The 70,198-nt window shown below is 48.0% G+C and overlaps 1 protein-coding gene and 2 long non-coding RNA genes across 6 annotated transcripts in view; 1 reads left to right on the forward strand and 2 right to left on the reverse strand.

Moving 5' to 3' along the window:
• Window positions 1-901: 901 nt before the first annotated feature.
• On the forward strand, window positions 902-41,964 carry Cd34 (CD34 molecule). 4 transcript variants are annotated; one of them, XM_048356972.1, is made up of 9 exons: window positions 1,243-1,596; window positions 10,737-10,919; window positions 11,495-11,745; window positions 13,716-13,796; window positions 23,528-23,675; window positions 23,865-23,917; window positions 24,366-24,530; window positions 25,279-25,475; window positions 41,930-41,964. In XM_048356972.1, the coding sequence occupies exons 1-8, from the start codon at window positions 1,392-1,394 to the stop codon at window positions 25,462-25,464; spliced, it is 1,272 nt and encodes a 423-aa protein (XP_048212929.1). In that variant the 5' UTR covers window positions 1,243-1,391; the 3' UTR covers window positions 25,465-25,475; window positions 41,930-41,964. The 4 variants fall into 4 exon arrangements, with proteins under 4 accessions (XP_048212930.1, XP_048212929.1, XP_048212931.1 ...); XM_048356973.1 differs by lacking the exons at window positions 1,243-1,596; window positions 41,930-41,964 and adding an exon at window positions 902-1,047 and having other exon boundaries at window positions 25,279-26,562; XM_048356974.1 differs by lacking the exon at window positions 41,930-41,964 and having other exon boundaries at window positions 25,082-25,422.
• On the reverse strand, window positions 31,885-53,824 carry LOC125359309. Its single transcript, XR_007212530.1, has 4 exons — window positions 53,364-53,824; window positions 52,863-52,867; window positions 50,279-50,284; window positions 31,885-31,897 (listed from the first exon to the last, which is right to left on the reverse strand). It is a non-coding gene; the product is annotated as an uncharacterized LOC125359309 (long non-coding RNA).
• An 8,985-nt stretch (window positions 53,825-62,809) lies between these two features.
• LOC125359310 overlaps window positions 62,810-70,198 on the reverse strand; it is a 13,821-nt gene continuing 6,432 nt past the window's right edge. The window contains exons 2-3 of the long non-coding RNA XR_007212531.1: window positions 63,962-63,972; window positions 62,810-62,946 (exon numbers count right to left, since the gene is read on the reverse strand). This is a non-coding gene — a long non-coding RNA (uncharacterized LOC125359310). The remainder of the gene's footprint in view (window positions 62,947-63,961; window positions 63,973-70,198) is intronic.

Consider the following 70,198-nt stretch of genomic DNA (forward strand, 5'->3'; position numbering starts at 1 on the left):
AAGAGCAGGGGAAGCCCCTAGAGGCTTCGAATCCTGGGGGGCTGCAGAGTCCACTGACCCTGAGAAGGAAGATGTCCCAGGTGCTGGCAGAGTTCTTTGTCTTTGTGACAATATTTACTGCTAGGATCAAGCCAAGTGTGAAAATTTAGCAAATCACACACACATACACACACTCACATAAACCCCAAATGAATACAAATACTGTAAATCCTGCAAAGTGGAGGGGGGGGGGAATGGGGGGACAAACCCCTGAAAGTCAACAAGGATGGGTTGGATAGCTAAAATGACTCATTCCAATCACTTCTGTATATCCCAACCACAATCCACTAAACAGGAGACCTGGAATCGGTGACGCTCACTTAAATGTTGGGGAACACGTAACATATGGCAAGTCTGAGATGGGCAACATACACACTTTGCAAATCTCACATGAAGATTCTGTAGCCAAAATTGTTACCCAGCTTAAAGCTTAAAAAAGAAAGAGTGGGGGGAAAAGGAAAAGAAATAAAGAAGAGGAGGAGGAAAGAAGAAGCCAGGCTGGAGGGCAGAGGAAAATGGCCACCCCCCACCCCCCAAGGCTGCCCTCAAGGGTTAAAAGTTAAGTGGAAGCCCTCCACCGGGTCCGGCCTCCAGAGGCAGGCGTCTGGAGCCACACCGAACATCCAACCCCTTTTGGCCTCGACCACGCGGCGGCGGCAACCCCAGCCTCCCGCCTCCCGTCCTCCCTCCGCCTTAGGGACTAACCAAGGAAGCGCACGTTAGTGGCAGCCAAGGGGAGGGGGGCCGGCCTTGCCAAGCCTGAGGAGGGAGGGAGGGGGGGAGGGAGGGAAGAGGGGAGGGAAAGGCAAAGAATCCCCCACCCCCTCCCGGGCGGGCGGAGCAGGCGGGCGGGCGGAGCGCGCCTACGGCGCGGGTCGGATCGCTCGTCCAGCACCAGTGTGCGTCTCTCCGGCAGCGGCGCGGGAAGGATGCTGGTCCGCCGAGGCGCGCGCGCGGGGCCCGGGATGCTGCGGGGCTGGACCGCGCTCTGCTTGCTGAGTTTGCTGCGTGAGTATGGACCGCGCACCGCGCCAGCCCCACTCAGCTGCTCCTCGGAGAAGGGTCGAGCTCCCGGGGAGGCTGAGCCACCAAGCCCAGCCGATCGGAGGGAAGGGACCCCTGCCCCACGCATAGGCTCCGGCCGCCCAGGGCTGTGGTGCACCGGCCCGGGGCCAGCGCTTCACCTGGGGACTCGGTGGCGGTGGGAGGCGAAGCCACCCACCCGGGCGGGGATATGGATTTGGGTAGGTGTTAGCCAGGAAAGACGGTTTGCTGACACGATGTGGAGACGCTAGGATCTCTCCGCATTGCCAAAAGGTGCAGAGCGCAAAGTTGGAGCCAGGGCCCGGGAGATGGGGGAGGAGGAGAGGAGCAGGAAAGTTTTTGGTGGCTGTTGGTCGATGCAGAAAGCAATTAGCCCGCCGCCGCCTCGGGCCAGGAAGGGCCCCGAGTGCCCACCTTCCACGGAGACGTGGACGGTAAGGAATGCCCGCGAAGCCAACCGGGGCAGGGCACGGGGTCCCACGCCCAGAAGACCGGGGAGGAAGGCCGAACTAGGTGAGCGGAGGAGTTTGGAATGAAGAACAGTCCGTTCTTGCATTGAGGATTATAAAGGCTAGGAAACTAAACTAGAATCGCCTCTGCACGCACTTCACCAGCCCCGCTGAAGGGAAGGTGGGGGTAGTTTCATAGGTACACGGCCTCCTTCTGCTCTCAACTCCTCACCCCTGCACGAATTCAGACTTGTTACTTACACTGGCATTTTCTTTCCCTGTTCTCCAAATTCTAAAGCGAGTGGACAGGCCAGAACACTTCTCGCTCACCCACACACAACCTACCTACCTCTAAGGTCTTGCTCTCACAGGAGGCAAAAAAAAAAAAAAGTACTAGGTACTCAATAACTATAGTTAATTGCTTTCATTGGAGGCCAGTATTCTACAACTTTTTTTTTTTTTCATTATTGTAGTGCACGTACTGGGGCTTGAATTCACATTCTGGTCACTGTCCCTTAGCTTCTTTGCTCAAGATTGGCACTCTTCCACTTGAGCTACAGTTTCACTTCTGTCTCTTTTTTGCTGGTTAAGAAACGCGCCTCATGCCTCGTGCCTGTGGTGGTTTTGAATCATGATCATCAGATCTGTCTCCTGAGTAGCTGAGATTACAGGTGTGAGCCATATTCTGTATGTGTTGCTACACTCAAAGTAAGTTGCTTTTACTTGCTTTTCGCTCTCTAAGGCTCCTGATTCCATCTTCTCTGGGTCTTAAAGGCCACCCACCATGTATGCTGAGGAACTTGGACTTGCCTGCTGGGTATCTTCGCCCCTGGTCTCCTCTGGGTCCCCCTCAGTTGAAGACAGCTGGCAACTGCTGGAGGAAGCTGAGTTTGGCTCTCCGGTGATTTGTTTCACAGCCTGGATGTGCATACCCTTTTGGACAGGAGTAACGCTAGGCCTCCCAGAACAGTGCAGGTGGTAAACTGTGCCCTCAGAGCCCAGCGAAGTGTCAAGTGCTCATAGTCCCATCAGGTGCTCCCACTTCTTCTCTGACCTGGGCCTGTGCAGCCTGGGTGGCCTGGGACTGACTGGCCTCCCTGCTAAGAGTGGCCTATCCTTTTCTTAGTTCCATCAACCTTGGCTTGGCCTGCAGCAGTGTGAGTAGGGGAGCAACACAACTTTGAGCAGATTGGCTGAGAATATCTGGGTCTTAGCTTTGGGGTGAAGGGCAGTGCAGGAGTTTCCATTTCCAAAATCCTTTTAAGAATTATCATCATCATTATTATTGTTACTGTGTGGTGAGGGTCCTGAGTAAACTCAGGGCCTGGGTACTGTCCCTGACCCTTTGTGCTCAAGGCTAGCCCTCTACTACTTGAGCCACAGCTCCACTTCTGGCCTTTTTTGTGTTTTTGTTTTTTTTAAGTGTTTAGTTGGAGATAAGAGTCTCATTGACTTTCCTGCCTAGGCTGGCTTTGAACCACAATAATCAGATCTCCGCCTCCTGAGTAGCTAGGATTACTGGTGTGAGCCACCAATATCTGGCTCTACTTTTAATCTTGAGCCAATTATTGTTATAGGTCTTCCCTTGGGGAACCCCTTCTTAGGGTTTTGAGATCTCTCTCCCTCTTTCTGTACCTCCCCTCCCCCTCTCTCTGTTTCTCAGGCTTGGATCCTCAGAGTTCTTGGGCCAATTGTTGCTCTAGGCCTTCCCAAGAGCTTTCTAGGGTTTTGATATTTCCTTCCTTCCTTTTTTTCTTTCATTCTTTCTTCCTCTCTCTCTTTCTCTCGCCCTCTCCCTCTCGTGCTCCCTCTCTCTCTGTAGGAATTGTTTTCTATTCTAGACTACATTATAAGATAAATGAAATGAGTGACTGCTCTTAAAACTGCTATCACAACAGGCCATTGCAAAAATTCATTGTTATTATTACTAGAAGTTTTAGTGTTCCCTTATCACTGCCCCAACAAAGGGCTGGGAAAGCCTTTTTTTCCAACTTGGTGAGAAGTTGACACGGACAAAGGCACCCCAGCTAACCACACTTAGGCTCTCTTTTAAGAGCGAGTAAATCAGAAACCAGAGGACCACCAGGCTGCACTGCCCTCCCACCAGATGCAGAGTAGTTATTACAGGGTCCCCTTTATCAGGCTCGGGGTATCTTTCTTGCCTTTTCCCTCATTCTGACAACACCCTCCACGTCTGCCTGGTCACATTCCTTTTCTTCCTTTGGGTTCTTCATGCCTGCAGACCCCACACCCATATCCTGTCTGGGTTACACGTAAGAGGGGGAAGAGAAAAGGAAAAAGAATTTTATCAGATATTTTCCAGAGGGGAGAGGACTCCACCCTTTGACTCCCTGCCACATGGCCACAGAAGAGGAGCAGCCTTGGGGACCTCTGACTAATTCAGTGGTCCCCCTGGTCAGGTCAGCCCAGCCAGTACAAACTTTTGTAAATGCACAACTTGGGCAGCATTCCTGTTTGACTGATAAAATAGGCCGGGGCCTCAGATTCTTTTGTTTCTCCCTTCAGCTCCACCCCTAGGGCCCTTCATTCAATTGTCCCCATCCCCTTCTTTTCCTGAGCCTCCAAAAAGCCTTTGTCTCCAAAAGCTCAGGGCAAGAAGTATCAAACTGCAGCTAAACTGCAGCACTCAGTCCTTAAAAACAAAACAAACCCACCACAGCAGCTTGCAAGGAGGAATACATTTCACTTTTTAACATCAGGTTGCCTAATTTCCTTTAGATTCAGGGCTGGAGGCTCTGGGCTTGCTTTCAGAGCTGGGTATTTCTCTAGCTCCACCCAAAGTCCCCATTCCTTGGACTTTGGTTCATCAACTAAATGTCTTGCAGTGTGGCCAACCAGACCTATGAAGGTATGGACCAAGAACGGAAACACCACCTCCAGGAGAAAACTCTCACCCTGGCCAGGACACAATTTCCATATTTGCTTTGGGCTTTGACTTCCCAAATGAGAACAATTTCTTCCTTTCTGAACTAAGAAATGAAAACACATTCTCTACCATCTTAGTCTCAAGGGCCCTGCCTGCGTGCTACAAAGGAGAGAGACACACACGTTCCTTCAGGAGATGGGGCCAAAGCAAAGGGGGGGCCTGAGCATGGCAAGGTGGCCTTCCCTACACACAGATGCAAGCTTGACATGAATCACTTCCTTTCAGATACAAAGGAAAAGGCCTCTGGCTTAACTGGGAAGTCTGCCCCTTCCTGATTTGGAAAGAAAAGAAAGAAAAAAAAAATCAAGCATGTAGCATCTCTAGGTCATTCACTCCATTGCTTAAGCCGACCGGAGTCAGAATGGCACGTTTGATACGAATGGAACCTTACGTTTGGCTGGGCCAAAAGACAAGAAGGCTGCGGGGCTCTGGAGCATGGAGAGGGAGAGGGAGATTTATAGGTAGGTGTAGAGGAACAGTGATGCATGGAGAGTGGAAGAGACTTGGCCAAGGAGATCCCTTAGTATGGATTCATTAGCATAATGATGACTAATATTTCAAAATTATGCCAGTGTCTCTTTGGGGCTTCCTCATGATTTTGCACCAGTCTCTCAAACCTTCCATGAAAAATACTAGGTGCCAGTGACTCATGCCTGCAATCTTAGCCACTCAGGATGCTGAGATCTGAGGATCAGTTTGTCTTTTTTTTTTTTTTTTCTTTTTTGGTACTGGGGATCGAACCCAAGACGTTGTACTTGCTAGGCAAGCACTTTGCCACTGAGCTACCATCCCAGCCCAGATCACAGTTTGAAACCACCTTGGGCAGAAACGTCTGTGAGACTCTTATCTCCAATTAACCACCAAAAAAGACAGAAGTAGAGCTGTGGCTCAAGTGGTAAAGTCCCAGCCTTGGGGAGAAAATGAAAAGCTAAGGGACAACATCTAAGTCCTGAGTTCAAGCCCTACTACTGGCACACACACACACACAAAAATTGCCTACACACACCAGGATTCTATGAGTGGCTCTCCCAAGAGACTAAAGAAACCAAGGTGCTTGGCTTGTTGAAGGGGCAGTAGTGTCATACTGAGTAGAGGGATGCGTCAAGTTGCCATTTAGGAGTCAAAAACTAGGAAAACAGAAGCTGGAGGAGAAAAACCTCAGATACTAGGGTTCCACAGTAAGTAGGCAGGGTCAAGGTGATTCCTCACCAATAACCACTGGCTTGTTAGTCTGCTTTCTCAGTATACTGCAAACACTTGGGCCATGTGTACCTTGGTTTAGTCATACCTCACTGAGTCTCGAAAGCTGAGGGAAGGTATGATGAGCCTTTGTGGTAGTCCTAAAGGGCTTCATCTCATGGAAGATCAAGGTGAAATGTGCCTCTAACAAAGATGCTCCCTAAATACTCTCAGATAAAATGGGTAGCTTGCTTATCTCCTAAAGCAGTTCATCCTATTTAGAAAAAGATCACATGAAATTCTTTTCTTCTATTGCAGTGAAATTAGCCTTCTTATAACTTCTAATCATTGTTCTAATTCTAGTCTTTGGATTGTTACAGATTTAATTTGGTCCTTCATGAAAATCCCTAAAGACTTTTCCAGTTGGCTTCAATAGATTATAAACTCTTTGGGGGATTTACTTAAGTTGCAATGACACTTAATGCCCAGGGAAGGTCAGGAATTGGTTCCTGTGCTGTCTGTTGGACTGAGAAACATGCTTTGTATGCCATTGGTGGTGAAGGTTAAAAAAAATACAAAATACACTGTAAGTGAAATGGATCTTAAAGTAATATATTCAATTCCTCAATTTCTTCTTTTACAAAGTCAGCAAACTTCTAAAAGGGCCAGATCATAAATATTTTAGGCTTGAGAGGCCATCTATAGTTTGTGATTCACATTCTACTTTGTCTTATTTTCAACCCTTAAAAATGTAAAATTGATGCTTGGCTGACTAGCTATACAAAATCAGCTCCCAGCTGGGATTTGTTCCAACAGCCGAAGTTTGCCCCCTCTGATATTGATGTAGATAACAAATATCAGGTCCTCACTCAGCATTGTCACTTAGTTTCTAGAAATCTCTGAATCTTGGCTGTCTTTACATCCAAACATCCGAAGGAAACGTGGCACCTAGAGGTGGCTGTTCTACACCCACTGGGCTGCTCCCCACCGCTACTGACCCTGAATTCCCAGGATTCTGCTATGTGTCCTGTGCAAAACACACAAGTATAAAAATGGCCCTGACACTCAAGAAATTTATGCTGTACCCCAGGCCGACAGTTAGTCTTATCCTGAGGAAACAGCATGCGTGATTTTGTGCCAGATGGGGGAGAGAGATAAGTGCACAGCTCTTGGGGACAAAAGGAAGGGGCCTGTCCTGAAGGTGGCTGCTGAGTTCTGAACAGTACCAGGCAGACTGCTTTATACTTCCCCACCTCCTTTGTTCTTCAACACAACTAGGAAGCAGGGTCTGCTTTTGTCCCTGTTTTACCAGAGAGGGAAAGGTTAGAGAGTTGACTTCCCAGCTAGTTGGCCAGGTTGATTTCTTAGCCCTGTTGACAATTAGAAATGTGAGAGGGAAGAAGCTTCTGAGCATGTTCTTAGTCTGTTTCTGGGTGGTTTCTGCCTTCCCATCACTGAAGCTGTGTGTGCTGTTTCACCTCCTGGTGGCAGGTGCCTTCTGTCTGAGATACCCAAGAACTCTTTCAGTGTATTTTTCTGGGCCTGCAGGCAGTATTTGGATGGATGGATGGATGGATGGATGGATGGACCGATGGATGGAGTAGAGCTGGCAGGTTAGGCAATCAGGAAATAGAGAAAACTAAGAAGGTCAGTAAAAGGAAAAAAAAAAGAGCAAGTATAGGAAAACTAGCCTTTTATGAGTATGAGAGTTTAACTATCTTGCTAATAACCTTAGGGTTTATAAATCCCTTTTAATGACCAAAGGAATATTCCATTTTCTAACTGTAGGTGGGAATCTTTTCAAAATAGATTGCTTATATCTCTGCTTCCTTAGAACTATCCTTTCCCAAAAAGAACTTCAACTTTGATAACTCAAATTCATCATGAAAATAATGTATCATTGCCGCAGCTCAGTGACATCGTTGACGTTTATTAAGGTGCGTGTCTGTCTCTTTCTACCAAAACTATCTCTAGACTCCAGACCACTGTGGCCTTGTGTTCCTGTCTGTTTTCTATTCATTGGCCAGGATATCAAGCTTATTAGAGAGGCCTATGAGAAAAAAAAAAATCTCTAAATTCTTATAGGTTCAAAGTGTGAATTTTACTGCATCAATTTTCACTCTGACAGAATTCTTACAGCCTTTATTCTAAGGACTAGACCCGTTTCTCCTCCCTTATCTAAGTTCATGCATGAGTCAAGATCATAGAGGACAGCTAGGTTAGATAGAGTCCTTCCTTCCACTGGCATGGTTGATAAGGATGGACCAAGCAGTAACTCATCGGAATTGCAGTACAGTTCTCTGCGGGTTGGGAGTAAAGTTGGGTCCCATTTGTCGGGGGGTGGGGGAGGGGGATAGAGTGGAGGTTTCATCCTGGCCTTTCTGCGTCTCACTGTTGGCTGCTTTTATTCCCCTATGGAGTTGAGATCAAAGCTCAGACCAAGAAAAGCTAGTATCTGATGGTTCTGCACCGTGGATGTGAATGGGAGGAGGGGATAAAAAGAGACCTGTGGTCAGTCTTGACCCTTGGGATGGCGTTCTTCCAAGACTGTCTCTTCACATGAGCTCAGAAACAGGAGCCCTGGGACATCAGCCAATGAGGGCCTGTGTTCCATACCTGGGTCAGGACTGGCTTAGAGGGCATTGGCTTTGCTGTCCCCTTGCTGTGTGGGAATTCATACCCCATCTATTCAGACTTGCCTTCCTGCCCTCCGCCTTTGTCCTGTTTCTCCAAGGTCTCAGCAGCTTCTCTGCTCACTCAACTCAGATCAGTCAATCTGAGATTGGATTCCCCCTTCTCCTTGGCAGACAGATGCTGCTACCCCATCTTCCCCAGTGCTTGGCTAAATACTGAGAGGGAGTTGGCTGCTGCAGCTGGGAGGCTGGCTGTCCCCAGCAGGCCGGTAGCTGGCCTACACCCAGAGTTGCTTCACTCTTCTGGAGCAGGCACCTCCATCCTCGGAGCTAACATCAGGCTTCTCTTCACATCTGGAAAAGTTCAAACGTGTTTGTCTGGGTGAAGGAGGTCCCTCGGGGGAGGGGGTTCAAAAGCATGACATCACTCTAGTCAGGCACAGCTTCCTTTGGAGAGGGAAAAGGGCAGGGCCGGGCTCCACCAGATGGGATTCCCAAGAATTGATGTGTTTGAGGAAAGGAGGGAGGGTGTGGGCAGAAGGAGGTCCATCCAAGAGGAACTTCCAAGGGAAGTGCCTTAAGAGCTAGTCCTTTCATTCTAGGACCGAATGGTCCCAACACCTGTTCCCTATAATGGGTTCATAAGAGTCAGAGTGTGCAGGGGTCCTATCTAAAGAAGGAAGTAGACCTCACTGGACTCTATATATTTTGTTCTGATTGACTCACCCTCTATCTAAGCCCATGGAAATCTACTCATGATTGTTTGTTTTTGTTTCCAGAGGTTTGGAGGATCTATGCCGCTGACTGCTAAGTCAGCCCCATTGTTGTCTTGGCTAACACCTTGATGACTTAGGTTCTTCATCTCTAGGATGGAGATAAGAATATTATTGCTTCATGTGAATAATAATATTATTAGCCAGGTACCGGCAAACCTGTTCTAGTTACTCTGTGGACATGGAGGGTAGTCTTTTGGGGACCTAGTGTGTAGGGAATCAAGAGCCCCAGACGGCAAATTGCAGGTAAGAGCAACTTACTTTAAAGTGCAGTGAGATAAAAGTGTAGAGTTTTGGCCAGGCGTCAAGTGGCTTACATCTATAATCCTAGCTATTCAGGAGGCTGAGATCAGATGTTCACTATTCGAAACCACCTAGGGCAGAAAAGTCTGTGTGAGACTCTTATCTCCAATTAACCAGAAAACAAAAACAAGCCAGAAGTAGAGCTGTGGCTCGAGAGTACTGGCCTAATAATATTCATATTAACACTTGATTATTTGCACTTACTGGCAATACCAGTGTGCTTACAGCAGGTTGGAGAAAGGTGGAGTGGTAACACGAGTCACTTTAGGGGACACATTCTTGGCCTCAGGTTGACTTGAAGCTGAAAATCTGATTCCCCCACTTGACGTTGAGGAAAACAGAAGGCTTCCTTCTGCATTGCTATTTAGTTAGGAAATCTCTGAAAAATACAGATGGAGAGCGAGCTCAACCAGGAAAATTTAGGAACAAGTTGTAGGGTGTCCTTCTCTTCGTTCTCTGGGTGTGAACTCTGGCAACCCAGCCTACCTTTAATATTGACAGGGCCCAAGGCCAGGATATAAGAGAGGCTCACTTTCCACATGTCTAAATACTTTAAGCCAACTAACTGATAAACAGATTATCTTCTACCTCTATTACTTGACAAACATTCCTTCATGCTACCTAGAACACCAACCTTGGATCTGGAAATCTTACACCCTTTGGCATTCAGGGCATACTGCCACTGATCAGGAAGAGATGTCCTCTGACCCCACCCCACTTCCCTTCTCTTCTCCCTACCCACCCTGTAGGGATCTTGTACACTTCTAGGGGGCACCTGAGGTCTTACCCTTCTCCCTCCGAGCAGTAATGATGAGGGCATATAAATACCTATGCTATTTATCTTATTATGATTCATTCTATTGCTTGAAACTTTGCCGTCCTAGAAATAAAGTCATAATAGACGTGAGCTTGTAGATTTTTTTTTTACTTTTAGAAGAGTAAATTGATTTATTGTTCTGGAAGGATATTCTTTTGGTGGCACCACAATTTGGACTCAGGGCGTAGCTATTCCACTTGAACCATGCCCCTGTTTTGCTAGATAGTGTTCAGATAGAATCTCTTGTTTTTTGCCTATGCCTCCTGACTAGACAAAATTATAAAGGTAAGTCACTGTTTGTTGAAATAGGAAGGTGTTACTAAGTTTTTACCTGGACTGACCTTGAACCTCAGTTCTCCTATTCTGTGTCTCCCAAGTAGGTGGCATTCCACGTGTGAGCCACTATCCATGGCTAGGGAGGATATTTTTATTCTGCTCCATGGCCAGGGCCATTACAGAGTCCACCTGAAGTCAAGACTTAGAATTCTGTGGTGTCCTGAAGCTCCCAGAAGGTCTAACTTGTTCTTGCCTGTCCTGCCTGTTCCCCTCTAGCCTCCGGATTCACCAATCAGTATAACTTGACGACTGTTCCCATGAAGCCAACCACCCAGGGAATGCTTTCAAATGTTTCTACCATCGTATCCAGCCAGAGCGCCACAATGCCAAGTACCCTGGGAAATACCAGCCCCTACTCTGTCTCTCAGAACAGCAGTAAGACCCCAACAGCCACTCCAGGTAAAGAGAATTGCTCGGGTTCCAGAGCAACACAGCAGGTGCCTAGGCAGAGCTTTTAGGATGCTAGCAGACTTCCCCAGCAGGTACTTGCGTTCATTGTTTGGGCATCATACTAGTATGCTAAAGTGAGTTCTAGATGATTCTGCCAGTGGTGACTTTTCTTGGGCTAGTGCATTGGCAACTGCCTCTCTGTGCACCTCTCTTTCCTTGGAGTCCCAGTTGGTCATCAAGAAGGCTCGGTGGGGACTCCACCAAGGTCCCTGATCTCATCCAAATGAAGGAAGATGATGGATCCAGGTTCATCTTGGTGGTCTCTATTTCTCTAGGGTGGAGCAGCATCTAGTTCATCTAGTTTAGAATCCAGAGGGCATCTTAAATAATCTTACATCATCACTATGATTCCAGCAACTGCCTTGACATGAGTTTGGTTAGGTGGGGTCTGCGGTAAGCATGACCTCAACAACTCCCGTGCAGAAGACCAAGTTCCTGCCATGAACCATGCGTGTGTGTGCGTGTGTGTGTGTTACTGTGTGTAAGCACACACATGGGAACACCACTGTTTTGGTCTGTTTCAGATACCAACTTCACATCTACCTCTGGGACTGCTCCAGTCCCTGTGACCACAAACTCTTCTGCCCAGTCTTGGACCTCTGTGACCCTCCCAGTGGTCACTACCCCGGCCAATAGTTCCACTTCAGTGATAACCTCGAAGCCCAATTTTCCACCTGTCAATGTATCTACTCACTCACCCAGTAACACCAGTCCTGTGATGACATCATCCCCTGGGCTTCACACACCATCTTCTCCTACCACCACCTCGGTCAAGGTAAGTGACTAGGGCAAAAAAAAAAAAAAGGCAGGTTGCTTTTCGCACCATAAGTAGGCAAGCAGGCTTTTCTCTGTTGTGTAGGAATGTGTATTGAGGAGGGGTAGAAAGAGAAGAGATTGGGCCCTAGTGGCCCACACCTATAATCCTAGCTACTCAGGAGGATTGTGGTTTACAACCAGCCAGGAGAATGAAAGTCTGTGAGATGCCTATCTCTGAATAAACTACATCCTCCACCCCCAATAAAGCTCGAATGTGGAGCTGTGCCTTAAATGGTAGAGTGCTAGCCTTGAGCAAAAAAAACCCACATAGACAGTGTCTCTGAGTTCTAGCCCCAGGACTGGCACCAAAAAAAAGTAATATAATAAATAAAAATAAGAATAATAAATGCTTTGGGTATTACATTTTGTGGCAGAAGTGAAGAAGAAAGCTATCAGTCTTCTGTAGTTCTTTCTAACCCTTTTGAACAGGGCAATGTTTCCTTCTGGGGAATATGTAGCTTCCATTACCCCCTACTTACTGGAGTTGCTTCTCTCAAAATGTTTAAGGCAAAGAATGTTCCGTCCACTTGAGAGAGTTTGGTGGGTGTGCTAGCCAGAGCTAGAACAGTGAAGATGTCATTGGCCCAGGTGAGCTCTGGGCACACGGGCGTAGTAAGCTCAGTCTGCTCTTCTCTGATGAGGCCTGGGGTTAGAAGCCTTCACCATGAAAGGCAGAAAATATGAGGGTGTGGAGCCTAAGGCCAGGCATGAGGGCCCCCGTCTGCTTTCTGTTTGGGAGCCAGGAGGAAAATGGATGTCACCAGGACCTGCCTGGCTGCCTCTTTATCTAGCTGCACACTTTCCACGAGTATGCTGTGGATAGCAGGGTAAACAGCCCCAATGAGAAAAGGTCTTCTCCTGTTTCACCAGCATCCAAGCTGATCGTTTGTCAAGATTGCAATAGCTACTTGTCTACAAGTCCAGACTTATAGCAGAAAGATTAATTACCCGATGGGGAGAGTGAGGGACGGAGGAAGACAGTGTAACTGCATTCCATGATCATCCTTTTCCCACAGTGTTTGGGATGGAAAGTGGTTTGGAATTTAGGGTTGGTTTTTGTTGTTATTTTTTTTTTTCAAAATTGGGGATCTTTGCATAGGCATAGTGAGATATCATGATGAGACCCAAGATAAAACACAGTGTCCATCTTGTTTTATGTATGTATGCATGTATTTATGTATATATGGGGTGTGTGTGTGGGGGGCTTAAACTCAGAGCCTGGGCACTGTCCCTTAGCTTTTTTTTTTTTACTCAAGGCTGGCACTTGAGCCACACTTCCACTTCTGGGACTTTCCTGCCCAGACCGGCTTCGAACTTTAATCCTTAGGTCCAGCTTCTTGAGTAGATAGATAGGATTGTAAGTCATTAGCCACCAGCATCTGGCTATATGTATGCCATATACACGCTGCCTGAAGCCAGTTTTCTACAATATTCTTCAATAATTTTGTACATGAAATACAAGTCGAGTGGTGTAGAATCTTGCACTCATGGCAACACACTGACACTCACAAAAGTGTAGGATTTTGGAACATTGTATCTTTTGGAGTTTTGAGTTATGGATAGCTTTAACCCGCATTAAAAATCTTTAGTTTTCAAGGCCAATTATAAAATTTACTTAAAAACAATGTTTTTGTTAGCCATAGGGGTTGAACTCAAGGCCTGAACGCTGCCCTTGAGCTCTTTCACTCTAGACTAGTCCTCTACCACTTCGAGCCAGAACACCACTTCCGGTTTTCTGGTGGTTAGTTGGAGATAAGAGTCTCACAGACTTGACTACCTGGGCTGCAGATCTCAGCCTCCTAAGTAGCTAGGATTACAGGTGTGAACCACCAGCACCCAGCGCCATATTATTAGAGTATTCCACAGAAGCCAAAGTGGAAAGGAGGTGTAGGGATTCTTACACAGTCACTTTGCTTTGTTTTGATACAGGGAGAAATCAAATGCTCTGGCATCCGAGAAGTGCGGTTGACACAGGCTATCTGCTTGGAGCTAAATGAGACCTCCAGCTGTGTAAGTCCTCCCCGTCCACTTCCCCTCCCCTCTGCTGCCTTCCCACAAACCCCGGGACTTCCTCAAGTCCCCATCCATGAGGCTGCCCTTGCATCCGGGGTCTTACCTTCCATGAGGCCACCTTTGCATGGAGGTCTGCCCGTGCAGCAGGCTTTAGTAACTTCTAATACCAAGCTTTGGGTTTAGGGAGTAAGAAGCCCCATCTGGTGGGCAAAAAAGGCAAAACCAATTTCAATGAAATTTGTTGTTATTTGATGTGAGATTTAAATTTGCTTTTATGTTAAGAGAGACCTTCTCATGTCTAGATTAAAAACTAGGAGGGCCATGTGCTTTGGGTTTGTTACTATGGCTTGAATTCAGGGCCTGGGCACTCTCCTTGAATTCTTTTGCTCAAGGCTAGCATTCTACCACCTGAGCCACAGCTCGTTCTGGCTTTCTGGTAGTGAATTGAAGATAAAAGTCTGAACAGACTTTCCTGCCAGGACTGGCTTTGAAATGCTTCAGATCTCAGTTTCCTGAGTAGCTAGGATCACAGTACAGGCCTGAGCCACCAGTGCTGGGCTTGATTCTTTCAGTTTTTAAACAAAGTCACCCTGTTATCTTCCAAAACATCTTTCTGTGCTTTGTAGTTAGTAATGTGTCTTGTTACAGTTTCTTACTGCATTAGTAAGAATACATGGCATGGTGTTAATTTTTAATGAGGCTAACAGGCCTTCTTGCTTTGTTTCATTAAATCCAATTTCCTGAAAGTAACAAGGCTCTGAAGGAAGGGGGAAGACACAAAGGGAAGAGAGATATTTACTTAAGCCAGGAAACATTTTTTTGCAAGTTAAGAATCCACCTAAGGGAAACCTGTAAGAGATGGATATGCATAGATCCCAAAGGCTATCTGTCAGTAAAGAAATTATTTATTTGTCCATCTTGATTATTTATTTACATCTTACTTCCAACCATCAGCTGGGTCTCTCTGATTTACAAATCTCTCAAAATCATACTGAGAAGAATCATTTCACTTAGGACATTTAGAAACAACAGAAATGGTGAGTACACACCGCACGTTGGCAGAATGGAGTGACCCATTGCAGTTCTCAGAAACAGTTAAATACGAATGAACAATCAACTAGCAGCACCCTGTGTGTTTCTCGTGTTCATTTTCAAGCTTCCTCATTAGGCAAAGAAAATGTCAAACCCTTTGTTAATTGTAACTAAGCAAAATGACCAGTTCTCCCACCCCCACCCCATCATCTTCAGGATTTATTTTCTGGGACATCACCCAGGCCTGTGCCCAAGTACTAAGTCCTCGAGCCTAGCATTTAGCAATGGCTGCCTTCTACCTGTCTACCTGTTTGTTCCAAGTGCTCACTGGATGAGCAGAGAACTACTTGAGAAATAACTTCTTCGCTGCGATGGTCTTTGTGCTGTAGTGGAAACCTGGCATACTCCTTTGAGTCTTGGCAGGATTTGGGAAGATGGCAGTGTCCCCACACCATATCCTATGCAGAAGAAAGCTTATTTGAATTGAGATGGAGAGCACTACAGGGATTTGAACTCAGTGCCTTGGGCTTGCTTGGGAGATGTTCTACCACTTGAGCTACATACCCCAGCCCTTTTTAAGGTTTAGTTATTTTTTCAGGTAGGGTCTCAGGTTTTTCTGATTGGAATTCTTGATCCCTTGGAGCTGGGATAACATCATCACACCCAGCCATTGGTTGGGTGGCCTTGAACTGCCATCCTCTGGATCTCCATCTTCTGGATAGTTGCAATTACAGAAGTGAGCCATCATGCCCAGCTTGGAGAGTTGTACTTTCCATGTCAGAGGGTGTTAAGTTATTATTGGTGCTGGGAGAATTGGGCTTTCCCTGCAACTTAATGAGGCACAGGAAGGATTCGGAGTCCCCTTTTTAATGTTTCTCTTCATGTACTGCCTTGCAGTACTCAGGTCACATTGGTACCCACCTGCATTTAGCTGTGCGTGAGGGAGGAGGGCCTCGTCTCTGGATTCTCATTGGTCAGGGTTGCAAAGTATGACACGCCCCCGCCCCGCCCCGCCCCGTGGGTCGTGGAGCCTGTCTTCTGTACATGCCTTCTGTGCCGCCCTCTATGCATCCATTTCCCCATCGCAGAACTGCCTTTGGCACAGGGCCTCCTGGGTCCCCTTTTCATTCTCTCTGCGGCAATCAATGTCTGCTTCGGTTAGACTTTGTGCTCATGGTACTCCAAATAGTTTCTCAACTGTGGAGATTATTTTCGTCTCCTGTACCCAATTGAATAGGGGAATACATGAAGTTTATTACTTTCTTTTAACGGTGGCAAAATACACCTAAGATGTACGTCTTAAAGCATTTGCAAATGCACAGGTGGGTACAGTTGGCTCCATTCACATTGTTGGGCAAGCTACAGAATTCTTTGCATGTTCTAAAACTTTCTATCAAGACACTTGGCCCTTCTCTGCGCCATGCCCCAGTATCCAGCGTCTCGCTCTATGAAGCTGGCTGACTGTGTGCCACATGGAGGTACAATCCAGCAGTGTTGTCTTCTTACCACTCTCTTCTTCTTTCCCCCATTAGTATAGTGTCTTTAAGGCTGGGCTCTGTGTAGTTGACACCACGAATGCCTTCCTTCTTGGAGCACCGTGATTTTCCATTTCCATTTTCTTTATTTTTCCGTCCATAGATAGACACTTGGGTTTTTTCATCTCTTGGCTATTGTGAATCATGCAGATATGAACACAAGTGTGCAAATATAGCTTTGGCATCCAGATTTCTGTTCTTTGGGACATAGACCTGCAGGTGGAAGTGCTGGATCCTGTGGTAATTCTGGGGTTATTATTATTATTTTTTGGTGCCTTATCACCTGAGCCTCATCCTGCCCTCCAGCTTCGTTTGCTGCTTTATATTTGCTTATCTTTCAGATAGGGTCTCACATAATGGCCACCCTGGAACTTGATCCTCCTGTTTACTCTTCTCAATGAGCTGGAATCGCAGGGGTGCACCATCATACCAAGAATTTTACTGTTGAGATGGAGGAGGAATCTCAAGAAGTTGTTTTTTTGTCCAGACTGGCCTTGAACCGTGATTCTTCCAGTACTTGTCTCCCAAAGAATAACTAGAATTCTAAGCACTGGGCCCATCCTATGTGTTTTAAAGTTTTTTGAGGACCTACCATACTGGTTTGTGTTTTGTTTCATTTGTAGTGCTGGGGGGTGGAACCCAGGGCCTTGCGCATTCTAGGCCAGCCCTCTACCAACCAGTGAGGACATTCAGTTACCACATGACAGGTTTCCATAGTGAGTGTGCCGTTTCATATTTCTGTCAGCAGTGCACAAGGGCCCCTGTTTCCCTACATTCTTGTCAAAATTCTCTCTCCTTTCCCTCTCTCTCTTCCTCTCTCTCTCTCTCTCTCTCTCTCTCTCTCTCTCTCTCACTCTTTTTTCCAAGAACTGAGTCTTGAACTCAGGGCCCTTCTTGCTCTCCCTTAGTTTTTCCATTCAAGGCTGGTGCTCTACCACTTGAGCCACACCTTCACTTCTACCTTTTTGCTGGTTAATTGGAAGTAAAGAGTCTCACAGTTTTCTGCTAAGGCTAGCTTCAAACCTCAATCCTCAGGTTTCACACAACTGAATAGATAGGGTTACAGGCATGACCTCCTAGAACCTGACTTTTTGTTGTTGTTTCGAATCGTAGCCATCTAATGACTACGAAGTGGTATCTTGTGGTTTCGATATATTTCTCTGCTGATTAATGATCTTGTGCATTTTTTCATGTGCTTATCAGCCTTTCTGTGTATGTGTGGGACTAAAGGTTGACCCCTGAGCCTGCATGTTAGCCAAGAGCTTTCCTCTGAGTCACTCCTCCAGCCTTGGTAGACATTTGCCTATTTCTGGAGAAATGCCAACTCAAGGGTTTTGTTGTTGTTGTTTTTTCCATAGTCATTTCTTTCTCAGAACATCTGTTTAATGCCACCTCTGTTTATATGCACATTGTATCAACTTGCAAAAGAAGAATATGGTTCGATGATTTTGTTACTTTCACCAACTGTGGCTTAACTCAACCAAGTCATATTTTCCTTATTGTTACATTGACTTCAGGGGAGGCAGGCTGTCTCGGGGCCCTTGCTTGAATCATTCTATCTCCTAGCCGCCACCTTCCTACCTCTCTGCCCAAACACTACAGAGGGTCAGTTTTCAGCAGAAAACCTAAGAGAGAGCTGAAGGGCGTAGAAAGGCAGCCGTGTCTACTGCAGAAAGCCTTGGATCTGGAGACGATCTAGTTTCTTGTCCTCTTAGCGGCCCATTTGTTGTCTGACATTCCCTTCGTTACTTCGGCCCTCATGTAAGTGAAGTTTTTACCTACAGCATCATACTCTCACAGTAAACAAGATGACATTGCTTTGAGCCAGGCACCGGTGGCTCACACCTGTAATCCTAGCTACTCAGGAGGCTGAGATCTGAGGATTGTGGTTCAACGCCAACTCAGCAGAAAAGTCCATGAGACTCTTATCTCCAATTAATCAACGGGGAATCCGGAAGTGGCGCTGTGGCTCAGAGTGATAGAGCGCTAGCTAGCCTTGAACAAAAGAGCTCAGGGACAGTGCCCAGGCCCTGAGTCCAAGCCTCACAACCAAATTAAAAAAACAAAACAAAGAAGAAGAAGAAGGTAACATTACTTGGAAAGCAGAGCAGGGTTACAGGGACATGATTGATACTGACAATTTCCCTTAGTTTTGGGGAAGTGTCTCAAAGTTCTCTTAGAAAAATGCCTCCTCTCTTCCATCCCCTCCCCCCAATGCCCAGTGCTTGATGTGCCTTAAAAAAAAAAAAAAAAAAAAGGTCTGTAATGTCAGAGAAGTATAATGATGCAACCCTGTAAACGCTGTGTGGTTTTCCTGGTTTTGCGAAGTAACTTGTGTTCAGGGAGCTGGGAAATGGGAGTCTCACGAAGAAAGCCATCAGGCTGTGGCTTCCTCCCCCTGCCCTCCACCTCCCAGCTCTCCCACTGTGTTTACCTGCAGGGTCTCCTGGGGGAGGATGTTTATTCCAAGCATCCGGAGTAAGCATTGTGTTTTATTCAGGATCCACCTGCTCTCCTCTCTGGGCCCAAACACAATTCACAGAGGCAGTGAGATTCCAGTGTGGGAGGCCAGCCGGCTGGGACTGCCTTGAATTTAGTCCAAGAAACGAAGTGAGGGGTGGAGGGGCCCAGAGTAGAGGCCCAACCCGTTGAGAGGGTTAAGTTCAACAAGTCCCTGAGTTGTTTTATGTATTTGGTGGTATGATGAATGCAGTCTGAGTTCAAAATTATGGGATGTGAATCTCAGCCCCTGGTGCATATGACGGGGTCTAGTGAGAGTCCAATTAGAAAGGACAGTAACCCTAAGACAAAATAGGATAAAATAAGATAGATTGTAGATAATGTATAAAGGCATTGTGTTTTTTTTAAAAAAATACATCATCTTTAAGTTACACAGGGGGCTTCAATTCAAATCAGTTTATAAGTACAATGTGCCTTTTTTTTTGTTGTTTTGCTTTGGTTTTGGGGGGAGGGATTGTGTGTGTGTGTGTGTGTGTGTGTGTGTGTGTGTGTGTGTGTGTGCATATGGTAGTACTGGGGCTTGAACTTGGGGCCTTGAGTTCTTACTTGACTTTTCTGCTCAGAGCTGGTTCTCTACAACTGGAGCCAAACCTCCATTTCTAGGATTTTTTAATTTTTTTAAACATTTTTTTTTTTGCTGGTTAACGGAGAGAAGTGTCTCTCCGATTTGTCTGCCCAGACTGCAATCCTCAGATCTCACCTCCTGAGTAGCTAGGATTACGGATGTGAACCACTTGGGCTCACTGGATATTGTGATTCATAATAGTAGCTACCATTTTTCAAGTGCATGTCATATTCCTGAGGGTATTTTCCCACACATCTCTTCCGTCACCACAACCACCATTTTATAGCTGAGGAACCTGACAGACCCAACGCATGACTTTCAAAGTTCTAGTGAACAGCAGAGCAAGGATTGATGGCTAGCTGGCTGGAAGACATTACAGGAAACAAGATCGCCTTCACCCCTGAGGGGGCATTTGCGTTGGATCTTTGAAGGACAGGGAACCACAAGAAGGGAGAACCGTGATGGAGAGGGAAGACCCACACGTTTCCTGACTACGATAGAGACAGCGTGTACTCTCATATGCTTGACTGCCTTGGCTGTACCCACCCCAGTGCCTTTCCCTGACAGGAACTCAGCCTCCTGAATAGCTAGGATTGCAGGTGTGAGCCACCAGCACCCAGCTAACAAATGAGCTTTAATGGAAAGTTCAAGAGGGACTCCATGGCGACCTGAGGATAGTCAGGAGAAGGGGTGGAGGGACTTAAGTAGGGTAATGGGTAGAGGCAGGGTCTCAGCTCCCTGGAGGGCTCTCGAGATTATGGTGCAGGTATGTCTCTAGGAATGTATTGTTTGAGCAAGTCCCCTGCCTCATCTGCTAAGAGGCCAATTGCTTGGGGGGAGATTGGGAGGTTATGATTCTGGGCTGCTGGATGAGCTGGAGAATTTCAAGATGGTTGGGGGACGGGGTAGTCAGTAGGCCATACCATGGGAGTAGTATTGAGTTCAGAGAACTAAGCAGATTTGCATCATTCCCTGATGGCCTTTACTATATCATGTTCAACTTATTCTTGAAAGCCTGGTTTGAAATGGTTCTAACCTCAAGCCAGATTCGTCCTCACTTGTAGACTTTGATTTGTGACAATCACCTGGTAGATGGTCTTTGTGCTTCACTCTCTTTACCTACAAAATGAAGAGGTACCAGGCCAGTGGCTCATGCCTAGCTTCTCACTCAGAAGGCTGAGATCTGATGACTGTGGTTCAAGGCCAGCCTAGGCAGGAAAGTCTGAGACTCCGTGACCTACTTGAAATTTCGCCAGAAATGGAGCTGTGGCTCAAATGGTAGAGTGCTAACCTTGAGCAAAAAAATGTTAAAAGATAGAGCCCAGGCCCTGAGTTCAAGCACCAGTACTAACACACACACATACACACACACACACACACACAAATGTATCTATACACATTAAACCCACATACACACCAAATCTCCTAGGCTTGTGGGAGACAGAGGGGAGGCAGATGTGAAGAGCTCTAAGGACAATGATCTAGACAGACTAATCATTTACTAATTGCCTGGTATGCAAACTGAGGGGTTTGATCCTATGAAATTCATAGATGCCCCTCCCACTTCCATCCCCACCCCCGTGCATGATGCGCAAAATGGACTCCCACACTGACAGGTTTTCACATGGCATCTTATTATGTTCAAGGCTCAATACATGTCCGAATGCCTGGAGGTTTTCAGGGTGCTGCTTATTAGTACTATGCGAGTGGAGGAAGGTGCCATTTTGTCTGACCAATTTAGATCCTGTCAGAACCCTGTCCCCTCTGCCTGCTGTCTCTGTCCGCTTCTTCACCCAGAGTCAAGTCAGCGCCGTAGGGTGATCTCAGAGGAGTCTTCCTTCCCCTCAGCAAAGGCCTGGTACTTGGGAGGGCATGCGCTTTGCCATGGAGAAGCGTGAAAGGCTCGCCTAAGAGAGCTGAGTTTATTTATTTGCCAGTCCTGGGCCTTGGACTCAGGGCCTGAGCACTGTCCCTGGCTTCTTTTTGCTTGAGGCTAGCACTCTGCCACCTGAGCCATAGCGCTGCTTCTGGCCATTTTCTATATATGTGGTTCTGGGGAATCGAACCCAGGGCTTCATGTATACGAGGCAAGCACTCTACCACTAGGCCATATTCCCGAGAGCTGAGTTTAGAGAGGTCTACCCAGTTCTCCCGGGATACATGGGTTGGTCATAGCTGACTACCTACTGCAAATGTTGCCATAAAGAGCCAGATTTCTTCCAGACTCAGACAAACCTTTATCTAAGGCCTTACTAGAGAAGTCTGTAAAACTGGCCATTTTCCTGAGGGATGAATCATCAGGGACCTGAGCATTTTTTTTTTTATAACCTTTACCTCAAGAGGAATTTTCTTTTCTCAGTTGTAGGGTTTGAACTCAGGGCCTGGGTGCTGTTCCTGAGCTTTTTCACTCAAGGCTAGCTCTCTGCCACATGGAATCACAGCTTCACTTCTGGATTTTGATTGGTTAATTGGACATTAGAGTCTCACCAGGGACTTTTCTGCTCAGGCTGGCTTCAGACTGCAATTCTCAGATCTCAGCCTCCTGAATAGCTAGGATTACAGGTGTGAGCCACCGACACCAGGCCTTAAGAGGAATTTTGAGGCTGCTGTGGGACTCACCTCTCTGAGACCTGGCGTGGCCAGTCATGCTTGCTTGGCCTCATCCAAGTCCACTTAGTTTTCCCTGGGCTGCCTCAAATTCCAGCAAGAGCCTGAGGTCAGTCTTGACCTTGGGGAGCAAAGGAGCCTGGGTTTTCCTGCCTTGGGTCTCAGCAATAGGAAAATACCCAGGCACCTTTCCAACCAGAAGGGCCTCTGCCCTTGCCACCAGCCACAGTCCTCTCCACAAACAGGAAGCTTTCTCCTACACGGAGGCTCAGGTCTGATGACTGTCACACGCACGCCCTAGCAGTTTTCCCCGAACAGGAAAGTGTTGGGGCTGGCAGGCATTTCCTCCTCTGCCATCTGCCATCTGGACAGAAGAGAACATCTTAGTTTTAAGTTGTACAGCAGAGGCCACTGGGATTAGAGGCTGCTGGAATAAGTCCTGGGGAAGTGAGAACAAGGTTTTGAAGGGCAGAGCCAATGCTTCTATGGCATGCCTTTCCTGGCACCTGGTTTTTATAGAGTGATCAGAGTTCGTTGTCTAACTCTTGAGTTCCTGAGTCCTAGGGACCGGTCAGCAACTTGGAGTAGAACTACGTGTTTCATTAAAAGTTAGTTGCATGTTTTCAGTGGAGAGAGGGAAGGAAAGGCCAAACAAAAACACAGTTTCACTGGGTGCCGGTAGCTCATCTCTGCAATCCTAGCTACTCAGGAGGTTGAGATCTGAGAGTCGTGGTTCAAAGCCAGCTCAGGCAGAAAAGTCTTTGAGACTCTTATCTCCAGTTAACCACCAGAAAGCTGCAGGTGGCGCTATGACTCAAAGTGGTAGAGCAAAGGGAGCTCAGGGACAGCACCAGGGGCCTGAATTTAAGCCCCATGACCACCACCAACAACAAAAACAGTTTTGGTGTAAGCAGTGCTTTCTGTGGTTTTGTGGTTGGACATCGAGAGGGAGGAAGCCCCCGTGGATGCCACTGAGCCCAGAGACATAGATAGGTTCTGTACTTCTCACCATCTTTGGCTTGCTTGTCATTGTTTACAGTCCTTGTAACCTGGAACAAAGCCTTCTTCTCTTAGTTACTATTGTATTATTAATGTTTTCCTGCCGTTGGTAATGCCTTTTGAACTGAATTTAAATAGCATACGTGTGCACAGGCAATTCTTAAAGTAAGATGATTGTTTTTCCTAAGTTTGTTCTCCGATGTCTTAAACACAAATCGATATGTGTTCTGGTGTTGAGGACATTTGGGACTTTTTTGTTTCTCATTGTTGCATGGTTAGCAGTTACATGGTTAGTTATATGTTATATGGTTAGCAGTAATTTTTTTTTTCAGGTAGAATTTTAGAAAGAAGGATTTCTTACAAGGGTGGGGTGGTTGTTGTAAATTTTGTCAGAATTATTATCCGAGATTTGGATTCAACTCAGGGATACTCATAATTTCATCTCTTGCTCTCCATTTCGGTCTCCTCAGGAGGAGTTTAAGAAGGACAAAGGCGAGGACCTCATCCGGTTACTGTGTGGGAAGGAGGCGAGGGCAGAGCCTGGCGCGTGCTCCTTGCTCCTTGCCCAGTCGGAGGTTAAACCGCAGTGCCTCCTGCTGGTCTTGGCCAACAGAACAGGTAAGGGCAGATACACCTGTCTGGAGATTAGGGCTCAAGTTAAAGCTAAGGTTAAAAAAAAAAAAATCTTAGGTGGAAACCACAGGTCTCCAGAGAGAAGGAACCACTCTGACCATTGAAGCTTCTTCTAGAACAGCCATGGGATGCTCTAGCTTGTCAGTTTAGTAACCTCTGTTTCCCTCATTCTAGAACTTCCTGGCAAACTCCAGCTTATGGAAAAGCACCAGTCTGACTTGAAAAAGGTAAGGTCACTTACTACTGGGATGGTGGGGCCCAGAGGAACAGGGGGTCGGAGGAGTTGCTCGATCAGAAGAGGATGTAATTAGCTTATTTAGTCCTTTCCTTCTTGTCTCGCCTTCCTGAGATGTGAAGAGCATGGGTTCAATCCAGCCTGGGTAGAAAAGTCCACGAGACTCTTTATCTCTAATTAATCAGCTAAATACCAAAGAGAAACCCATGGTTCCAGTGGTAGAGTGCCAGCCTTCAGCCAAAAAGCTAAGCAAGAACATAAGACCTTGAGTTTAAACCCCAGTACCAAGACACACACACACACACACACACACACACACACACACACACACACGAGATCTGTGTGCTCTTCCATATCCAACGGTCTGGAGTGGGCTAGGATTCTTCTAGAACTCTCTTTCTACAAGTAACAGACTTCCTTTTCCGTATCGTGTCCCCAAGCTGGGGATCCAAGGTTTCACGGAGGAAGACGTTGGGAGCCACCAGAACTATTCCCGAAAGACCCTGATCGCGCTGGTGACCTCGGGAGTCCTGCTGGCTGTTCTGGGCGCCACCGGTTATTTCCTGATGAACCGTCGCAGTTGGAGCCCTGCAGGGGAAAGGCTGGTCAGTGTGGAGGTCCTGGGCAAAGGAAAGGAAGATAGTGGTGTTCCAGGGGTGTCCCTGGGGGTCACGGAGGGGGAGCAGAGCGCAGGAAAGGCGCTCGGGTGCTGCTCTGCTTAGGGAGGTGTGAGCACAGACACAGGATGCACAGGAAGCAGGGTCTGGCTTCCGGGGGCGGGGCAAGCAGGAGTGGCACAGCCCACCTTCTTACTGTCATGGCAGATGACATACGTTCATGACATTTCCTGCAAGAGCTCTGGACACCGCCAGCTGGGGTGGGGGGGGGTGCTAAGCGAGCCACACTTATTTATTTGGGAGGATATGAAAGGCCCCATGGGTGTCACCTCGCTCACGAGCAGGACAGACACAGAGGGAAATATATACTCTTGAGATATTCTGGGGGGGGGGGGGGGAGAGGGAGAGGACAAGGCTGAGGTTGCACCCTTGACCTCTGGCCTGGGAAGTTATTTCACCCTGGGGAACCAGCCACCAGGTATTCTCTGGGGGCCTTGGCGGCACTGTATGGTGCCTTTCCTCTGTCCTTTCTCCTCTAGGAGCTGGAGCCCTGACCACTCTTCAGGAAGAGAGGAGTCTCACATACAGCAGCACCCCCACCCCCACTTCCCTTCGGCTCCCCTTGGATTTCCCCTTACCTCCCCTTCCCCCAAACCCTCCCCCAATACCCCCCCCAAACCCCGGGCCTCGCACCTCTGCTTACCAGATAATGATCCTCTATTTATACACTGTCTAGGGCGAAGACCCTTATTACACGGAGAACGGTGGAGGCCAGGGCTATAGCTCAGGACCGGGCACCTCCCCGGAGGCTCAGGGAAAGGCCAGTGTGAACCGAGGGGCTCAGGAGAACGGCACCGGCCAGGCCACCTCCAGAAACGGCCATTCGTCAAGACAGCATGTGGTGGCTGATACAGAGCTGTGACGTGGCTGGATGTATGTGTGTGTGTGTGTGCAAGTGCGTGTGCGTGAAACGAGGCCTCTCTTGGCCTCTTGACTCCATGCTGCCTCTGCTGAAGGTGACATTCCCTCGCATCCTCCCTTTTCCCTCCGAGGCTCTTCCTGGTCCTCCACCGGGACCAGGCGGGTAGACTCCTGCCCTTGACGTATTCAGCGTCCTGAGTGCAGGCTCTGTCTGGTCTTCTTGTGGGGGGAAAGGCATGGGGAAGAACGGCCAAGGGAGGCCGATGGCCTTGCAGTATTTGCACCCGAGACCCCCTTCTTTGTGCCTCACTACAGGAATACTAGGGGAAAGGGTGGGCTTTGTAAAAACTGTATTTTCTTCTGAGAAGGCTTTGTTGATTTTACTGTTTCTTCTTTACATTTTCTTTCTCTACTTTAGGGAAACCAAGTAACTCCATGGTTTAAACTCCCTTTTAATAATATAGCCAGAAGAACATGTTGCCTTAAACCATAGCCTTTATCTCTCCTCCAAAACACCGTGGGGTTTGTCCCCAACCCCTCCACCCCCACCGGATTCCCCACTCCTGCCTGGTTCTCCGGTTCTCCCATGTTCCATGGGCCCCCCCGCATCTGTGTACTAAAGCCAGCACTGGTGTCTGGCTAGAACTGAAATAGTCCTGATCTCTTGGAGGCCACCTAGGGCCTCTCCTCTGGTCCATGTGAATGGGACCACAGGACCAGACGTGTTGATGCTGAGCCTCTTGAAATTGTGCCCTTCTGAGGAACCTTCATGGCTTCTTCTCCCACCTCTGACTCCTGGGTTGAACTATGGCCTCAGTCCCCAGCAGGCTCCTTCCGGTCTCTGCCTCCCCACTCCCAACCCCTTTACCTGCTCTGTGGTCAGAGCCCCAGGCCCTTTCCCAAAGACCACTAACTTCTTTGTGGTTCCTCTTTTTATCTTTCTCCAATGGGATAAGCAATGACGGTTGGAAATAGAACTTTCCAGAAATGAGTGGATCGGGTGGATTTTTTTTCTTGTTGTTCAGAATTTAAAAAAAAAAAAGAAAAGATGTCTCTGAGTACTGTAATTAAAGTGATACTGAAACATCTGTTCCATGCACTGTCCATACAACTCACTGTGTCTGACTGACCCACTGGCCTCTCCATCGCAGAGGGGGTGGGAAGAGGCCAGCCCGAGAAGAGCTTGGAGACCCGATCTGGGGACACCGGTATCAGCCAGGATGCTGACATTCGGAGGGTAACTTTGCCATTCCTTTCCCTTGGTTGAGGGCGGGGAGGCTTGGCTGTTTCCAGTAGTAGAGACAAGACTCAGGTGTCCCTGGAATATGCCTATCACTAAGGAAAGGAGTCACAGCCCAGGCAGCCTCTGCTATCAGACCACCCCTGCCCCAGCTTAAAGTGTCAGCCATGAAGGACTTGGGGGACCGTCCAGGAAGGTGCTGGCTTCCACCTCAGGATCGTAAGAGCCATCTGTAAGCATTTACCTCCCCTCAGTTACCAGGTTTCCCTCCCCCCTACTCCTTCCAGGGCACAGGAAATGGGGGAGGGGTGCAGCCTCCCCCACTCAGGAAACACCCTTAAGTATGTCAACGGAGGCCCAGGCCTTTGGGGCCAGACAAAGGTTGATTCTTCCAGTCTTATCTCACCAAAGCCAGACCTTTCCCTCTTTGCACTCCCCCCTCCCCCATTTCTGTGTAGATTTCCTCCCAGGCTTCTCCCTACAACGTGGGAGGATGGGGCTGGAGCCTCCAGGCTGGTTTGAGGACTGGACACTGGGAAGATGGTAGTCAGGAGAGACTGCTTGAGGGAGGAGTGGGAACCTGGGGAAGAAGTAGCTAGGAATCAAGGCAGCTTTACCCAAAGCTTCTGAGTGTAGGATTTGGAAAGGAAGGGTGTGCGCGCGCATGTGTGTGTGTGTGTGTGTGTGTGTGTGTGTGTTGGAGTTGTGGCTGTTTTTCTGTGATGGCTGCACACTTTTCCACACCAAGCACTCATACCTAGGAAGAAAACCACAACTTTCCCACCTTTGGCATCCTGGTGCATCAATGGCGCCACCTGCTGGTGCTATTGAGCTCCTACCACTCAGGCACTGTTGATGTTGGGTTTGCTCTCAGCTGCTGTTCCATGGTTAACTGCTTTTTTATTTTTTTACTTTTTGCCAGGCCTGGAGCATGAACGCAGGACCAGAGCACTGTCCCTGGCTTCTTTTTGCTCAAGGCCCTCACTCTGCCACTTGAGCCACAGCGCCACTTCTGGCCTTTTCTATATATGTGGTGCTGAGGAATCGAACCCAGGGCTTCATGTAGAAGAGGCAAGCACCCTTTGCCACTAGGCCATATTCCCAGCCTCAACTTTAAACAGTTCAATTTGTGTCATATGCAAAGCTCACATAACCATAGAAAGGCCTTGATGCATAGGACGTCAAAGATTATATTCAATCCCACTTCCTGTGGCTAAAGTTAAACACAATCCAAGGCTTGCCCAATCACCTAGATTTCAGATGTTTTGAATGCAAACTTTCCCCTTCATCATGCCACCCTGATCTGCCAAGGCCCTGGGATCTCCCACTTGTGTGTCGGGCTAGTAAAGGCAATGTTTGGGGCTTTGGAAGGTTTGGGGCTCCAGATCTAGAAAGCATTTTACCATCCCTGGTCAGCTCAAGCGGTCCTCCATCCCTGGAGGCTGAGGTTCAGCTCCCTCTGCTGTATCCTGGGTCAGTTCCGAAGAATTAACTGGTGTCTCACACTCTTCATTATGGGAAACAGATTTATGCCAGATTTCCTTCTAATTGAATAAGTGAGGCGATGCCCCCCCCCCACAAGTCCCTCAAAGTCTGGATGAATAAAGTCATCTACATCCCATCTCTTCTAGACATCTCAATCCCATGCTTTTCACATAAACTCAGAAATAGACAATTTTGTGCTTCAGGGTGCTGCTTGCCCTAGATCCCCTGTGTGAGGAGTTCTCAGCTATCATTCCATCACTCAGTAACTTTATTGAACCCATAAGTGAGCCACTTGCTGTTCTAGAGACTGGGGCTATAGCAAGTACTCTCGGAGCTCACCATCCCATTAAAGGAGGACGAGAAGCAGTTTATTTTTTTTTGCCAGTCCTGGAAGTTGAATTCTGGGCCTGGGCTCTGTGCTTGAACTTTTGTTCAAAGTTAGCACTCTGTCACTTGAGCCCTGATTAAGAGCCTCATAGATGAGCACCGGTGCCTTACACCCGTAATCCTAGCTACTCCGGAGGCTGAGATCTGAGGATCATGGTTTGAGGTCAGCCCAGGGAAGAAAGAAAGCCTGTGAGACTCTTTCTTTTTTGGCCAGTCCTGGGGGTTGGACTCAGGACCTGAGCACTGTCCCTGGCTTCTTCTTGCTCAAGGCTAGCACTCTGCCACTTGAGCCACAGTGCCACTTCTGGCCATCTTCTGTATATGTGGTGCTGGGGAATCGAACCCAGAGCCTTATGGGTACGAGGCAAGCACTCTTGCCACTAGGCCATATCCCCAGCCCCCCTGTGAGACTCTTATCTCCAATTAGCCACCAGAAAACCAGGAGTGGAGCTGTGATAGAGCACTAGCTTCGAGTGGAAAAAGCTCAGGGACCGTGCCCAGGCCCTAAGTTCAAGCCCCCCACACACTGACACCCCTCCCCCCCAAAAAAAGTCATGAACTTTCCTGCTTAGTCTAGCTTCAAATCACAATCCTCAGGTCTTAGCCTCCTGATTGCTGAGAGTACAGGTGTGAGCCACCAGTATCCTGCTGACAAGAAGCAACGTTATCTGAGTAGATACATATATCTTCAGGTCATATGAAGAATATGGAACACAAAGACAGTGGTACTGCCTTATACTTAGGGGGTACATTCCAAACCCCCCAAAAGACGTCTAAACCACAGATGACGAGATCAGGTGCGCTCAGGGTGGTATGGCCATAGACACGTCTAAACCACAGATCACCCCTAAACCCTAGAGAAAGCACTGTGAGCCTGCAGTAGAGCATGTCTAAGGGGTGGCTACCAGAGGGGCTGGCAGGTGAGAGGTACACAGAATGAGGGCTGAGGAGGAGAGGTGGCTCATGTCTTGGCAGGAAGACCAAGTGAGGTATGAAGAGAATTTATCATGCTATTTGGAAGAATGGCAATTTAAAACTTGTGAGCTTCTTCTTTCTTCCATTTCTCTTTAATATCCTTGGGCTGTGGTTGAGTCTGGGTAACCGAAACAGTAGAAGGCAACATTACAGGTGTGAGCAACAAGTGTGGAGTAAAGGAAAGAGCTGGTGGGCTTTTTTTTTTTTCCAGTCCTGGGGCCTGAGCACTGTCCCTGGCTTTCTTTTTGCTCAAGGCTAGCACTCTGCCACTTGAGCCACAGCGCCGCTTCTGGCCTTTTCTGTGTATGTGGTGCTGAGGAATGAAACCCAGGATTTCATGCATGCTAGGCAAGCACTCTACCGCTAAGCCACATTCCCAGTCCAGGTTGGTGTTTTATATATAGTGGTATTCTTAAGGAGAGCCTAAGTTCATTTGAAGAAAAGTGGTGGGGCAGGTTATGGTCTGAACTGGAAAAGATATTCTCAAACAAAGGAGCTATGGCAAGCCCACCAACTGTAGCAGCAAGTTCTGGTTGGGAGAAAGCAAAACAGCCATTGAAACCCTATTGCATTGTTTGTGGGAATGCAGAATAGTGCAACCACTATGTAAGGCTATTTGGAGATTCCTCAAAAAGTAAGCCTAGATCTACCCTGTGATCCAGCGTTGCTTCTCCGAGGCATTTATCCAGAATGTCTCAAGTCAGGACACAGTAAAGACACTTGCACATCCATGTTCATTACTGTACAATTCACCATAGTCGAGTTATGGAAATGCCACAGATGCCCTACAACAGACAGCTGAAACATGTTTTGTGGGGAAGGGGGTGGCAGAGAGAGGTGGGGCAGATGAATGGAGAGAGGAAGGTGGGAAAATATAGTCATAATATTCACTGCAAACATGTGAAAATGGCATCAGGCAAGTTGAGGAGATGGGTGAGGTTGGGAAAGATGAGTGAGAATGTTGACAGGGGTGACATGGACCAAGATACATTGCATTCATGCCCTGACATGTTGAACTGAAACCCCTTAGTACAAAACTAAATAATAGTAATACGACTACTACTAATGCCATTGAAAGAGAATGATGGAGATGAGGTCATGTCACTCCTCCTGGAGAGTTTTGAGCAGCAAAACAACAAGATTTGATTTATGTTTGAAAATGATTGTGCTGGCTGCCAGGTAGAGAAGAGAGAAGGACAAGAGATTGGAAGGAAGGAGGTGATGGGTGGGGTGGATGACAGTGTGAAAGGAAATCATGGTGGCCGAAGCAAGCCATAGCGTTGGAGATGATGAACAAATGAGTGAGATGAAGCAGAATGTGGAAGATGTGCAAAGGAAAAGCTCCCAGGACCTGCTCGATCCATTTATTCATGATAATGATGGCCGTAGCTAACAATTAAGTACTTAGGAAAATTGAGACACTGTACTAATATTTAGTGTATTTTGCTTTAGCATTCATCTCAAGCTCCAACTCAGTTAATAGTATTCTCTTAGAAATAAAAAAAGAAAGGGAAGCTCAGAGGGGTAACAAGACACTGGGCAAAATGTGCAGGGGCAGAGGTGAAGATAGGATGGGTAAGATGTGCTTTTATTTGAACCCACAGGCTTAAACAACTTGCCAGAAATACTACAAGTGCATCCAGACAAATGAACAACAAAACAAAGGCAATGACAGAAAGGGAGAAATAGCACAAGGGAAGGCTGAGTGTTGGGAGTTGAGGGGGGCAGACTCTACGAGATGGGATCATCATGGGTGGCCCGTATTCTGCGTGGGTCTATGGAGATGGAAGCAATTCTCATGGGAACGACGAGAGGACATCTAAGGCTGAGAGAAAAACCACGTACAAGACACAGAATCCAGGAATTGGAAGCTACTGTCAGAGGACAGCACTTCCCACTATGGCAGAGAAATAGGCTGGGTTAAGGAATGTTGAATCCCAGAAGGATCAGTGTATTGCCATTAGTACTGCATTGTTGAACAGGCGAGCCATTCAAGAGGTTCCACTCATTCATTCATTCAACAAATATATTCAAGAGCTTATTATAAGCACTATATATGGTCTGTTGGCACCTGGGGCAAGACATCGTCTCCTCCTCCTGTTGAGTCCTTCCGCTGGGTGGGTATGGGAGAGACAGGTGACGGAAGGATGTGCATGTAGTATATGAGTGCTGTACTGTGGAACATTCCACCAGGGACTTGTGAGAGAACAAAAGTGGCGAAGGAAAATAGCGTTTAAGGGCTGGGGATATGGCCTAGTGGCAAGAGTGCCTGCCTCGGATACACGAGGCCCTAGGTTCGATTCCCCAGCACCACATATACGGAAAACGGCCAGAAGCGGCGCTGTGGCTCAAGTGGCAGAGTGCTAGCCTTGAGCGGGAAGAAGCCAGGGACAGTGCTCAGGCCCTGAGTCCAAGGCCCAGGACTGGCCAAAAAAAAAAAAAAAAAATAGCGTTTAAATATGATAGTGAAAATAGTTCTAGACAGAGACACTTCGTGAATGTTTTTGGAACTCCCCTCTCCCTGGGGTCCTTGGAACACACTTCGAGAACTAGTGGTCCTTGGCCTCAAAATTAGTTGTTGTTTTTTTTTTTTAAATGTTGAGTTTGTGTTACTATAATAATGTCCTGGGCATACTGAATTAAGTAAAATGTATTTTAAAATTGATCTCAGTTTTTTCTTTCCTTACAAAACATGCTGCTAGAAAAATTGAAAAGGGCATATATACCTCACAAAGTAATTTCGACTGAACAATGAAGCTCTGGATGAAGGTGGTTGGTGAAAGCTTTGAAGTTTCATCTTTATTTCAAAGGTAATATAGAGCTGACAGAGAGAGAGAGAGAGAGAGAGAGAGAGAAATTGCAAACTAGATAGGGATAAAAAGTGGTATGGAAACACATCACATCATGGTGTTTCCTGTTCCCATGATGCTTTGAGCCATTGATAGAATACTTCTTCCCACCATGCTGTGGGTTCCCCTTTAAATATTTCTTCCCACAATGCCCTGGGTGCCCATGCAACCAATGAAAAGAGCTGAGGCAGCACCTGCACAAGCCATCAAGCAATCAGTGCAAAGCCCAGGGGAGGAGCTAAGGGAGGAGCCCCCCTACTATAACCCAGCCTCCCCGCAGAGGGCTCCTTTGGACCTTTCTTTGGAGCCCTCTCCAGATGGATGGAGAGTCTCCCTTCTTTCACAGCTTTCCTTTCACTTTCAAACAAATTTGTCCTGTTTACCTTAAAAAAAACTTTCCTGCCTTTTAACTCCCTAATGGGTAGAACAAACAAGCCCGTTCCCCCTAAATGACACCAGAGCCATTGAAAAGTGTGACACAGAAGATGGGCGCTGGTGGCTCACATCTGTCATCCTAGCTACATGGGAGGCTGAGATCTGAAGATCATGATTTGCAGCCAGCCAGGGCAGGAAAGTTGATGAGACTCTTATCTCCAAGTAACTACCAAAAAAATTGGAAGTGGAGGTGTGGCATATGTGGTAAAGTGCTATCCTTGAGCAAAACAAAACAAAACAAAAACGCTCAGAGACAGTGCCTAGGCCTTGAGTTAAAGCCACAGAAGCTGCACTTTCAAAGAAAAAGTGACACGGGAAAGCAAAGGAGTCACACTTATACTCACGTTGCTTGGGGGTGGGGCCTGAGCCGAGGTGGGGAGCCAGGAGAGGTGGCTGCCCTTTGGGAGCTAGGACATGATGGAATGTGGCTAAATGGGGGGGGGGGTGTCTGAGCACCTGAAGTCAGCTGGATTTGGTTCTAAGGTAAAATCATGGTGTTATGGTTGTCTAGGAGAATGGCCTTATTTTACGTGTTGCATGAAAAAAAATCTAATAATGCCTGCAGCTACTTTCAGATGGACTGGCACACTTCTATACACAGACACACACACATATATGTGTGTACGTGTGTATGTGTGAGGGTAAGAGTGGAAAGGTAAAGAGCAGTTTAGTGTTATTATCAAAAGTATATGTGGAGAGATGGAGAGAAGAGAGAAGAAAACAAATGCAGTGCAGATTATTGGCAATTTTAAATCTGGGTGAAAGTAATCTGGTAAATGAGGGATCATTTTGCTCTCTCCTCGTGACATTTCAGCAGGTTTGAAAATTTTTCAAAATAAGAAGATAGGGGAAGATGAACAGGAAAACAACAAAACGCATCACAAAAACCTCACCAGGACCTGCAGTCATTGATTAGAGATGGCAGAAAGGGCGATTTGCTGGCTTCACGCGTGGCAGCTGAGTGGACAGCGTTGTCATTTCGGAAATGGAAACCTAAGAGGAAAAACAGGGTGATGGTGGGGATAAAGGGGGGTGCACTCTTGAGTGTGTAGGCTGGGAGGTGATTTGGGATCCAGCAGGTCACCCTGGAGTGTGATGTTCCTAAGAGACATAGACTTGGGCGTCCACAGAATCTGTGTAGCAATTGAAGTTGTAAATGCCCCTTCCTACAAGATGAGAGTGAGAAGAGATGGGCGTGAGGATATCCTGGGAATGCTGACATTTAAGGGTGAGCAAAGAAGGCTATTGTGAGTTGGGGCTTGGTAGCTCATGCTTGCAAACCTAATAAGAATCTCACAGACTTTCCTGCCTGGACTGGCTAAGAAACAAGATCCTCAGATCTCAGCCTCCTGAGTAGCTAGGATTACAGGTGTGCATGACTGATATTCATACTCTCGTATAGTTCTTCTCCACATCATCTGAGGGATGGTCTACATGACCACAAGGGAACACATGATAGTACTTAACCTCTAAGATTAGGTGCAAAAACACTGTCGTTTTTTGCCTTGGTCGCACGTGCTCATTCTTCTTGGGTTGCTCCTCTGGGGGAAGCCATCCGTGATGTCATGAGCAGCCTTTTCCAGAGGTGCAGGCGGGGAGGTACTGAAAGCTGCCAGTAGCCATGGGAGGGAGCTTAGAAGTCGTGGGAAGATGAGCCTCAATTTAAAATAAATAAATTGGGCATAGTAGTGGGTGCCTATGACCTCAGAATTTGGGAGGTTAGGGGCAGGAGGATTGGGCGTTTGAGGACAGCTTGAGCTACCTAGACAATTTAAGGCCGATTGAGAGCGACGTCCCCACACGAAAAATAAAATGAATGAATGAATCACAATCCCATGAGAGTCTGAATCAGGATTTCCCAGCTGCGCTATTCCACTCGGTGAAATTGCTCCAAATTCCTAACTCCTACCGGGGTATCATGTTGGGGTATCTGGTTATGTAGCAATTGATAACAAACACAAATGTCTCAAAGGAAACGTTGGAGAGAATGGCTCAAGAGACATGAGAACTGGGGTCAGGAGAGACTAGGGAAGGGCAAATTTCACGAAGAACAACCCGATACACAATGGCAAATAGCGGTAGAAAAGTGGAATTTTCATCCAGGGTATGATTTTAACCTTGGTGCAAGGAGTCAGTGGAGGGAGAGAAGACAGACCAAATTACAGTAGTTGGAACAGCAATGCCACAAGCTATAATTTCCTTATTACCACACTTACTAAGGGGAGAAGTCCCCACCAGTCTGTCTCATGATTCCTATGTGCACAACAAGAAAGCCCAAGTCATGCTGCTAGAATGTAAAAAATAAAAAATCCCTGTGGGAAATGGTCAGAACTTGAACAAATAATGTTGAGCAAGACAAGCCTAGAACACAGAGAACATGGTCTCCTTGATATATGACTGTTAGGGGGTGGACAGTAGAGACCAGGTCTGCAAAACAAAAAAACTTCTTATCAAATGGTATTTCCACAGGTTTGGGTCAGTGACCTTACATTATGTATCTAAAACCAAACAACTTATAAACATAAAAAGGTCTAAAATAGACCTCTCAGTGGATCACAATAGCTCAACAGCTATGTATATATGCTCATATAAGATAAGGATAAGCAAACTCTATTGTTGACGTAATATTTAAAGTTCTAGGTGAATTTCCTTTGGCCTACGCCACGTGGCTACTGTATATGATTTTGGTACACTGGCTATTGTATATATGCCTACCTGATCTAGGGAAGGGAAAGAAAAACGAGGGCATAAGATATCACAAGAAATGTACTCACTGCCCTATTATGTAACTGTACCCCTTTTGCACAACACCTTGTCAACAAAATTTAATAAATAAAAAAAAATCCCTGTGGGCCTTGCCCCAGTGACACAGTAAGGAATTTTTTCCCCAACCCTACTTACAAATCTTTCTGGGAAGAGTCCTAGATTCTGTTCCTGCAAGCTCCATCCATTTCTGGGAGGGTCTTACAGTTTTGGTACCCAGGCAGTTTTACAGCTGTGGGGTTCCTTCATTTGCATCTGCTTAACTCACCTGCCTCAGGTGAGTCCTTTGCAAGCGCGCCACCTTAAAGTGAACCATCCTTTCATCCATTCCCTAGGTGTTTAGCAAGGTCTCGGTAAGCGCCTCTGCTACCTGACTAGCCTCTTTTGACACCACCAGATGATCACGTTAACGTGTGAAGTCAGCACTCCATCGTGAGGCAAGAGCCTGCCTAGTCCCTGGACCCAAGGTCAAATACAGCACAGCACATTTCAGCAATCAAAGCACCAGCAAATGAGGCAATCAGTAATCATTCAGCGGTGATTAATAGCAACAACTCCTCTTGGGTCTCAGACTCAAAGCTATACATAGGCAGCTATTCCTAGCTCTAACTCAGTTTTAATGCTTGGCCTTCAGTCAATCAATTCACCTTCCTGTGACCCACAGAGCCTCCCCACAGAAAGATTTCCTGAGACGCTTTTGCCTGGTGAATGAAACCACTTCAGGCCTGTTTGAGTTGCAGGAAGTGGCCACGCGGTGTCGCGGTCACTCTCTGTAGCGTTTGGACTCTGCTCCAGTATCAGCCATGTGACTTTGAATGGTTACTTAACAATTTTGTTTTCATCCTCAATTTCCTCATCTGGAAAAAAAAAAAAAAGGTAGGCATAATCCAGGTGTTTGTGGCTTATGCCTATAATTTTAGCTACACAGGAGGCTGAAGTCCGAAGATTGTAGTTTGAAGCCAGCCCAAGAGGGAAAGTCTACAGGACTCTTATTTCCTAAAAAGATGAAAACAGAGATGTGGCTCAAGTAGTAGAGCACCAGCCTTGAGCAGAAAAGCTAAGGGACAGTGTCCAAGCCGGAGGAGGAGGAGGAGAAAGGGAGAGACAGACAGAAGGACAAGAAGGAAAGAAAGAAAGCAGAAAGAAAGACAAAGCAAGAGAGAGAGGAGGGGGAGGGAGAGAGGGAGGGAGGAAGGAAAGAAGGAAGGAAGGAAGGAAGGAAGAAAGGAAGGAAGGAAGGAAGGAAGAGAGGGAGGGAGGGAGGAAGAAAGAGGGAGGGAGAGAAAGACAGACAGCTGGGTATCCATCAATGCAGCTCCCCCCACCCGCACCCCCCTGAGAATAACCAGGAATGAAAACTTTGTTCAAAAAAGGCTCACTTTCTTTGCATAATGAAGTAACTGCCAGATGTTCTTTTCAGAGTGAAGTGGGGAACAGTAGCAAGGAAAGTGCTGAAGAGGAATCTTCAGGAAAGTGAAGAGTAGCTGCAGGCAGCTCTCTGGGCCCAGAACAGCCCAGAGTAAAGGCCCTGTTGCACACCAGAGGCCCCAGCTCCGAGCAGGGCTGTAACTACTCCATGCGGTCCTTGGCTTTTAGTCTTCCAGGCAAAATGGCTGTGTCCTGGCTCGGCTTGCTAAGAGTGAGAGGGGACAAGGGGACAGCAGTGATCCCTCACAGGTGCAAGTTTGAGCATGACTCCATCAAGGAAAACGAAGATGGCAATGCCAGGCTATACTCCCCAGGAGTCTTTGGAAATCTCTGCCCAGCACAGAGCTCCCACATAATTCTGTGTAGGGACTTGGGCTCTACAAGACAGCCACCATGATTTGAAGAAGGCTGATAGAAATCAGGCTACCTAAGGGTTAAATGAAAGAAAGTCCATAGAGCAATTAGCTCAGAACCCAGCTGCTTGATAAGCAACCTAACTAGAGGTTAGCCTTTCTTTCTATGATTTATTGCTCAATTTCCTCTTTTCCTTACCCTTTTGAACTCCAAGGCTTTACAATTTACTTGAAAATTATGATATAGCCATTCATTTGTTCTACAAACATTTATCAACTTCCTTGTATGTAATGGGTAAGTTTCATAATTTCAGGCTGCAGTAATTACCAGAGGTGCTGAGTGCTGAGAATGGAGTGAAGCACTGTACTAAGACCCGACACGAGTTCTTTAATCGAATCTTCACCCCCACCCTAGAGAGCAATCACTGTAATCTCACTTTACAAATGAGGAAACTGAGGCACAACGAGGGTAGAGTCTTAACTTTATATCTGGCCAGTGAGAGAGCCCAAGTTTGAACCCTGGTAATTGGTTTGGAGCACCAGACCATGCTAGGAATGGTTTTGAATGTAACCAGCATAGCCTGGGAGTTGTGGCTACAGAAGTAGAGAGATCGTGAGCAAAAGGCTAGGGGAAGTTAGTAGGGATTGGTGGGGATTCTCTGGTATCCCCACCATTCTCTCTGTTTTGCCCCCCCCCCCTCCCAGTTCCTGGCATGGGTGATGTCAGGATTGTAGGGAGCATGCCCAGAGCAGATCATCAGCAGGTTTGGCTTCTCCTATTTTTGCGAGTGCCCACCATTTCGCAAAGGGTAGGATAGGAAGGAAAAGGGGGAAGAGGCCTGATTGAAACAGCCAATAGATAATTAGAAGCAGCCCATTTTTACCATAACACTGCACAACAACAATAAATAAATCAGTCACTTGGCGGTGAGGTAGGGAATGGCTTTCCTATAATCAGCTATTAAAGGCTTGTATCACTAATTAGTCTATTAATTAGAACTGTTCACTCCTTTCCACATGTTATCAGCATGCCAAAGCAGAGAAAAAAAAAACCAGCCAACCCCCACCCCCCGCAACGGAGGGGGGCAGGAGATAAGAGAAATCAGATAGATAGAAGTAACAGATTCAAACAGCTGGGCTTATGTGTTTGTGTTTTAAAAGCACAGTACTTAGTGCCCGGGGCAAATCCACCTGCTTGGAGGGAAAAAAAAAAAGAAATAAAAAAAGAAAACGTTTATCAAAAACCAAAGGGCTGTAGTCTTTGTTGAACATAAGGTGGGTAGGTGGGTCGGGGGGAGGATTCAGTCTTTAAACAGGAAAAAACCACCATTACCACCCTCCAGGCATCAGTGAAGGGCAATTCTGTTGGGCTCCTTCCCGAGGGGGCAGAGCACAGGGAGAAACAAACGCATCTGTGCCAAGGCAGTGTAGTTAGCAGATGTGTTGTCCTGCGTTTGAAGCTCATGTGTACACCTTGCAGACCTAATGCCAACCGAGCTCCTACTACGCACCTGCCTTTATGTCTGTAGTCTCCTATTGGATGGTTTCACTGACCTTCTCAGGGCCCTCTGGAGTTACTGTGAGGAATTGCCAAGATGGAGCCCCGCAGCTACAGTCTGCAAAGGATGATGGCTATTGTGCTCTTCCGGTCCTGTGTTAGCTGTCATTGGTTTTTTGGCCCAACCTGGATCTTGGGGAAATCTCTCATTAAATTCCTTCTCTGTAACAGGTATAGGTTGCATGGTTTCTCTTTTGTAATAATTGGAATATGTCTATGATATTCTTAGCAGAGGATCACAACAGCCCAATTGCTAAGTGCATAGGACCCTATGTAAGGAAGCTTATCAAAATGAACTCCAAGAATTGGAAACAAGAGGTTCTTTTTATATCCTGTATGCAATTATTTCTCTTTTTTTTTCTTTCTGTTTTACTTTGCTGTCCCCTTTGTCTTGGATATAAGCTTATCTGATCTGTGGAAAGGAAAGGAAATCACAGAAACAGCAGGACAAAAGATGAACTAATGCAACAATGATACTCACTAGATATTAGGTTGGAAATGAACTTTACAACTTGGGGAGAAGGGGAGTGGGGAGGGCTAATAGGGAGAAAATGAGGGAGGCAGTAACAGTGTTTAAAAAGAAATGTACTCATTACCTTTTGTAACTGTAGCCCCCCCCCCGTTCATCACCTTTACAGTAATTAAAAACATGAAGTTTCAAACAGCAATAATTCTCATGGTTAATGTTACTAGCTCTGCCTGGGCCAGAATATCATGTTACTATTTTGTTCTTTTTCGTAAAAAAAAAAAAAAAAGTTCTGAGACTTGAACTCAGGGCCCCGAGTTCTTACTTGGCTTTTTCACCCAAAACTGGTGCTTTAGCATGAGTCACATTTCCACTTTTGGCTTTTTGCTGAGTAAGTGTAGATATCAGAGCCTCACGGATTTTTCTGCCTGGGCTGGCTTTGAACTGCAATCCTCAGATCTCAACCCTTTGACTAGATGGAATTTACAGGCATGAGCCACTAACACCTGGCTCTCACACATCATTCCTGAACAATTCCAACAAGTTTCAAGCCCCAATGCAGTCTTCACATCCCTGGGAAAGGCACCCCATAAGGGCTGTGATTTTTCCTTTCTTTGCTTTTCTAGCAACTCTGCTCCCCTCTTCCCCCACCTCACCCCGCCCTCTAGTCATGAATCAGATACTCCTATAGCCCAAGTCCAAACCAGCCGGCATAGGATGAGGTGTTGGGCGTATGACTCCACTAGCCACAGACCCACAACAGCTGTTAATCATTTGGTTTAATCCCCACCATGGCGATGCAATGGCTATCATCAATCCCACTGTGCAGAGTGGAGAGACGGAGGCCCGGAGATGGCAATTTGGCCGGGTTTCTATAGGCTTCCATATCTTAGTGAGGGCTTAGTGGGTATTTGCTGATGGACAGAATTTGGAAATATGGAGGAAATAGAAAACCGACTGGAAACTTGGAGCAGGAGGGAATCCTGCTCTATGGTCATCCATTGAGGCGACCACTTTAGGGTGTGAGAAGGGCAAAGGTGGGGAGTACAAGGTCAGCCTCAAGGTCAATTACTCCTCACTTCATTCCTTTCTGTTCTGATTAACTGTGTGTGTCAAGTTCACTTTAGACCCTAAGCCTCCCCCCACCCCCCAAACCCTTCCGAAGCTTTAAGAGGAAACTGTGAGTCTCATGATCAGCAGTGTGTTGATATGTTTGTGTTCCAACAGCGTCTCCCACTTCGGAGCTAGAAGGGAGGAGAGTGCCTAGACTCGGAACCCAGCCAGGGTGAAGCCTCTGATGTCCGGTGACAAGCTTAGGCAAATTGTGTTCCTTCCACTGCCCTCTTCTGGTTTCCTCACATGCAAATTGGGAGATGTCAGCGACCTGCTTAAAATGTTACTGTGCGGATGAAGAGATAGCATGCAACACGACCCAGAAGAGCCAGGGAGCTAGGGAGAACTCTGACATCACAAAGGCATGCCTTATCTATCTCTAGTCACCTTCGGGGTGACCCCAGGTATTGTTATTACCTTCAGAAAGACTGAAACTCATTGCGAACAGTGTGTGGAACTAGCCAGTTCAATCCTGGCATTGCTGTGTCTCACAGCTCCTCTCATCTGGGAGATGTGTCACGAGCAAAGCTTTTTGGTCATTTAATAAAAATGGTTGTGTTCCAGCCTGGAGTTGGTGGCTCACACTTGTAATCCTACTCAGGACAATGAGATCTGAGGATCGCAGTGTGAAGTCAGCCTGGGCAGGAAAGCCCTTGAGAATCTTATTTCCCATTAACCAGCCAAAAAAACTTAAGTGGAGGTGTGGCTCAAGTGGTAGAGCACCAGACTCGAATGAAAAAGCTGACGGACAGTGCCCAGGCCCTGAATTCAAGCCCCAGAACTGGCACAAATAAAACATCTATGTTCCGATCGGGCACCAGGTACAGTGCTAGACACTCAGGAGGACATGGGTGTCAAAGTTCTCACCATGTTGGGGAAAGTTGATGAGAAGTAAAGGTCAGTGGGGTAAGCTACTGCCTGGGAAGCAGGAGGCCAGGTGAAGCAGGAGGTAGAAGGGAAGTCAGAAGAGGAGACAGCAATCTCAGGCAAATGCAAAGCGGGGGAGGGAGTGTACGAAGGACAGGATGGGAAGGGTCCTGGTGATTAGCATGAGTTGAGTAAGTAAAGGGATGTGGTAAGAGCGGAGGCTGGGGAATGAGCAAGGCAGACCTGGGCAGCCTAGTGAGCCAGGCACTCTGCGGCGACAGATGGATGCATACGTACGTATGCCAGGAGAGACGAAAAGACAGCTAAGGATGCCTTCCTGCTTGCTTCTAAGGTGTGCAGCTGTGGCGCTGCCCTTGTCGTCAGAGACACTCAGTGGTAGCAAACAGCTGCTATTTGTTAGCTACATCCTGAACTTGTATCCCAACTCAGCACTCCTGAATATTGGCAACTATATTCAAAGGAGAATGGGTGAAAAGATCTCACCAACTTGTGGTTTCTTTTTCCCAGGCACCGAAGCAAATGGCAGGTGTGTGTGTGTGTGTGTGTGTGTGTGTGTGTGTGTGAGGGGGGGGAGATGTTTTGTAGGGGTAGCCATCTCCTTAGGCCTCCTGTTTGTTTCTTCCATCTCTGTGACTGTAAACTGTTTTCAAGGCTATATCACATAAGGTATCTTAGTTACAGACGGCAAAATAGATGTTATTTTTTTCTTTCTTTGTGGCATTTTGAGTTTCTTGTTGGGCCTTGGACAATAAAGCCTCAGACTCTGGAGTGCTAGGGTTACAGGTGTGCATCACTATACACAATTGGAAAATGGATCTTAAAAGAGTTTACAACCAATCAAAGCTTACAACCAATCAAATGCATGTACACCTAAACAGCCAGAAAAGGCCTGAAGAACATGCTTCCAGAAAACCGAGCTATGAGGTCTGAACTCAACTGTAGATACACTTTGCTGGACAGGCTTCTCTGCTGATGGAGCCAAGTCTCCAGCCCTCTTTGCTCTGGTTATTTTTTTTGGAGACAGTCTTGCCTTTTGCATCCCCTTTCTTGTGTGTCTACATCCCGCCATTGCTAGGACAACAGGTACTACTTCTGTTCAGATAAGGGGTCTTGGGAACTTTTTCTTTCCTGGCTGGGCTAGGAGTTGCGGGGTACCTGGCGGAGTGGTGGAGTCTTAAGTTGAAGTTCATGGCGCTATGAATTGCAGAATCCCCTGAAACATGGTGTAAATAAAATTGTGCTTCAGTGTGTATTTTTCTGGACAGAGGGGTCCACAGCTCGCCTTCAAGGGTGGAACCCAAGAAAAGGCTGGAATGGAACGCGGTGCTCATAAATCAAGGGAACTAGAGTTGATAGGTAGGCGTGGAGCATGTAATGTTTTCTTCTTCTGATACTAAGGATTGAACACAGGGTCTCCAGATTGCTCGGTTTACCCCTTGGGCCAGGGCAGCAGTCCCCTGACTTTCAAAATACAAGTTAGCTCTAGGAGCGATCTGGGTTTGTTATACCTTGGATCTTTAGACATGGGATCCTTGCAGTGTTATTAGCTTTAAGAACCTCCCCCCCCCCCATCTTTTACCCATCTCCGGTTCCCCTGCCCTCTATTTCACAAGAGGGGTCACCAGGAGATACATTTCGGGAGGGAAGGTCAGAGGGAACAGAGGGAAACCCAGTCATAACAGAGGTGGGGTGGATGGGAAACTTGCAGGCGCCGCAAGGCCTCCGTGGGCCTGTGGAGACATCCGAGGTCGCGGAGCTCGTGTTCGGTCCTCACGGATCAGGTGGCCTGTCAGTCCCCACCCTCCTTCCCTCTCTCCTTCCCTCTCCCCCCCCCCCCTCCCTCTTTCCCTCCCCTCCGGTCCCAGACACAAGCTCACGGTCAAGTTCTGGGAATTTCCCAATGGGTCTGGCCAGGCTGCGGCAGAATTTTTCCGGGACGGGAGCGTGCAGTTCCCAAGGCGGCCGCTGGGCGGCGCGGCGCGGGGCGCCGAGCGTGGGAAGCGCGGCCGCGCGGGCGAGCTGAGCTCACACGCCCGGGAAGCGGTGGCGGCCGAGCGCGGCCGAGCCCGGGTCCGCAGTGGCTGCGCGCCGTTCCGCGTGCCGTGCCGCGCCGCGCTCGGGGCGGCGGGCGGGAGGGGGGGGTGGAAGGTGGGGGGAGCTTCAGAGCGGGGCCGCCGGGGTGAGGGCGCAGCGCAGCGCAGCTCCCCGGGAGGAAAGCAGCAGCGGGCGAGGTGAGAGCTGGGTTCTGTGGTCGGGTGGAAGTGGGGGAGCTGCGGGCTGGGCCTGCAGCGCGATCTCCCCGGGCGCCCCGGGGCGCGCAGGGCTCTTCGGTGGCGGGGGTGGGGGGGCGGGGAGGAGGCGCTGCCCGGGGGTCCGCGGCCTCGCCTCCCGCCACTGCAGCGCGGTGGGTGGCGGAGCGCCGCTGCCCTCGCCCGCACGGGGCAGGGGTGGGGTGGGACGGATCTCTCGGCCCGGAGCCGCCCCGGGTAGGGTAGGGCCTCCCCGGAGGGTCTGGGGCCAGCGGGTGCGCCCAGCCCCTCCAGCCGGGCGCGGTGCGCTCCGCAGTGGGCGTGGTGCCCGGCGCTGCAGAGGGGGACGCGGGCGTGGGGCTGGCCGGGGGCGAGCGCGCGCGCGGAGACAGGTGGTTGAGGGGGCGCCGGGGGGTGCACCGGAGCGCGTGATGGGAATGCGCGTTTCCTCTCACCCCCGCCTCTCCCTTCTTCCAGTGGTGGTGGTGGGGGGGCGCCCAAGCGCGTGAGGAGGCGGCGGCGGCGGGGAGAGGGCAGGTGGTGGCCGGAGGAGAGGTCCCCCGGGGCGCGGACTCAGTTCGGACCTCCAGGGCCCTTCTCCCCCTCCCCCGAATTAGTCAGATGGGAGTGGCGGTGATGGTGGAGGAGTTGGTCCCTCCACCCCCCCCCCAACCCCAGCGCCCCAGGCTGGCCGCTGAGCCCCCGCGTGCCCAGCTGGAGCCGGATGCTCGGGAGCCCTCTGGAGGGAGAAGGGGGTAAAAGCTCCCCCCCCCCCATCTCCCCCACCGGGGCAGCCACGGAGGTAGAGGCTGGGTAGGGGGCCGGGTCGGGTGGGGATGGACAGGACTCCAGGTTGCAACTTAGCTTCAAGGGGTTGGGTTTCCTAGGATATGCTGGGAATGGAGACTGGAGGGAAATAGGGGGGTAATTTCTCCAGGTCTAGCTTTTTATTAGCAACCTTAGTCCGAAACTGGCAATGTGGCATTTGCCAAATGTGCCTAATGTGTTTATTTCTTTTTCCTCCCTTAGAGAAACAGTGAGTGGCGGCAGAGCCCACCAACACCTGGCCCAGCCAATCCTGGATTCCTGCTGTGTTTGTTCTTCCCCCAAACAAGCCCATTCTGGTAGGAGCATTGGGTCTGAAGGCTCTGGCCCTCACCCCTTCCCCTGCCCAGGACCCCTTAGCTTGCCCCTCTGCCCCCAGATTGGACAGAGACTGCCTTGGGCCAGGGCCATGATAGTGCCTGGGCCCCTCCCTGCTGCCTTGTGTGGGGAAGAATGCAGAGCCGGGCAAGTCTCTGTGGCCCCTGGGGTGGAAGGAGCAGGTATAGACAGGGCTGGGGCAGTTGGGGCCTGGCATGGCTTTGGCATTGGTGGCAAGAGGGCTGTGCCTTCAGCCCCCTGGGTTTGTTTCCGCCCCTGGCCTGTCCCTGGCACTCCATAACTGCGTCTGTGTGCTTATTCTTGCCACCATGTTATATAACGCTTATATAATCTCCCAGGGTGAGCACTCTGTCTCCATTCTCAGGTCACGCAGACACTGTGTCTGTGTGGGAGGCAGGGTCTGTGGAGGATTGTGGGTGGACCTGTTCCCCCCACCCCCCAATCTCCAGCCTGGCTCCTTCTGAGGCTGGGTACAGAGTGGGTTGGGCTGGGGGGAGGGGGGAGAACTGAGGCCAGTCTCCACACCATCTGTGTGGGGCTGAGAAAGAAGGGTTGTTCTGGCAGCCTTCTACACCTTGTGACCCCCTTCATTACCTTGCCCAGTAGGACATCTGATAGAACGGATGCCATTGTTAAGCTCTGAGTACCACCTGTTGGTTCTTGGGGCTCCTGGCACGGCAGGTGGGTGTGGGAAGAAGGTGACTCTTAAGGGTGTCGTGGTAGGTCACTTTAGCACCGATGAAGAGGAGGTATGAACTTTGCCTTTGTGGTTTTTGAGCAACAGACTAGGAAGATGACATTGGCTTTTTTAAGACATTTTGGTGCAAGCTTAGGGGACGGATGGTCAAGGAAGGGTGTTCGTGGAAGTGGATCAGACAGCAAAGATAAACACGGTGTTCTTTTACTGTACTCTCCACTGGGCTGTCCCTGGTTACCAGGGCAACAGAAGCAGTGATGAAAATCGTGCATTTCGTTCAGTGGAAAAATTTTAGCTCCTCCCCCAGCCTCTTCCTCCTCTAATCGCCCGCCTACCAGGCCCATTGGAAGGGTAGCGCCTCCAAGGGGTCAGAAAGCTCTGCATCTCCCTGTAGATGCCCCTTCCCCATTAAAAACGCCATCTGCCCCTCTCCCACATCCCGCATCTCCCTCCGGAGCTCAGCGTTTGGCAGTTGCGTAGGAGGCCAAGGAGATGGAGGGGGGCAGGGCATGGACGTCATTGGAGCGCAGGGTGAGAGCGTGGGCAGGATGTGGATGCAGGGATGACTGGCACACCAAGAGGGCCAGGGATTGGTCAACCTCCTCCTGAAGCCCGGAGCCTGTTTTGGGCATGGCAGGGGCTGCAGGTGGGAAGGGAGAGAGAGATGGCAGAGCTTGCTGTCTGACTCACAGTCTAGAAAAGAGGAAGGCCCTGGGGTTTCTAGCATAGTCATGCCTCTCATGAGGAAAGCTAGAATTCATTGTTCCAGCATTGACTGCTTGCCCCCTGTGTTCGATGAGGTTCTAGAAGCTGGAAAGCCAGAGATGCACATAGCACAGGGCCTTGGCCTTGAAGAGATTGTGTGGATGGGGGAAGGTGGGTGTGTAGGGGGAAGAGCTAGCATTCTGTTACAAACCCAGTATCGCAGGCAGAAGACCAGGCAGCCGAACCACATTGCTGGTAATGGGTTAGGGTAGACCCTGTGGAGATGAGAGGAGTCAAGGTGAGAGGCCACTTTGTCTTGGAAGCAGGATATGGGGAAGGGAAATTGCTAGAATTTTGAGCCTCAGAGATTGACTGAAACAGAAAAATAAGTGGTCAGTATTGTCTGAGGGAGTCATGCTTGCTTGGTTTTTTGGACATCCTTAAGATGATGGGGGAAGTGTCTGGTAGAAACGGTTCAGTCAGGCAAATAAAGTTTGTAATCTGGGAGGAGCTGGGGGAGGATATTGGACGATGAAGCTTGCTGTGGTGGGTGGAGACAGATCCCAGGGCCTTTGACATTGACCCAGAATTGGGTGCGGCTCTATGCTTTGTAGCTGTTTATTACCCTAGGGCCCACCCAGGCTCCTAGACCAGAATCTTCCAGTCACCCACATCTCCCAAACCACATCTTTCTCCGTGTTGAGAGTTTTGTTTGTTTTCTTCTCCCTAGTAACCATGTCCAGGTACAGTTGGAAAAATAGATGTATATAAATATGTTTCCCTCGCCCAAGCTGCCTCCCTGTTGTTTGCTTTACCTTCATTTATACCAGGAAGCTTCTTATAGCTGTAGAGAGGAGCCAGAGGTCGTTGGTCCCCAGCAGCATGTTGTATGCATGCTTTACCTCTACTCATCACTCTGGAGGAGCAAGAGCATGGACAGAGTCAGGAGACCTTTGTCAGCTATGCGGTTTCGAAACATGGCTTCCTTCTCCAGCCTTAGTGTCTAGTCTCAACAATCTAGTTCTGAAGTCCTTAGATTTGAAGTCTACAGCCTTTTCTACCTTGGCCCAGGTTCGAATCCAGGCCAGGCTTTTGCAACAAGTAGCCCAGGTTCTGTGTGTGTGTGTGTGCGCGTGCGCACGTGCGCGTACGAGAGCCAAAACAGGCTTGAACTCAAGGTCTGGGTGCTGTCCCTCAGCTTTTTCGTCAAGGCTAGCACTCTGCTGCTTGAGTCGCAGCTCCACTTCCAGCTTTTTTTTGCTGGTTTGATTGGAGATAAGTATCTCAGAGATTTTCCTGCCTGGGCTAGCTTTGAACTGTGATCCTCAGATCTCAGTTTCCTGAGTGGCTAGGATTACAAGCATGAGCCACCAGCGCCTGGTTTCTAGGTTCTTCAGTGCCTTGTAGATGGAGAAACAGGGTTGGAGGACTTTCCCAGGGGAGGCTTTTGCTTCTGGAGCCAATAAGAGCCCTTCAGGTGCATGGCAACCCCCCTTTCCACTTTGAAGCATGGAAATGATAGAAGAGCAAGTTTTTCCCCAATGACTAGGGCCTGGCAAACTGCAGTCCATTGTCCATATGTTTGTTTTTAAAAATAAAGTCTTAGTGGAACATAGATATGCCCGCTACTGTTGGCATATAATCCGTGTCTGATTCATGCTACAGTGGCGTTGTTAACCAGTTGCAACAGAAACCATGAGACCCACAAGCCTGAAATATTGACCACTTTGTCCTTTACGATGTAAAAGATAAAAAAAAAATTGCCAACCTCTGCCTTAATCTACCTGAAAAGTGTACGAATCTCTGTTAGGGATGCTTACAAGCTCTGTTTCAGATCTCCAGAGTTCTTGAAGAGCCTGTTTTGGGCCTGCCTTTGTGAGCCCAGGAGAGAGGTCCTCTCTTGGTTGTGATAGTAGATAATCAAAGACAGTCTCAGAACAGCAACTCATTTTCAGCCTTTTTCCTGGGACCTGGGATGTTTGTGTGGCGGGGTGTCCTGCCCTGTTTTAGAGCCCTGAAGCCTGGGTTCCTGAACAGAGCAGTATTGTGACTTTGGTTTGACAAGCTGCCTTCCCTCTCATTCTGATTCTGCCAGGCTTGAGCAGAGGGGATTGGACTGACCCAAGCTCAGTCTCAAGGCAAGGGGGAAATGGAGCTCACGTGTTCTGCTGCCTATTTCCCCTGGTGTCTCTGCTTTGTTGTGTACGACCTCATAGCCCCATTTGGGGCCGGGGCCCTAAGGATGGCACTGTGGACACCTGCCTGCCCCTGGCACTCATCGGCGCTGTCCACGCAAGGCCCTGCCTGGGCTTGGAGCCTGGGTGACACAGGGCTTCTGTCTGTGTCGTTATGGGACTGGAACCAGCTTCATTTTCTGGCAAGCCCATCTTTATGGTGGCTTCTTGTGTCCTGGTTTCTACCTTGTTGGCAAGGTCGTCGGCCTGGAGTCTTGGTGCACACTCCTGGGTAGGAACAGGGCTCACTGAGAACTCTTGCTGCTGCCAGTCGGCAGCGGCACAGCACCTGGGGCGGCTCTGTTCATGCCTGAAATAGGAAGTGCAAGCCTTCCGCAGTGAGAGGAAACCACATGCTCAGAGAAGCCTGCAGGGACCTGGGAGGGGTAACTGAGTCTCCTTCCCACCCCAGCTGGGAGGGAGAAGGGAGGAGGCTGGCTGTGGGAGGAGGGAGAAGATGATCCAGAATAGCAAAAAAGACAAGCCAAGCACACCCAGAGCTGCTTTTAGCTGGTAATGATAAGCCTGGCTCTAGGTGTTTTCTCCATTACCGCCCCCCCCCCCCCCCCCGACACCTGTCTCTCCAGAGGCTGGATCTCTGCTCTTCAAAAGGTTCTCATCAAAGAACCTGTCTAAAGTTGAGTGCCAGTGGCTCAGGCCTATCATCTTAGCCACTCAGGAGGCTGAGTTCTGAGCATCATGGTTTGGAGCAGCCTAGGCAGAAAAGTTGGTAAGACTGACCTCTCAAATTAACCAGCAAAAAAGCCAGAAGTCAGTCTGTAGCTCAAGTAGTAGAGTGTCAGCCTTGTGGTGAAGAAGCTAAGAAAGACTGTGAGGCCCAGTACTAACACAGACACATACACTCACACAGACACACACACACACACACGTCTAGCTACCATTCATTTGTAGAGTTTAGGGTGAGCCTGTACATTATGGGTTTACATTTTTGTTGAGACAAATGTATGGAGTTGGAGAATCATTCCTGTACCCAGTTGGATATTTTCTAAGGATCTGTTGTATGTCAGGCACTCCTCAAGTTCTGAGGATGTCGGGGTGGGGCCGGGGGAGGGTTCATGGTCTGGTCTGGATGGTTTCTGGACAGACGATTCAGTCAGTTTTGATGTGCTCGGTGAGAGTATGTCGGTGTCTGCCTGGTTCCTGCTGTCACCTGAGTGCCAGCGTGGGGTATGAGCTTGGCTCCAGATAGGCTTGCGGACATTTCATGGCCTGACCCACCATTTTGGGTTTGCCCTGGAAGTATGCAGGAGGTTAAGTGGACACACTGGTTTACAGTGGCAAATTTCGATTACCTTTAAGGGAAGTGAAATAGGGAAAGGTTAAGGCCAAGGGTTAAGGCTCTTAACAAGATCCACATGTTTCATTTAGTTGGTGAATCTCTGGTCTCTGTTAACAAAGATGATGGCCACTCATAAAGGTGTAATGCTAGCTGCTCAAGAGGCTGAGATGTAAGGGTTGCAATTGGAACCCAGCCTAAGCAGAAAAGTCCATGAGCCTCTATGTCCATTTAACCAGCAGAAAAGGCTAGACTGGAGCTGTGGCTCAAGTGGTTGGGTACCAGCCATTAGCAATCAAAGCCAAGTGGCGTGCCCATGCACGCGCCCACGCGCGTGCACACACACACACTTTGTTTTGCAATTCTGTGCTTAAACTTTAATTGCCTAACTCTATGCCCAGTCACCTGCCCTACAGCTTCCCCCCCCCTTTTTTTTGGTACTAGTACTGGCCTTAAATTCAGGGCTTCATGCTCTCACTTGACTTTTTTACGCAAGGCTGGCACTCTACCACTTGAGCCACAGTGCCACTTCTGGCTTCTTTCTGGTTAGTTAGAGATAAGAATCTGAAGGATTTTTCTGCCAAGGCTGGCTTTGAACTGGAATCCTCAGATCTCAGCCTCTGGAATAGCTAGGATTACAGGCATGAGCCACCAGCCCCTGACTGAATGGTCTATAATTCTTATTTATACTTGGTAATTCCTGGATTATAATGTCTGAACCTTAAAAAAAAAAAATGAGCAGGCTGGGAATATGGCCTAAGTAGCCCAGCTCTTTCCTAGCTTGCCTGAGGCCATAATTTCAACCCTAAATACAGAATAAAAAAAAGTGATAACAGGGTCAGAGGCTGTGGCTTATGCCTTTAATTCCAGCCACGCAGGAAGACATAGATAGGAGGCCAGCCTCAAAGCCAATCGTAGGCAAAAACTTTGAGAACCTTGGAAAATAACTGAAGCAAAAGAGGACTGACTGAGAGTGTTGCACCTCCCTACCAAGTGCTGCAAAGCCCTTGAGTACAAACCCCATCAATGTCAAACCATATGTTTGTATTCTCAGGGACAACAGGGATTATTATTATCAGTAGTAGTGCCAGTAGTGCCAGCACTGGGACTTGAACTTAGGTCATGGGCATTGTTTTTTAGCCTTTTCCACTCAAGGCTGGCACTGTGACTTGAGTCACAGTTCCACTTCTGCCTTTTTGCTCAACAATTAGAGATGAGTCTCTTAGACTTTATTGCCTGGGCTGGCTTCTAACTGTGATCTTCACATCTCAGCCTCTTAAGTAGTTAGGATTATAGTAATGAGCCACTGGCACTTGGCCAAAGGCCAGCATTTCTTTGCCTTTGCTAGATTTTTTATTATATGCTTAAGATAATAAGATAGAATGTATTAAATGTACTGTGTGGTACCTGCCTTTACTCCGTGAAAGTTAAGTGGCTTAGAGTGTGATGGTTCGTTTTGTATTTTCTTCCAATTAAATGGTCTTCGGCTATCGTGATCTGTTCCTGTGATGCGGTGAAACTTGCGAGCGACTTCCTGTGTGTTTGCTTACAATTTACAGGCCGCATGCTGTGCTATTAGTATATACATTATAAACCTCTAAATGGTGGCGGCCCTCTCCACAGTCTTCCCGCAGGAACTGTTCATGCCCCCGTCCACTGTGGACTTGCGTCCCTCTCCTAAGCCAGGAGATGTGGGAGTGGAGGCGTGGCAGAGTGACAGAGTGCAAGCCTTGAGCAAGAAAGCCGAGGGAAAGTGCAAAAGTGCAAGGCCCCAGTTCATGCCCCAGTACACTCACTCACACGCACACACTCCACATGTAAAAACGTACCCCACACTTCCCCCTTCTTGCGGCACCATCTCTCCCCGCTATGGGCTGCTTCCCAGAGGCTCCTGTCTTCTCATCATACAACCCCGCCCTGCAGCTTCTGCTCCTGCAGTGGTTTTCTGCCACATCCCCATCCCACCCTCCCCCAAACCCTGCCATTCCTGGCGCTATCCCATAGCGAGCACTGTTACTAAAGAGTCCTCGGTTCATCTAGTCCCTCCTCAGCAGTTGGGCGCAGTTGGTCCTGACATTTTCCTTGAGGCTCTTTTCTGCCTGTCTGCCAGGACACTTTTCTGGTTTCTTTGCCCCTTTGCTGGTGGTTTGTTCTCAGCAGCCTGACCTCTGAACATGAGAAGGTCACGAGAAGGCTCTGGAACGCCTCTTCCTTTTCTCCCATCCTCTCTGCAGTATGCCTTATATAGGAATGATATCTCCGTCTTGGTACAGAATAATCCTGGAGCTACGTTGGCTCTGAGTCGATCCATCATTGCTTAAACGGAGGGAAAACTACCTGGGGTTGTTTCCTATTCTGCCCTTTAGGTTTAAAATTTATACTGGAAGTTTTCCCTAATGAAAAGGTTGGGGGGGGGCGGAAATCAAACCTGTATACCAAAGAGCCTTGGTTATTTGTCTTCAGCCTAGGCTCTCCTTTTGAACTTCATCTGCCTATTCAGCATCTGAGCATTGATGTTAATAGATGAACCCCAAACTGAAATCCTGATTTTACGTAAGTTCCTCCTGAAGTCTCCCCATCCTGATCCTGTGACATGCCATCCTTTCAGTTGTTCATCCAAAACACTTCGGTTCTACTGAACCCCTCTCCCTCTCCCTTCACCTCTCTCCCCGCTTCCCTTTCCCTCTCTCGCATTGGGATTTGAACTCAAGTCCTCAAGTTTGCTAGGCTAGCACTCCATCACTTGGACCATGCTTCCAGCTCTGCCTTTTGTTGGTTGTTTTGGCATCTGGTGGACTTTCCTGATTTGGCTGGCTTCAAATCATGATTCTCTAGGGTCTCAGCCTCCTAAGTAACTAGGATTGACTTCTCTTATTCTTATGGCCCTTAATTCTATCCATTTTTTCTCTCCCTCCCTCCTTCCCTCTTTCCCTTTCCTTGCAGTGATAGGATTGGATTGAATATAGGTTCTTACAGATCTGGGCAAGCACTATACCTTGAGCTCTACCTTCAGCCCTTTGTTTTAATATTAGAGTCTTCTTCCTGGATTGGCCTCAAACTCACAATCCTCCTTCATCTCTCTGCCTCCCGACTAGCTAGGATTGCGGGTGGACTGTGCCTGGCTTATCCCAACGAATTTGTTGACGCTACCTGAACATTGTACTGAGAGTCAGATCTGTCACACCTGCTTCCACTGACAGCAACCTCCTCCAGGCTGTTGTCATCTCCTGCCTGCGTCTCCTCTGTCCCTTAGGGGTTGGAGTCCTCACCAAAGCCAAAACCAAACCAAAGCCGCTGTGAAATAGAAGCCGTGTCATCTCCTGCCATACTCAACAACCCTTGTAGGGACTTCTCACTCAGGAAGAGCCAGGGTCGTCCCCGGGTCCTGTGGACCCTAGAGCTTGGCTGACTTGGCTTCGTACTGTCCTACAGATCTAGTGTGATCTACCCAGGAGAGCCACAGAAGTCCTCGAGAGCTTTTCCGGCAAAGGGAAATGAAGCTGTTGAAATTTAAGTTTAATCATGAATACTGTCCAAGCTAGCGGGGCTGAGCGCTTTTCGCTTCTGAGGCAGGTTATGCTGTTTGTGCTTGTGTGCAGTCACCGCGACAGCACAGCCCAGCTCAGTCGGTGCTGACTCACTTGGCCTGTGGCCGCCATGTTGGACAGCCCAGTCTATGACCCGGCTCTCTGTGCTTCTGCGTCCTTGGCTGCCCTTCCCACCCTGCACTTTGTTCCAGCCACCCTGGCCTCGTTCTTCCTCAGATACACTTGGCGTTTCCTGTTTCAGGGCCTTTGCCCCTCCAGTTTTCTCCATTTGGAACACTTTACTCCAGATAGCCTCATGGCTGACTCTTACTTCCCCTGGCCCTTTGCTCAGATGTGAACTTTTTAGTGGACCTACCCCCCCCCCCCACCCCGCCCCGGCTGCCATTTCTTCATAAAGTGTTTTCTTTCCGTGCTTGTTTAGTATATGTCTTTTATTTTTATGTTTGTTGGTCATCGGGCTTATAACTTAGGGCCTGAGCACTGTCTCAGGACTTTTCTGCTTAAGGCTAGCACTCTACCACTTTGAGTCACCTCTCCACTTCTGGAGATAAGAGTCTTGTGGACTTCCCTGCCTGAGGTGGCTTTGAACCACAACCTTTAGATCTCTGCTTCCTGAGTAGCTAGGGTTACAAGCATGAACCACTAAGCACCCAGCCTTTTGTTTTGTTTTGTTTTTTTTGGCCAGTCCTGGGCCTTGGACTCAGGGCCTGAGCACCATCCCTGGCTTCTTCCTACTCAAAGCTAGCACTCTGCCACCTGACCCACAGCGCCCCTTCTGGCCGTTTTCCATATATGTGGTGCTGGGGAATCGAACCGAGAGCTTCATGTATAGGAGGCAAGCACTCTTGCCACTAGGCCATATTCCCAGCCCAACACCCAGCCTTTTAAAAAATATATTTTAATTTTTAAAAAATTTCATGCCCGTAAAAACAAAGTCTAGATTCTGTACATGTGAGAAAAATAGGTGATACTTGTTTTTCTGTGTATAGCATTTTTCACTTGATGGTTTCTGGTTCACCCATATTCCTGAAAACGACATATTTTCATTCTTTACTTTTTTTTTGCCAGTTCTGGGGCTTGGACTTAGGGCCTGAGCACTGTCCCTGGCTTCTTTTTGCTCAAGGGCAGCACTCTGCCAACTTGAGCTACAGCACCACTTCTGGCCTTTCCTATATATGTGGTACTAAGGGCTTCATGTATACGAGGCAAGCACTCTTGCCACTAGGCCATATTCCCGGCCCCATATTTTCATTCTTATACCACATTCATCATTCATTCATCAAGGGCACCTGGGTTGATTCCCTGACTTGGCTGTTGTCAGTAGTACTGCAGTAAACACGAATATGCAGAGGTCTCTATTGCATGCTGACTTTGACTCCTTTAGGTATGTACTGAGGAGGGATATAGCTGCATCATTTGGTAGCTCTGTTTTCACTCTTTTGAAGAGTTTTGTACTAATTTCCATAGTGGCTGCACTAATTTATGTTCCCACCAACTGAGTATAAGAGTTTCCTTTTCTGTGTGTGATCAGCTGCATTTATTGTTGTTTGTTTTCTTCATGATAGCCGTTCTGACTGGAATGAGAAGAAATCTCAGTGTAGTTTTATTCGTTTTTTTTCTGGTGGAGGATGTTGAGTGTTTCTTCATGTATGTATTGGCCATTTGAAGTTCTTCTTTTGGGAATGTTTGGTTCATTTGAGAGTAGTGATTTTTGTTTGTTTCATCTCCTGCGGTATTCCAGAGCCTAGAACAGAGTCTGGCACCTATACAAGACGGACAGGGATTTGTTAAAGAGTGAAACGGAATGAACAATTTAGAATGAGTATATTAGTAAGAGCAGTGCAGGTGAGTCTATTGTTTTGTTATATCCTGTGTCCTATGGCAGTTAGGATTTCTGGTTCAAATCAGGATCCTTTTGAAAGAGACCTCTCAACGATGTGTAAATCCTCAGCATAGTAAAGCATGCTAGATTGTACTTAGTAAATCTTGACATTTAACAAAAATATATTCCCCAGTTTCTGCAGAGGTTTTGGTTGAAATCTAGCTAATACTTTTCAAGTCTTTGTTGATAGCAATCAGGTTTTTCTGTAAACTTACTGGGAGATTTTGTATATGATTTTATAGGTTTAATAACCTCCGGAGCCACTTCATTTAGGAAGATTTGAAAGCGAGTTTGGACATTCTGACTTGAGTTTGTGCACAGGTAGGACATTTCATGATGATGCCCTTACTTTGAAATTGGCATAATGGTGGAGATGATTTCTGTGCACTTGCTTTTGAAATGCTCTTTCAAGGATAATGGCTTCCTTACCCATTATAAAAACTGTACTTTGGAAAACTTAAAGGCCTAGATTAAATATGCATTTGCTTGCTGAAACAAATATTCATATTAAATGGCATGCTACTGATGGGCATTCGTTTTCAAGAGGTCAGCAGATTCTGAATCCCATTTGATTTTTTTTTTAAGTGTAATTCTTCTTTTAGTTGAGTCACTCTCTCAGTACTTTCTCATGCTGTGGTCAATGACCGTGAGGTCAAATAATTTTTCAGGCCTCACCCTCTCATTACAAAGGGCAATCATTTGTTGACAGAGGATGTCTTTAAATTTGCTCAGCTGGGCTGGAGGTGTGGCTCAAATAGTAGAACACCTGCCTAGCAAGTGTGAGGTACACAGTTCAGTCCCCAGTATTACACACACACACACACACACATACACACATAGAAAAGGAAAGAAAAATGTGCAAAACGTGCTAAAGGAGAGATAACTGCCTTGCATTTTGCATGTTCAATTTAGACATAGGTTGCCTTTTGTACCTTAAATGACAATAACTGCACTATATAAATTTATGGAATTGACCAAGGCCAGTTTGTGAATTAAACAGAAATAAAGTTTAAAATTAATTTGTTTTGGTTGTAGAGCTTGGAGTCAGCCTGACTGCTGCCCCTGGGGTCTTTTGTTCAAGGCTAATGCTCTACCACTTTGAGCCACAGCACCACTTCCTGTTTTCTGGTGGTTCATTGGAGATAAGAGTCTCATGAGGGCTGGGAATGTGTTACAGTGCTTGCCTAGCATATATGAAGCCCTGGGTTCTATTCCTCAGTACCACATAAACAGAAAAAGCCAGAATTGGTGCCGTGGCTCAAGTGGTCGAGTGCTATCCTTGAGCAATGAAGCTCAGGGACAGTGCTCAGGCCCTGAGTTCAAGCCCCAGGACTGGCAAAAAAAAAAAAAAGTCTCATGAACTTTCCTGCCCAGGCTGGCTTTGAACCACTATCCTCAGATCTCAGCCTCTTAAGTAGCTTGGATTACAGGTATGAGCCACAGATATCAGGGTAAATTTTTTATCTTTAACAGACACATATAAAAAGCATTACAGTATTTTCTTCTTCCTTTTTTTTTATTTTTTGTGCTGATCCTAGACCTTGTACTCAGGGCTTGAGCACTGTCCCTGGGCTTTGTTGTTGTTATTGTTGCTAAAGGCTAGCACCCTGTCACTTGAGCCACAGCTCTGCTTCTGCCTTTTTGCTGCTTCATTGAAGATAAGAGTCTCAGACTTTCCTGCCTGGACTCACTTCAAACCATGATCCTCAAATCTCAAGTTTCTGATTAGCTAGGATTACAGGCGCAACCAGCTGGTATTTTTTTTTTTTATCCTAATGCATCTTCTAGTACATGCCATACCAGAGATAGTTGCCCAATTGTCTTTCCTGTGTTAGCCATGCCTTCCTAACGAACTTTCAGTTCGTGAGGGCTTAGTCTTGGCTTCCTTTAGCTCACAGCTTCTATTGCTGTTGAGTTTCACCAATATTTGTGGTGCTGCTGGAGAAAGAGATCCTTGCTCCGACTCCAGTGCCATAAGGTTGTATTTCTCAGACAACAGAGTCCACTGGCCAGATTCCTTGGGTAGCTGCTGGCACCATGTTGTTAGCAGTGTGGAAAGCTTTGGTGACATTGCGGAGAGCAGCATGGTGAAACTTGATGGCTTGTGCGTCCCCATGGATCTGATGGCCACCCCAGCCCCTGCCATGTGTGATTTAGGAAGTAGGCACCTTTCTCAAATGAGCTGGTGGAGGTTTCTGGAAGAGATGGCTGTGTAGAAGGAGTACCCAGTTCTTCCTTTAAAAAATTATGGAGCTAGATAGATAGATACATAGAGAGATAAACTGGTACATAGTAATTGTACAGTTTTTGTTACTGCTTTTGTTTTGTACTGGTCCTGGCACTTGAACTTGGGTCTGGGTATGCTGTCCCTGAGTTTTTGTTTAAAAAAAATTTTTTTTTTTTGTCAAAGCCTGGCACTCTACAACTTGAGCCACAGCTCTACTTCCAGCTTTATAGTGGTTAATTGGAGATAAGAGTCTCACACTTTCTTGCCTGGTCTGGCTTTGGGCCAGGCATGATATTTCAGTACATATATGCTGTGCATTGATCAGATCAGAGTAATTGGCATATCCATCAGCTTAGCTGTCATCATTTTTTTTTTGGTACAGGGGACAATCAAAATCATCTCTGCAAAAAACAAAAAAGGAACAAAAAGTAAAAACGAACTTCTCTGCTACGCTACTTTGAAATCTACAGTTCGTTGTCAGTCATAGTTTTCTTACTGTGCTGTAGAAATGAGAAATTATTCTTCCTACCCGTCTGTACCCCTGTATTCATTAACCATCCTTTCTTCATACCTCTCCACACCTCTCACCCTTCCCAGACTCTTCTGCCAAACATTGCTGTATTCTCTTTTTCTGTGGTCAACTCTGTGGCTTCTATATGTAAGTGAGAACTTGTGTGTTTGTTTTGCTGGGACTGACTAATTTTCTTACTGTAAGGTTGTACAGTTCTATTCATGCTGCAGCAAATGACGGGATTTTTTTTTAAATTGTGGAATAATATCCATATCCCAGACTGGCCTTTGAACTCTCAGTCCTTATGACTCAGCCTCCTAACTTCCGAAATTATAGGCATGCTGTGTTTGTTTTTAACCCAAATACAGATTTCCCTAATAGCTGTACTAATTTACATTCTCACCCCAGCACAGGGGAGTTTTCTTTTTTTTTTTTTTGGCCAGTCCTGGGCCTTGGACTCAGGGCCTGAGCACTGTCCCTGGCTTCTTCCCGCTCAAGGCTAGCACTCTGCCACTTGAGCCACAGCGCCGCTTCTGGCCGTTTTCTGCATATGTGGTGCTGGGGAATCGAACCTAGGGCCTCGTGTATCCGAGGCAGGCACTCTTGCCACTAGGCTATATCCCCAGCCCGGAGTTTTCTTTTATCTATATCCTTCCCAGCATTTGCATTTGCTATTCTATAGGGTTTTTTTTTTTTTTTGGTCTTTTTGGCAATGACCATTCTCACTACTGGGGTGGAATGCCATTTTGTGATGGTTTTGATTTTCATTTACCCGATAATTGGTCACACGGAATATTTTCTCAGATACACACTGGTCACTTGCCTCTCTTAGAACATGTTCATTGAAGTCCTGTGCCCATTTTTAAATCCGTTTTTCTTTTCCCTGTTGTGTTGTTGTAGTTCCTTATGTGATCCATGTGGGTGAGTAGTTTGCCAGTTTTCCTCCCCCTTAGGCAGTTTTTCTCTTTACATGGTTGTTTCCTTTGCTGTGCAGAAACTTTTAGTTTTGCTTTCAGCTCCTTCTCTTCCTAAAGAGAGAAGTGCTAACAGTCTACAGCCTTGCTTTCCTGTCTTCTTTCAGTTCGCCATTGCTCAGAGTACTTGTGCAGACGTCTTAAGAAGCCCACGTCTCTACCTTGGTAGACCATCCCGGAGGTAGGTCAGCCAGATGCACACATCTGGAGCTGCTTTCCCTGCTCTTGTGAGTAAAAGCACAAGTTGAAAGATGAGCAGCTGGAGGGAGACGCGCAGGCCGCAGCCGGGGCCACGTCCCCAAGTTCCCTGGGCGGGGCATTGCTTCACAGAACTTGTTCCCCTGCGCTGGTTGTGTCACATTTACCACTGGTGACCCACCCACCTGTCTTCATTGCTACATTGGATATCCAGTGTGAAAGAGTCCCTGGCCCTTTCTCATTTTGGATGCAGTGGGGTGGGGGTGAGAGGGGAAGGAGAAACGAGGGAGACGGAGCTTTCCCCTAAAGCATGCTCAAGTTCACACATGAAGGGGACACAGATGAGGATAAGGTAGCATTGTGTGGGCTGTGGGGCCTGACTGAAGTGATAGAACACTCACCTTGCAAGCTCAAAGCCCTGCGTTCTATCCCTGCCTGGTGCAGCAAAAGTAAATAGACAAGCTTATGCCCGTCATGCTAGCCACGGAGGAGGCTGAGATCTGGGGACTGAGGTTCAAAGCCACCCCACGCAGAAAAATCCATGAGACCTTTTTATTTCCAGTTAACCAGTAAAAAAAAAAAGTTGGAAGTGGAGATCTGGATGAAGTGGGGTGCATTGAATGGAAAGAGTTGGTCAAAACCCTTCCATTACTACTAGAGTATAAGACGCAGATATCGGTCCTAGTACGCCCGAGCACACACCTGTGCGCTCGTGTACATACACACAGAGAGGTAAACAGATAGAAGACAGAAAGTTTGTACGTTCGCCTGAAAGGGGGAGGGGAGTGAGGGTGGGGGGTTACAGGCTCATCCATCTCATTCCTGCCTCTGTGTCCTCGGATCCTAGCTTTGCTTTGCCCCCCATCTGTAAGTAAGTAGGTGTTGGTTACTAAGCAGGTGTAAGGGATGGGTGGGGCGCCCCCTGCAGGTGAAGGTGCAGGGGAGCAGCTTGCTGGGACAGGGTGGTTGGCTTGCTAACATGGGAGTCTGCAGCAGATGGGGGAGAGCACATTGGAGGCAGCCTTGGAAAGGCTTTGACCAGGTCTTTGTTTGTGCCAGTCCTAGGACTTAAACTCAGGGCCTGGGTACCGTTCCTGTGATAGTGCTCTACCACTTGAGCCACTGCTCCACTTCTGATTTTTTTATTTATTTTTTTTTTTGTAGCTTAGTGAAGAGTCTCACAGACTTTCCTGCCACAATCCTCAGATCTCAGCCTCCTGAGTAGCTAGGATTATAGATAGGAACCACCAGCACCTCCTTAAAAATATGATTTTGGTGGTTCTTAACCTATTTTTGTGCCTGTTCCATTAGGAACTGGTGAAAATTATAGCCTCCCTTTGCAGAGGATAAAAAAGACCTAAGAGCAGGCCGGACACCAGTGGCTCACGCCTGTAATCCTAGCTACTCAGGAGCCTAAGATCAGAGGGTCATGATTTAAAGTCAGCCTAGGGAGAAAAGTCTCTGTAAGACTCTATCTCCAAAATGCTGGACTGGAGGGGTGGCTCAGGTGGTAGAGTGTCAGCTGTAAGAAAGCTGAGTGAGGATATGAGGCCCTCAGTTCAAGGCCCAGTACGGGAGCACATGATGTAGCTTTTTCCCTCGGGGCTATGAAGTCCTTCAGGGTGAAGGGACCGGCATGGGTTGCACTCAGTAGACAGCACTAATCCCAGTTTCTGCCCCTGGAGTCTTTGGGAATTGGCTGTGTGGGCTCGGTGGGCATCCTGGGTTTGGAGGGCGCTGATCAGGGCCAGGTACCATGCTGACCTCAGAGAGCTTGAGCAGCAGTGGGAGTGAGTTAAGAGTCTACTCTTCTAATGGGACTGTTGTTTTTCTAATTAAATTAACCCTAAAAACGTAACTGATTGAGAATATTGAATACTTATGGTTTAAAATTTTTTTTCTCTGACATGGTTTCTTCCAATCCTAGCAAGGCAGTAATTACGGACATAAAGAGGCAGTGTGCTGCATTTCTGGGAAAGAAATGATTAGGGTTTTACATTTCTGGCATCTGGGGTTTGGAGAATTCCTTCGCTTTCCCAGTCCATCCAGGGTGGGCTGTCTTGGAGGTGGTGGTGGCAGCAAGATCCCGCCGGCCTCTTGGCCAAAAGACTGGGCATAAGGATTGTTTGAACTTAGATTATTCCCCTGTCAGGGTTTTTAGCCCCCCCCCCCTCCCGCGCGCTCCCCCAACCTGCGGGAGAGATGGGGAAGGCACACCCCGACTGGACGAGTCAAGAAAGGAAAGGGTCAACAGACCGCCTGCACCCAGCCCTCCCTCACCGGAATACAACCAGACCCGTCTGGGAGTCAAGTCGGGGCAAGATCTCGTTTATTGGGGGGAACACGTGTAACTAATATAAGGCACAGGAGCCAATCAGGTCAAAGATCGGCAGGAAGGGGAGGGGTGTACGCCTATCTAGGGACTGTAAGGGGAGGCATGAGCTGTCGGTCAGGGCGGAAAAGCCGGAGACCAACCCTAGAGGCGGCCTGATTTTTCATCACAGCCCACAGAACCGCCTCCGGGTTCACTGTCAGGCGCCATCTTAGCCACATGTGGCCCCAGGGCTGGGAAACAGGTAGGGCCAGCTATTCTGGGCATGTCCCACCCCCCCCCACCTGTTGTCAAAAAATATTCTCTGGAAATACCTCTGTAGCTTCAGTTAAAACCCAAACTTCTGGCCTCCAGGGTTTTGCAGTGTGTCTGGAATACAGATAGGCTGGAACCCAAGGGAGACAGCACTAGAGCCTTTGTTGGCTCTAGGTGGGCGCTTCCATGGGGGTGGGGGTTGCCACCAAGGGGTGATGAGTCTCGATCTCAGTGAACCATGGTGGCTGAGGCTCAGTCTTGAACCTGTGTTTAGAGGCTCAGCCAGGACCAGCAGCTCTGGGGCAGGAGGGGCCTTGGGGCTGGAAGGGCAGAGTGCATGGGCTCTGTGTCCTGAGATCAGCAGGGGCCTGGGCTTGAGGACCTCTAGGGAAACGATGGCTTGAGGATATCAGAGGAAGGACTGGCATTGAGGTAGTGAGATCAGCGTACTGGGAGATGGACTGACAAAAAGTGTGTGTATAATAGAAAATGTCTGATTTCGTAGGAAAGGTATTACTTCATGAAACTTTGTCTCAGTGGTGGTATAGAAATATGTATACACATACACAGAGAGAACTAAATATACACAAGTGTACATCTGTGTATGTACAAGGCCATCGTTTACTATGGGTCAGGATCTAAAATGTTTGAGATACGTGGTCCTGGAAGGCTTTCTTCTTGTGTGTACAGTAGATTCAGTCACTTCCCCACAGGCCAACTCTATGGTGACCCATGTGATAAGTAAGGGCCTGCATTTATTTATATTATTTATTTTTCTTGCACTGAAACAAAGGCCTAAACTCAGGGCCTCACGCTCTTGCTCTCTTTTGGCTTTGTTCCTCAAGGTTGGTACTCTACCACTGAGCCATACCTATGGACAGTTTTGTCTCTGGCTGGCTTTGAACCATGACCCTCAGATCTCAATTTCCTGAGGTGTAAGCCATCAGTGCCTGGCTAAAAGACCTTATTTAAAAAAAAAAAAAAGTGGGCAGTCTAGCTTGCTCAGAGTGATCCTAGGATGGTCTGTGGCTTCTTACCCAGGCCTGCTGTTTGCTGCTGCAGAGGAACAAGGCCCAAAGGCCAGGAAGGCCTCAACCAGGGTTTAGGAGCAAAGGTCGCCCGCCTTTCCTTTCTCTGGAGAAACCCTCAGGTTGATTCCTAGAATCAGTGTATTCTTTCCCTTCTCCCCCTCCCCTTCCTCTTCCCTCTCTCCCCTTTCTTCCTCCCTTCCCTTTCCCTCTTCACCCTTCCTTTTCCCTCCTCCCCTCCTCTCTTCTTTTTCTTCTCTTCCTTCCTGGCTTTATTAGCTAATTCCTTGCTTTTACTTTTTAGCAGCAGATCACCTTTCCCACATACCGAGGCCAGGGTGGGGAGAGGAAGCACATGGTGACCTGTTTTGCCCTGTGGGTTGTTTTCTGTTTCTCAGGTTCATTGGGTAAGGGGTTAGAGTTCAGGTGAGCTGGAGCGAGTTGGATGGCCGTGAGCCTGCTCTCCCTCTGTGATTCCACTTAGTTCCGGCGTGCCCTGGCTGTCTCTCTCTTCTGAAGGACAGGAGCTGTTTTCTGATCAGAGTTGTTCCTCCTACCAGCTTCCCGGCCCAGCCTGCCCAGTGCTGACCCACTTGTCCTACCTCAAATAGAGCTTTAAATTAGGACCTTTAATCTGTAAGAGGCTTACAGCTAGTTGAGTGGCCAGCTGCTCCGGACTCCCATGTGGGCAGAGCTGGGCTTTGCCTGGCCCTTGTCGGGTTTTAGGGAATCATGGGGGTTGGTAGTTCTGTGGCGGGAGCCCTACCCCTGGGAATAAGTAGCTAGGGTCTCTGGTGATGGAAGTAGGCTGTTGGTATGTCCTGGTCATGATGTGTGCCATTGGCTTTGTGTGCTAATTCTGCTTTTCTGGGATGCTAAGCTTGGATTGTTTCTGATGGGAAGTTTTCTCTGTGAGCTTTCATGTTGAGTGTCCATCCTACAAATAGGAATCCAGAGTTGTGTGCCAGCCCTGGTGCTGGGGAGCACACCCTGAGAACTGGGGCTTCCCTCCAGCTGCAAGTACAGAACGTGTCAAAACCTTGAGCCATCCATCCACAGCAGATACTTAGCTGGCTGGTATGGGTTCAGGGTTGTACATTATAATAGCCTCAGATGGGCATGGGAGGTAGTATTTTGGAGACCTGAGGAGGGAGAGAGCCCAGGGGTGGTCAGAGCCTGGCATGGTGGGGGTTAGGAGGGTGGGGCCAAGAGAGGACAGGGACAAGGTCCCCAGAGGCTCCCACAGGTGGGAGGGACCCCCCCTTCCCCTCCCATTTCCTGAACTGCTCCAGCAGTTCTAGAGACCTTTTGTCTTTGGACAAGGCAAGCCCAGCTCTTAACATTCCTCTTCTTCTCTTCCTCTTTATTGTTACAGGCTATTCCTAACTTTCATTGGGCAGTTACTTCATGTTCCACTGTTTAATGTGGATTGTCGCATTGACGTCTTCTCCACAACCCCTTTGGGAGCGGGTGCCCAGCCTTAGCAGGTGCACTTTATAGTGCCGGTAGGCAAAGGTTACACTTGTCCATGGTGACATGGCCAGACATTTCCGGGGTCCACAGTCCACGTGGAGCAAGGCCAGGGCAGAATTCTAAGAAAGCCGAAGCTTGCGCTCCTAACTCATTGCTTCCCCTGGTGGTCCACACACACATACTGGAATCACCTGGGGTCTTTGCACGTCTCCAAAGCCTTGGCCACACCCAGGTGTGGTGCTGTCTTTGGGCTGGGGCACATTGCCGTCCCACGTGCAGCCAGCTTTAGGCATGGTTGCCTTAAGGTCTATGTGTTTGGGCCTGTGCATATGCCTGGGTGCGTGTCTGTCTCTGAGTTACCCAAAGGACTACCGGAGGCCCTCCTCTAGTCCTGTTTGCAGGGAGTCCCTCTGTCTACCCGCTGTGCTCCTAGGGAGCACCTAGGTGAGGAGGAGTGAGCTGAGGGTGATCATTCTGGGATCAGTGGTCCCATTTTCTCCCAAATGCTGCCTCGGGGGCAGAGCCTGCTGTCTGAACCCCAGGAGACCTCTGATTGCGATTTCTCATGTCTTCTGCTCCCCCAGGCCCCTGACTTCAGCCGCGAAGGGAGAGGGTCACGCAAGGGCAGATCTCCTCTCGACAAGTCCCGTTCCTCTTGGTGTGTCCCCAGCTGAACCTGAAATGGACACGAAGAGCCGAGTCGTTTGGGTGGCTGGGAACAACACTAAATTTAGCCAAACTGTAGCAGTTGGGGGGCCGGCCTGGAGCAAGCCAAGCCCAGTCCTGATGGACTAGATTTATAGTCAGCTATGCAGCCAGTGTCATCCCTGCTTAGTGTTGTCCCTGCTTGGGCAAGTTCGAGGTTGCTCAGGATCGTTTTTGCTTTCCAAAGCCTGGGACGTGGCCAGCCTTTCCCGGCTCTGCCCTTTGGAGGCTCGGCTCCACCCACACCATCACTGCTTCCCCTTGGGTTTGGGTTCTTCCATTTGTGGGTCGTCCATCCCTTCCTCGTGTGTCTCACTCATCACTGGTGTTGCCAACCTCAACTCCCACGTCCCCGGAGAGCAAGAGCTGAGCGGGAGTCTGTAGCTGACACGCCATCTTCTCTGATGCTTTTCTACCCCCACCCCCACCCAGATCTGAGGGTGGTCACTTGCCCGAGGGCATTTGTCTTCTCCTAGTCCTAGGAAATAATGACCAGGCTAACTTTGCTCAACTCTGTACAAAGTGGGTGACTGCACGCTGTCAGGTCAGGGCTGGGATCATGTCTGAGAGGTGGGATTTACTAGTTACTATAAGGCAATGTGTTTTCCAGCCAAGGGCAATGTCACTCCCCCTGCCCCTGACTCCCAGCGGATATCTGGTACTGTCCAGACACAGTTTTTATTGCCCCCTCGGGAACAAGGAAGGTATTATGGGTATTTGTTTGGTGGATAGAGACCAGATGGATAGTCTGCTGAATACCATATAATACAGAGGCCAGCCCTCTCCACAGTAAAGAATTAGGTAGTTCAAGAGAATCAGTCCAGCTGAGGTTGAGAAACTTCAGTATAGGACAACTTGTTTGTGGTTTGTTTTTGAGACAAGGCCTTGTAGCCCAGGCTGGCCTCAAACTCATGATTTGCTGCCTCCGCCTACTAGGTGCTGAGATGACAGGCGTATGCTACTGCAGCTGGCCAGGGGGACCGTTTTGTAGACATGGTCTAGAAAATGCACTTCATCTAGGTCCCCGCTTCGGTTGGAAAAGACCAGAGACCAAGAGCTGTCTCCCCTTTTCGCCTCTGCTTCCCTCTCCTCCTGGAAACATTTCAGGAAGCCTCGTGAGCGAGATACTTCCTTGTCTCCCAAGAATCGTGTGGGAATTCGTTTGCAGGAAGCTCCCATGGGACAGCCTCGCACAGGTTCTGGACCTTTCAGCCCACATGTCACGTATGCCAGGCCACTCCTCTGGGTGGCTTTGCGCAGCTCTGTTCCTGTGTGGTGGAAGCCACCCATGACGTTGGCATCCCGAGGTGCTGATTGATAGCTTTAAGGGCAACAAGGAATCCATTACAAGCAAGCCTCGCCATGGGAGACTAGCCTGGAGCTGTTTTCCTTCTCTCTGTAGTTGAAGTGTTTGCTCCGGCCTTGCAGAGCCCAGTTCGGCTTGCTGAAGTTCTGTCCGTCACACACAGGAAACACACACTCCTTGCCCTGGAGAACATGATACTGCTTCCCGGATTAAAACAAAACAAACCAAAACCCAACCTGGTTCCAGATAGCTCAGCAGCCTGGGGCAGCCCTCACGTGCCTGTCTTGTCCTCCTGAAGTTGGCAAGGCAGTTTCAACCAGAGCAGGGGGACGGAAGAGTTTCCCAAAATGGAGGCTTTGGCTAGCGCTAGGTGAATTCAGGAAGGGAGGGAGGGAGACGGGGAGGGTGAAGCGAGGCCCTGCCTGGATTTTAGAATGTGCTGACTTGTGAAATTTCAGGGCAGGTTTCAAGGTTCTTTCCGTGTGACCTCAGAACCTGGACGCTAGAATTGTGACGTCAGGAGGTGTGTGAGCGGCACCTGTGACATGGAAAAGGATTTGCGGGGGGGAGGGGGAGAGCTTGGAGGAGATGGGCAGGTGGCACAGTGGCCCTTACCAGGTAAGGTTGGAAGTGGGGAAGTGTGCACAGGTGTTCCTGGGTGCTTTTGATGATACCTTGCTACCAGTTTATTTCTTAATATTGTTCTCTGTGTCTCATAGATTCAACTGAATTTGCCTGTGTTTGGGGAAGTAAATGCCTTATCTTTCCTTTTCCTTTTTGATGCTACTCTGGAGTTTGAACTCAGCACCTGGGCACTGCCCCTGAGCTTCTTTTCCTGAAAGGCTAGAACTCTACCACTTGAGCCACAGCTCCACTTCTGCCTTTTTTGGGGGGCAGTTTATTGGGGATAAGAGTCTCCTGGACCTTCCCGATCAGGCTGGCTTCGAACTGCAATCCTCAGATCTCAGCTTCCTGAGAGGCTAGGATTACAGGCATGAGCCATTGGTAAATGCATTTTTTTTTCTGAAGCCCTAGCCGAACAATTAGGAAGGCTAATTTGAAGCCCTAGCTGAACAATTAGGAACAATTAGAAGAGTAATGGACATTTGTAAAGATGTTTGAATGTTTCCTCCTCCTCTACCCCTTGGTTAAGAGAGATCATTGATGAGTGTGTGTGTGTGTGTGTGTGTGTGTGTGTGTGTGTGTGTGTCTACTGGGGCTTGAATTCAGGGCTTCTCACTCTTAGCCTTTTTACCCAAGGCTGGTGCTTGAGCCATGCATGCCTCCCCTTCGTTTTTTTTTTTTTTTTTTTGCTGATAAATTGGAGATAAGAGTCTCTCAGATTCGTGTGCCTGGGCTGGCTTTAAACCAGTATCCTCCTATCTTAGCTTATTTAGGTGCTGGGATTACAGGCAGGAATGGATTCTTAAATGGCAGATCTTAGATGTTGTTGGGATTCAGGTTCACTGTTTCCCTTCTCATACTCGTGACTGAGATTGGGCTGTCAGGCTCGGGAGCTGGGTTCTGCGTTCCTGCTCTTTTAGCCAGCAGGCAGGCAGTACGTGTTTAAAGGGACTGAGCAGAGAACAGTGTAATATATTTAGAAACTCTCATCCCGTGGAGGAAGAAACTCCAGGTATGCTGGGCTTGCTCATCTCTGCCTCAGATCAGAGCACACCCAGGGTAACATCCTCTTGTTCCATAATTGGCTGAGGTCACTTCCTCACGTACCCAAGGCTGCCCACACCCAGCCATTATTTCCTGTGCTGGGTCAGGAAGTGCAGGTCACCCCTTTCGTAACCTCTTGGTGACTTATGCTCATCTACCAGCCTTCTGGGTCCTTTTTTTTTTTTTTTTTCTGTCTCTGAGTGTCCTCACAAGTGAGCTTCCAGTTTCTGAGCCTGTCCTTGAGCCCCGGGCATCCAGGCTCAGCGTTCCTCCAGTGCTTTGATGGCTCCTGGGGATACGAACCCTGGAGTAGGGATCTGGAATGGTGGGGTCTCCTCAGCTCCTTGGTCTTTTTGGTTTTCACTCCTTTGCTTCCACCACTTCCGACTCGTTCAACATCTTTGTTTCTTACAAACGTCACTCTCTACTCCGATATGCATTCACAGAACTCAAGGAATTGTTTTCAGGTTTGGTTTCACAAGAAGCACCACATTTGACAAGTGAACTGTGGAGTTTGGGAAATACTTCCTTTCACATTGTAGCGAAGTCTTGACAGATGTCTCTGCCATTTATTAAAATACGGTAGCAAAGTGCTTAGAAATGAGTGCGCTTCTCAGATGTTGTCAGCAGATGTGGAAGGGACTAAAATCTGTGGTGGGGCATAGACCCTTTCAGAGGAAAGTCCATTTTCCCCTAATTAAATTATTTTTTTTTTTGTTCTGGTCCTGTGAGTTGAATTCAGGGTCTGGGTACTTGTCTCTTGAGTTTTTTGCTCAAAGCTAGTGTTCTACTATTGAGCCATTGCTCTGTTTATAGCTTTTTTTTGGGGGGGGGGTTGGTTAATTGGAGAGAAGACGACTTTCTTGCTAGGACTGGCTTTGAATTGTGGTCCTCAGATATCATCTCCTGTGTACCTAGGATTATAGGTGCCCAATCTAATTTTTAAAAATCTTTGTTGTCAGTCGTTTAAAATGGTCTTAAAACATACGTTAGAAAAAAGATTGTGGGCAGAAAATGGGGGAAAGTGGAGATTGGAAATGGGGGAAAGTGAAGAAGGAAGTGGTGAAATTGTCCAAGAAGCATTGTACTCATTACCTGACTCGTGGAATTGTAACTCCTTTGTACAACTCCATGAAAATATAATTAAAGAAAAAGAATCTATCCTGTGTTTCAGCAGGAGGCATATGTGGCCTGTAACCAACCCCAAAGTCAAGGAAAGAGCTTACAGAGGCACCCCCCCCCCCAAAGAAACACCTTACAGGGTTTTCCTAATTACCATCCTATCAAGGGTGGACACTGTTGTCACTGCTAATGTCACCTATTAGTGTCCTTTAACTTCATATGAATAGACTCACATAGTATTTCAACATCATTTTTTTATCTGGACTCTTCAACTCATCGTGTTTCTTATATTCAGCCATGCATGTGCTACTGGTGTTTTCCATTGTCCTGGAACAGACAGACCACAGTTTATTAACCCTTGTATTGTACTATTTGTGTTTGTGCTATGCACAGACTCCAATCTGTGCAAATGGTGCTACTATCAATGTGTTTTTGCATGTGTTTTAGAAATAAACACATGCACATTCTGAGAAGAGCCTTGTCAGGTGATTGCTTTCATGTGTACATCAGAGTGTCCTTGTACAAACTAAGAAGAAAATAACAGCACGAGGTGATAGCATCTTATAGGTCTATCATTGCATACATGATTTGTTGTTGGCCAAAGCATTTTTACATAGCACACACCTATAGATACATAGGTATCTCTGAACAGAATCATATACATGTGTAGATGTGTTATAATATATGCATATGTATATACACTCCTGGTGAGTTGTATACTTAGAAGAAGAGTTGCTGGATCTTAGTTTTAATAGATTATACAAAGCAGTTGTATCATTTATGCTCCCAGTAGCAAAATAGGGTAGTTCCTGTTGTTCTATGTTCTTGACATGATTTGGCATCATCTACTTTTTGCATGGTACTCATTCTACTAATATAGTAATAATGTACCGTGGCCTAAATGTGTTTCTTAATGATAGTGGCCATTTAGGTCCCCTTCTTTGCAAAGTGTCTGCTTAATACTTTTTGCCCTTAGTTTTCCGCTGGGTTTGTCTGGTCTTTATTTTTCTTATTGGTTTGTAGGAAAAATTGTCCTGGCTGTAGCATATGTTGGTCTAGGAACCAGGTGTCTCTCTGGCTGGTGTGTTTTTGCCTTGTCCCAGTGAATGGAGTTCGTGAATGAGTCACAGCAGGCATGGACCCTGTTAGCAGAGGGAGGGAAGTCAGACACTACTGCAGGTACTAGGGTCAACACAAGCACATCATTGGGGGCCACAGTG

The sequence above is a fragment of the Perognathus longimembris genome, chromosome 11, assembly GCF_023159225.1.
Source record: "Perognathus longimembris pacificus isolate PPM17 chromosome 11, ASM2315922v1, whole genome shotgun sequence".
Classification (NCBI taxonomy): Eukaryota; Metazoa; Chordata; class Mammalia; order Rodentia; family Heteromyidae; genus Perognathus; species Perognathus longimembris.

Bases quoted from the DNA above. Each gene is read 5' to 3' on its own strand.
- Cd34 (XM_048356972.1), top strand. From the start codon at position 1,392: ATGGGGGAGGAGGAGAGGAGCAGGAAAGTTTTTGGTGGCTGTTGGTCG. The intron at 23,676-23,864 runs GTAAGGGCAGAT...CCCTCATTCTAG, and splicing joins GGTCTTGGCCAACAGAACAG to AACTTCCTGGCAAACTCCAG. The intron at 23,918-24,365 runs GTAAGGTCACTT...CGTGTCCCCAAG, and splicing joins ACCAGTCTGACTTGAAAAAG to CTGGGGATCCAAGGTTTCAC.